Source organism: Podarcis filfolensis (assembly GCF_964270895.1).
Source record: "Podarcis filfolensis genome assembly, chromosome: 6".
In the NCBI taxonomy this organism is placed as follows: domain Eukaryota; kingdom Metazoa; phylum Chordata; class Lepidosauria; order Squamata; family Lacertidae; genus Podarcis; species Podarcis filfolensis.
In genome coordinates, this window is record NC_139609.1 from 33,287,603 (window position 1) to 33,359,691 (window position 72,089).

A 72,089-nucleotide genomic window follows, 5' to 3' on the forward strand; every position below is an offset into this window, starting at 1 on the left:
AGGTCCCATGGCAGGTGAAAACAATTCAACATACAATATTAAAACCAGTTCAAAAGAAATTACAATCAAAAGAACAAAACGGGGGCTTAAAATATAAAGAGTTGTGTCCAGAGTATATGTACAGAAAAGTCATATGTACTGTGTTCCATGTGTTTGAGGGCCGTTTACAACCATTCTGTCAAGTTAACAAATCAATGAGAGATTTGAAAGTGGTTTGGGATCTCTAGATCTGACTGCTCACCTCAACAACAAATAGAGCTAATTTTGGGAATTGAACCTTCAGTCCCCATTACTGACTCCACAAGCCCCTAATTAGTCCCTAAATAAATCCATTCTGGTACTGTACTTACAAATTGAAGTTGCCTTCTATGTCTCCAAAAATGTCCAGAATATTGATAGCCTTGTTTTGAGAATGACGTGTACCTCCAGGATTGGACACCTTTGCAGGATGACACCAGCTGCATCCACCATGATCTGGCATGGAACCTGGAGGTGGGGTCTTTTCCCAGGCTGGTGCAACGCCAAATTGGTCTTGCATCGGCCTGGGAATTGACTTCTGGCCTGCTAGTCATTTCGCCAGTCACTGGTGGGCTGGGTGCCTGGCTCCGCTTTTGGGGACAGACCAGACTGGACCAGCAAACTTCATTCCGGTCCACCTCTGGAGTACTTATGCCCGGCCTGCCACTACCACCTCATCCATTTCCTTGTTTTGAGAATTTGCCATTTAAGCAAGCCTACAATAAAAGATTTTTATTACATGAAATGTGGCAGAAAGGAATTAAGATCCCAATGTACTTGATGAGACCAGAGTGCAAAGCAGCTTTATCACAAGAAAAAAGAAGTGTGGTTATTTTAAGCCTGCTATAAAAAGGAAGTCCAAGCCTTTCACCTGCAGGTTTATCTGAAAGTGATTGTTTCATGCCACAGACTAATTAGTATTATACGGGAATGGGATGCATACAACTTTTCTGATGAGAGAAAGACACCAGCCTTCAAGACTATTTACTGCTTTTCTGTTCCTTACAAAACAGTCTAGCTCTTACAGCTCTGGAGATAAGCAGAACCTCCATAACTCAAAGGCAATTTTCCTTCATTTGGCACTGAAAACAACACGATTCACTAGATTTCAGTGAAAACTTTGCACCACCACCTCACTGGTGATTATTTACAGTAGCCATCTAAGTTTATTTCAAAGGAGTTTCAGTCAAGGCTCTGAACAACTTTGTATTTGGTACAGAAATTGAGCAAAAACAAGTTCCATTCACTGAAAACATGCATCTGACTTTCCTCGCAGAATTAATCAGAAAATTATCAACTTCCTTGCAATATTTCCCCTTGAAAGAGAATTGTATGCTGCCTGTACCAAGCACTGGGAAGAAATAACAACACACTTTCTGTGACATCTGAAATAGAGAACATTCACAGTGAACATTTCTCACACTGAACATTTCTTCCCACCAACAGAGGGGCTATGTCAGAAAGAGAAAGATTTATAATTTTAAAAGGCCACATTTCTCTTGTACAAGCCATGGTTTTGTGTTGTTTTGGGAAGTGAAAAGAAAGTGGTACATTGTGGGTGAGGGAAGTGAGATGTTATTTAAGTTAATACAGTGTGATTGAGTACAAGAGAAAGAACACCCTTTTACATACTATGTACCACATTCTTATCTCTCTGGTACCCTCAAACAGATTGCACTCAGCAGAAAATACACGCCGTCAATCATTCTATATCTATCCCAGCAGTTTTATTTCATACTTCACTTTCTTGCCTTTCAACGCCATGTGTGCACCACACGTTCCTTCCGAGAGCAATACAATCCAGGGAGCAGCTGTATCTTAACAAGTAACGCTCAGTAAATCTCATTCGCACATATAAAGTCAGTTCCAAACAAAACTCATTTCACAGATGAGTTCTACTCTCTATGTTCAGGTGGGAAGGTAAAGGAACAGGCATCCCTGCTTGACCCAAGGAAGCCTGAGTCTATCTTTGCCTGCCCCTTAAAATTTTATAGGCCTATATCTGCTGCTATGTCAATTACAGATCAGACGATGGTTTGTTTAATGGAGTGTGGACTGGATTTGTGGCCAAGGTTCCTCGTGTGGCTACCGGAGCTTAGCTGTTCAAACAAAATGGAGCCCCAATGTACCGTGGTGATGACATACCTCTATGGCATTTGAAGTTGATACGTTCCAAGATCCCCACAGTTGAACAAATTATTCAGTTCCAAACTTCATTTCCTACAACAGAAGTACTGTAAAGAACAAACATCTATACTCCTAAGCACATGTAGTTGAGGACATTATCAGTCCAATTAAAAATAAATAACGAATGGTTCGATTTGGTTCCCTCTTTTTGTTTATATCGTCTTATTCACATAACTAACACAGGAATGCCTTAATTGAACCTTTTTCTTCACTTGTTACCATGTGTCCTTATCTACACATACTTATGAGCACACATGTGAACTCAGGTTTCAACAGCAAACCTAAAAACATGGTGCATTATGATAGGAAATGGTATTGTTGTAGCTCCTTAAAAAGATAGCTGAGGGAAGCACAGGAAATGGTAAACAGACTCAGTCTCACCTCTACCCACCTCCTCCATAATTTTGATGCAGCAAATATTAATTTTGGGCAGGGGATTCAAAGCCTTAGCTCCTTCGTGTTAAATAAAATTAAGCTACTTTAGTTTCTCTAAGCACTTTTAAGTTATTAGTCTTGATTAAAATTCCAGTAAGTCAACTCAAACATGTTGCTACAGTGAACCTTTAACCTGTTCTCACTTTTGCGACAGCTATAACAAATTAGACACTATCCTGGCATTCTACAATCATAAAAGCCCAAGTATAGAAAGCCTTAATATTTTCCACTTTTCCACTCCGTTCTAAGGTATTTTTATATGGAAATATTAAATTTCCATATATGCTAACCTTAAATCACTTCAGTATTAATTCTAAAAACCCTAATGGTTTTAAATAAAACGTATGGATATAAGCATTCAAGGGCATTAGGGTGTCTCTCTGACTTAGGGAACATCCGAAGGACCTGTTTATTGACCATTTATCCTGATTTGCTTGCGCAAAGCTTACATAGAGGTTAGACTGCATCCAATCTTGATGAAGCATTCATTCTGACTTGTCTCCAGGGAGGTTTACCATCAATGAGCAATCATCCTGATTTGCATGTAGAATATTTGTGCATCTTCCTGTGAACCATTCATTCACCCCACACTTTTCCTCCAAACCTCAAAAAGCCTTGTTACACCCGGGCAGCAGAACTCGCTTTTATTGTGCAAACCTAAATTTCTTGTATTCACGTGATGCTACCAACCTATTGCTACTAGTAGTGGTAGCAATAGAAGTAAAAGTAGTAGCAGTCATTTATCCTCTTATTAGTAGTAGTATCACTAGTCTAGGCACTATATGGTATACTCCGTTTTCTTCTATCTTGGTCTTCAACAAAAAACTCATAGATTACACTGAATTCTTGACTACTTCAAGGTGAGAAAAAATGAAGCTTCTATCCCAAAGCAACTAATAGCTGCTATTGGTAATAGTCATACTATTATCCAAGGAACAGACTACACTGCATTTTAATAAATCTTTATTCGTTTTTTAAATACATTTCATTTTTATTCTGTAATCTAGCCACAGATGTTGAAGCACTCACTGGGTGTTTCTTGCCTGAGTTTTGACTGGTATATTGTTCCAGGTAATTCTCTTCAAAGAAAAATACAAACACATATTAGAAAACCAACAAGTGACAACAAGAACACAATTTTAACGACCCTAACATATAAAATGAGGAGCGTAATCACTTTGGGCTGTAAATAAACACAGATGCAGATTAGGTAATGGAATAATAAAGTCACCGTGTTCAATATACCTCCTATTTAATTCAGTTGCAAAACTTGTCATTGATTTTAATGCAGTTGGATTGCATCCATAATTTGCAGACTTATGTTTTAACTAGCCTGACATTTGAAGATTTTCTTGTTCACTGGTGTTCTAAAATTAGTATGCCTGAAATGAACCTTAAGAACTGTTTTTTCTTCTTCTTCTCCTTTAGAGTAATAATTATACTCTGTCACTTTCTGTCTTTGCACATTTTAAGCTACACGTAGCTTTCTACGTTGACACCACATCTTACCTTTGTCTTCAGCCTTTGAAATTCCAGCAATCTTATTGCCAGTTTGGATTTCAATTAACATTGTTAAACTGGAACCAAAAATAGCTCATGGCATGTTATTCTTTTCCACTGGGAAATGAATGACCTCCATTGTCTTTTAAACATGATTTGTAGGACTAAAAACTACCTAGCTTATTTCTCATTCCAGTATAACTCAGAGAGTCTTCTGCGGTTACGAGATACAGAGGAACAGGAAGCACACTAGCCCATACTTCCTGTCCTCTGCATTTCTTCATACTAACATAAAGAAGGCTGATCGCTGAAGAATTGATGCTTTTGAATTATGGTGCTGGAGGAGACTCTTGAGAGTCCCATGGACTGCAAGAAGATCAAACCTATCCATTCTTAAGGAAATCAGCCCTGAGTGCTCACTGGAAGGACAGATCCTGAAGCTGAGGCTCCAATACTTTGGCCACCTCATGAGAAGAGAAGACTCCCTGGAAAAGACCCTGATGTTGGGAAAGATTGAGGGCACAAGGAAAAGGGGATGACAGAGGACGAGATGGTTGGACAGTGTTCTCGAAGCTACCAGCATGAGTTTGACCAAACTGCAGGAGGCAGTGGAAGACAGGAGTACCTGGCGTGCTCTGGTCCAGGGGGTCATGAAGAATCGGACACGACTAAACGACTAAACAACAACAACAACATGTTGCAACTTCTCCTCTTTTGAGATGTGCAATCTCTTGATGCAAGGACAGAACAGATGTATAAATAAAAGGAAGACCAGGGAACTGGAGGCGCGAGGCACTTGGGCTTCCTGTTCTCCTCTGTGTTCTTTAAAGTCTGAAGGCGAATTGATGCCATTTTCTTTTAGCAGATTTCACGACTGATTGTGGGCTATAATCATATAGGCATACAGAAGCAAAGAGGAAGCTAATAGAGCTGTTCAGGGCTGGGCATATGGAAACTCCCTCTCATGCAGCTGTTCAGGGGTCAAGATTGCTCTGCCCTGCAATGTGTTATATCTGTGGATGCCTTTGGGTACTTGCACACTTCAGTAAATGTAAAATGTAGTAGCCAAACTGCTGACTGGAGACAGCCAATTTGAACACATTTCATCAGTATTAAAATATCCTCACTGACTTCCTGTGCGTTTCTGAGAATTATTCTTCTTTGGCGATCACTCATAGCCGAGTAAGATTGTCTTCCATAAACAGTTTTAACAATGAGTCCGTAAGTGACTGTGGAGGCCAATTCTGGAACCACATGTCTTTCCACAGTGGGGACATTGGCTTCCAGGCAGGAATTGATCACGGGGTGGATTTGCCAAGATTGCCTTCCTCCTAGCATGTTTCTCTCTTTTGTCCTGAGTTTGAGTGTCTTCAAAGCCCATGACACCTTTGGTAAAGGCACTTCTCCAGTTGGAGCACTCGCAGGCCAGTGTTTCCCAGTTGTCAGTGTTTATCCTACTTTTTTTTTTATTTGCCTTGAGACAGTCTTTAATCCTCTTTCGTTGACCACCAGTATTACACTTTCCATTTTTAAGTTTGGAATAGAGTAGTTGCTTTGGAAGATGATAATCAGGCATCTGCACAACATGTCCAGTCCAACGAAGTTGATGTTGAAGAATCATTGCTTCAACACTGGTGATCTTTGCTTCTTTGTTTCTGAGAATACTTCACAGTCTTTAATACTGCATATGGTTTGAGGCCAGGAATAAGAAAAGGAAAACTAATTGCATGTCGAGGTCCTCAGGGCCACCCCAATAACTCACACTTCACGCAGAATTTTTTGTTTAAGGTTTTTGGCATAATTTTGGCCACAACTTTATTAAAATACAAAAATGTGAGTGGTTGCTTAGGCATTGGTTGCCACTATCTGCCCCCACCATGGGGGACAGACTGACATCCGCACGATGCGAAAGTCAGAATAGGGGAATACACTTGGGGGGTAGTGAGGGAGCAGGGAACCTGCCCTCAGCCCTCCCCAAATGCAACCAGGAGCTCATTGCTATGGCCCGAGCCCCCTTGACAAAGTGGACAAGCAATAGTTAGCCCCCAATTCCTTTAACAGAATCCCTTGCAGCAGCAGCATTAGAGGGGCAGGCACAGCCAATCCATGCCCCTCAACCAACCAAACCATAAACCAATGCCTAACCACAACCTTACAAGTTGTGACAATTTGCTGCGCAGTAGGCAAAAACCAAATGGCCCCAGCCAATCAGCCAGATGGACAAAATTCCTACCGGGCCCCTGCCCCAAGAGCTGACGACCCCACGACAGGCATAGCAAGGTCAAAGCGAACAACCCTAATTCTAGGGGGGGGGACGGGCAATCCGATGCACGGGTGAAAAAAGGAAGCCCTAGCCTCACGCAATGAGTTTTAGCATTTCTGGCTGTCAATCAACAAATGGCAACATTAACTTATTCGCAACAACAAGGGAAGCCCCAATCGCATCAGTGGCCAACGGTCAATTAGCCCGCCCCCAACTTTGGAGTGTCCTGGCGGCCCCCACTGCAACACGTGCTCTCCATGAAGGAGAACACGCTTTCCCATATATGAAGCTGGTCATTGTGATCTTATTCAGTGGCTCTACTCTGCTTGTCACAGATTCAGAGGCTGGTTGCTGCTAGACACATGGGACCTTTTCATTATTGATGCCCCCAGTGTGGAAAAGAACCCCTAGAGATGTTCAACTCACACCATTTTTGGGAGGTTTTTTTAATGGCAGAACAAAGCCCATTGTTACACAGAGTTGCTGCTGATGCCAGTTTGATTTTGATTAATGTAAGCCATCTTTTAAACTGTGTAAATTAAAAGGCAAGTAGTGTGTGCTTGTGTGATTTATTGACTAATTTATCAATCACCTTTTACATGTGCCTCAAAGTGATTTACAAACAAATAATAAAAAAAGTTTTCATAATTGGTTTTCAAAACAGTACAGAAACATCCGTGAAGATATGTTTAAAAACAGTACAAAAGGAACTCCTAATGCAGAGCCCTTTCCATCCAGCTCGAAAAGTTCATTGAAGCAAACATATCTGCAGCTGTTTCTGGAAAGTACAATAGTAGGCAATATTTCAGTTTATTTGCTCTCTCTTTTGTCATTATTTGTGTAACTTGCTTTGAATATCTACAATTGAAAAATGAGTGAGAAATACTTCAAAATAAATAGATGGCAATCCCCCTCCACATTTCTTCAGTAGTTCTTGCCTTAGTTTCTAAAGTATGTGCAGAAAGTGAAGGTAATTCCTTGAAGGTGGGGGAGCAATGTCAGAACTGAATGCTGTGTTTCAACTTCTGTCGGCTGCTTTTTCAGGCTACTGTCCTACTTATTTCCTGTCTCTTGCATTTAGAACTGCTCTTTAAAAATCTACTAGCTTAGATAACACATATCTGAAAAACAGAGACTGTCATTTGTCAGAAATAAAACCTTAAACACTCAGTGCTGTTCTCTCCCCCTCCCCCCCGCCTTTTACTTTCCATAACTTTCATGAATTTCAAGCCCAGGATTTAGGCCTAGACACTTGTCTGTCTCTTATCATATCTAAATCTTTTTGGAAGGTGCTCAGCACTTCATCCAGTGAATGAAGAGATAGCCAGCATTATTTCAGGGAAAGAGAGAGGCATTGTGGGAATGTTAAGGATTATCAAGCCTTCTGAGTGTTTGTCTCTATCTGGAAATTATTTGTTAATGAGTGGAAAGTCCAGCAACATCAATCGAACTGAATGATCTGAGATTTGCTGTATTTATCTCTCAAAAACAATAAGGCAAGTAGAAATGTGTTCAAATGATAAGAGTCATAGAGCCATTACCTCACAGAGCAGGAATTTTCTGGAAAATCTCTACAGCTACATGAACAGACTGTATTTGAGTCAGATTTAAAAGGAAACGCAGAAGCCATCCTGTAAATGTAATTATGTCCATAAAGGTCCAAATAGTTTAGGAGGCTGTAATACCAAGTTCTCCCCATGAGGATAGGGTTAAAGTCAAGTGAAGTCTGAAGCAAAACTGACTTTGTACTCAGATCAGTTCACAGAAGACAATAATTCAACCTGTCAGTGCACCCCAAGTATATATATTTCAGTTGCTTAGCTTCACTGACAGGTTCTAGTCAGGGGAGATTTAGGATTGCAAATGTTAACCCTGAGTTAGCAGTGCAATGTTCAGGAAGACAGTTTGCGATCATTTATCTGATGGGCATCTCAATTGTACCATTTTTCACAGAACAAAGGGGTCATACAGAATACAGCTCAGGAGCAACTGAGGGGCAACTGAGTCAATTCTTTAGCAAACAAGAACAGAAGGGGGACGTCTCTTGCCAAGCAGATTATATCAGGTTATACTGCAAGTGGATTATATCAGATTTATATTGCAAATGGTTTAGGTTAGAAATTATGGCTGGGGTCAAAAGGCCCTCACAACTAGTTCCACATGCTCAGAAAGGGATCTGGGCTGCCATGTGCCACAAGACAAACCCTTTTGAAATGTAGGAGATTTTCAAAAGCAGTGTTTGTATCATATAAGACAGCGGTTCCAAAACTTGAGCTCTTTGGATGAAAGGCAGAGAATCTATCTATCTAATCTCCAATGTACTAGCCCAGATCTTACCTCCACACATCCTTTGCAGTTAATGCTTATTACTTCATTGCAAACATATTGAACAGCAAACATAAAATGCACTTGCCAACGGTGTCTTATTCCTTTAAGGCAGGCATAGGCAAACTCGGCCCTCCAGATGTTTTGGGACTACAACTCCCATCATCCCTAGCTAACAGGACCAGTGATCGGGGTGATGGGAATTGTAGTCCCAAAACATCTGGAGGGCCGAGTTTGGGGGTGCCTGCTTTAAGGGCTCAAAACAGGAGTCCACCAAAATCTTTCCCATGTTCACTTCACCCTCACCCTCAGAGCTAGCTTTCTTTGGACGTTAGGGATTGAAGTGTTGGGAAAAGTGCTAAACCAGCCGTAAATTTATCACAAGGATCCCTGGAAGTGGCCATTTTCCTTCACGGTAAGGAAAGGATTTACCTCATCATGCTGCACTATGTTGCAGACAATTGAAGTGAGAACACTGCTATCATTCTAGAGACATATGGGAGGCAGAGGGAAATGGCAGCCACAAGAAAAACAACAACAACAAAATGCCAATGCCAGTAGATGGGGGATTAAAATATATAATTTCCTTCTTCAGTTGCTCATTTGCTCATATTTAGTTGAGGGAGGGAGAAGTAATTTACACATGGGAATATGATGCCGTAGCCGTGTCGGCTCACATCAATGCATGGAATTATGCATGTGACATATTTATTTTTGTTATATATTTTTTTAAAAGTTTCATATCCACAACCCACACACACACACCCCGACACCTACCAGGAACCATGTGACTTGAAACGTTTTGGGAAGTAACACATCTGCTTAACAGAGACACGAGTCTCTCATTTTCCTGTTTTGAAGAAGTCAAGTCCACAAACCTCCCATGCTCAGAATCTGCGTTTGAGTTGGATGAGCCCCAGGTTCTTGGGGTGCTTATCTGAGTCTTATCTGAATTACACAAATCTCTGGAGCCTAAAAATGGAAATATTTGGACAAGAACAAATAGACACCACTAGTCTTTCAGGCAGGATTTCTGTACACCCACCCCACCCGAGAACTAGAAACACAGATTCAATTAATGTAGGGATGCCCTTTCAGAGGTGTAGAGAGAGATTTCAGGAGGGAAGATTTTCATCTAGGCCTAAATGCCCCATTTTAAAGGAATAACCTGCTTACATAGCTCCTTACTTAACCAGTGAGACTTAATGGGGCTCTACATTTTTCACCCCATAGCATATCTTTGCCTCGGAGCAAGCAACATAATGATTAACATGACTCATAAAAAGACTTGGAATTTCAGGAAATTAACAGGTGCTTTCCAGCAACAGCCTGACCTTTTATATTTTTCAACAGCTTTTAGTGAAATGTCTTCATGGGAAATGTCTTCATAACTACATCTTACATTGGTTTATATGGATGTATACATTACCCAACACTTTCTGCACTGGACCACCCACTCACACATCAAACTCTCATTCTGCATGCATGAAATCTGGCAATGCTTATAAAATGGAAACTCATAATGTTTTCATAATTAATATTGGCATTCTGTAATTTGAAAAAAAAATCAATACCATTTGAGACAGGGAAAAATGGAATCTTATTGAGAAATTTGATATGTAATTAATTATAGGAATGCATGAAATTCTCCCAATCCAGTCTCCTTCTACTCAGACACAAAAGTAGAATAAATTAGATGAAAGTAATTAATGGTTCTAATAAATTCTAATAAACACTTTAATCTTATCCAAATGTGGAAAATGAGCATACTTTCATTCATTTTGCGTAGATGTAATTTATCTTTAAAATACTATTAAATCCTTTGTAAAAATAGAATTCAGCTATTGCACTGGAATTATATTTGTTTTTGATGTTCACGTCAGGATATTCAATCACAGTCTATGAATAATCAGATCTCTGTTCCGTATTGCAAGTAAGTCTAACTGTAATAGATGCTCATTGGTTTCTCCCTGAGGCTGTGATCTGTCCTCTTTAGTACTTTTAAAAAACACAATGCACATTGATGGTTCCATAAGGTGGAAGATTTAAGTATTTATTTATTTGGGAGCTGCCTAGGGCAGTGGCATGAGCTGGAGGGCTCTTTACTAGTCATGAACAGCCTATGACAAGAAACTGAGATAGTGGATGTTGTTGAATGCATCCCAATCTCTGAGCTTCAGGAGTGCCAGTTTGGTTTTCTTGGAATGAAGGTCAGTGGAGACTGTGGTGTCTTTAAGATATATGGTTTCATTTACACACAGAGAGATATACAACCTGAACATAAGATGGGACGGCTCATAGCATTAACAATCCAACGGGTTTTGCTTCTCCATTAAGTTTTCAGGTGGGAAGGGTGCCAAAAGACATAGCCATGCATGCACAGAGCAAGAAGCCTCTTTCTTTATATCTTCCAGTCAGTGCTAAACATGCAGCATAGCCCTGGCTATTGTTCTCCTGTTCAGAAAAATACGTTGCCTCCAGCCAGATGAAGGGGTGGGGGAAATGTCTATCACTCATCATAGCTCAGTTGTCTCCAAGGCAACATGGCCAGTTGAGGCCATTATCTTACAAAGAGACTGGTTTGACCAGTTTAGCAGATTCCATCTTGTGCAGGCCCCCATTTTGTAGATACACATCTAATCACTACTAATGATTATCTAAGAAAACTCCAATGGCAATTTAAGATTAGTAGGGTTCATTTGAATGGTATGGTGTCATTTTTTTCACCTATGAGGGATTTATGGAATTAGGCCTACACTTTCCATAAGCACCAACCCTGTACCTCAGGGTTTTGCACCATGTTGCCTCATGGAAGAGCCATGAGAGCATATAGCTTCTCCAAGCTGACAGAGAAACGGTCAGTCAGGATTGCACATCTCCGGTAAAATCCTATACATATGGCCCTTCAATTTGCTGGTTAATGTGTGGGTGCAAAGGAGCTGGAGTGGCCAGTGCATATGGTGGTGGTGGTATAAGTATGGGCATGGTGCCGCTTAAACCCTAATGTATGTGTTTGAGCCTTGTCGTATCTCCTCACTACAAAGGCATAGATCTTGTGATAAAAATCTCCTCTACAAAAATCTATAAGGAAAAAATCCCACCCCTCCCATTCCTACACACACACACACACACACACACACTGCTGTTTCCCAGTGGAGCTTCAGGATTATTTAGTAAATGTCACCATATGCATGAAAACATTACGTGGGTAGCCAACACTGGGCATTTGCTGGTTTTGTTTGCAAATGAAACTTTGTTACAACGTGTATTGAGCAAGGATTAATTATCCCTAAATATTCATGTAAACGAGAGAAGAGGAGGTCTAGACATATTGGTACCTGCAGCAGTAAATGCAAATGAAGCTGCATGCATGAAGAGAAAAATAAAAATAATCTACCACTTAGCCTCTAAGGAAACCTCAATGTATGCCACTCCGCCTATCTAAAGACAAAGCTGTCCGAAAAGCAAGAGTTAGTTTACACATGGATGTCCTTTATTTTTATGAGATCCATTCATGATGTTGGAACATTTGGTGATATTGAAGAATACAGGGATTAGAGTTCCTTCTGCAAACCCCCATTTCTCCATTAACACCATTCCCAGGTGCTCACATCGGAGGGCTGGGCTTATGATCCATGTCCATTTTCCCCCCATGCAGGACATTGACGGGGCCCAGATACAGAACTCTGGGATTTAAGCAAACAAAAATCAAAGAAATTTTGATCTGCATAAATATGGAAAAGGTCAAAATGTGCAGGGCAACTATTTCCCTTATGGGGCTGTAATTCACAACTTCATTTGTGATTGTTCTGAGGGATTTGATGTTCAGTCTAGTATGGTGGCTCTTCATAGAATTGGAAGGGATCCCCAAAGGTCATTTAGTCCAACCCCCTGCAATGCAGGAATATCAACTAAAGTGTCCATGACAGATGGCCATCCAACCTCTGCTGAAAAGCCTCCAAGGAAGGGGATCCCCAAACCTCCTAAGGAAGTCTGTTGTGCTGTTGAATGCTGTTCTTCATTGGCATTCCTCATCTTCTGTCCTTAACTATGTCTCCATGAATTACTTTAGTTGCTGAGAGAATGCCAGTAATATTCAAACTATGGCCACTGCTGCCTGCACGATATGTTCACAATGGGTGCAAAAAATAATAATGTTCTTTTCCTGTACTGTTAAGTTTTGACCACACTGAGGGGCAGAACCTCAGACCAAAGGCACCAGATTTAGCACTGCAACACAACACGACACCTAGTCATTGGTAAGGTTTGTTACCCGAAATAAAATGCTCCCACCACTTCACATGCTGGAAAATGGGTGGATTGTTGATTTGGCAGTTTATGTGATGGCGCCATGTAAAAGAGCAAAGTGTAACATACACCTAAATATAAAAATCCCCTGCCTTTTAGTTTTAACATATTATGCTAGGACGCTTTTTCTTGACAGGCTGCAGTTCAATGCCCACTTATCTGGGAGTTAGTAGGATCTACACCAGACATGTGTAGAATTGCACTTTCAATCTCTCTTGGCTGCTTTGTCCAGAATAGCCTTCTTTGACCTAGGACCCTCCACATGCTGTTGGACTACAACTCCCATAATCCCTGACCATGGACTAAATTGGCTGAGGCAAATGGAAGTTGTAGTCTGAAAGTTCTAATGGCATCAGGTCAGGGAAGCCTGGTTTATAATACACATTCCATTTAGCAACACATCTCTTCCACTAGCTCCCCTGCATTAATGATTCCTCATGCACACAAATAGAAGGAAAGAACACATGCTGAATGTGTGAAAACACCCTACATTGGGAAGCAAGGTCTTCCATCACTCTGTAAAGGAAGAATGAATGCAAATCTCTTTTCCAATAGGAAAAAAAATGAGTATTCTATTTAGCAAAAATCATACATGCTGTGGGGGGAAAACTGATTTTTGGAAGAATGGGCAATAAAGGCACCTGCTCTAATCAGCATGTCCAGGCTTTGAATGTGAATTGATAGGCAAGCCTACAATCTCAGCCTTGCATTCTGTCAGCTCATACAGTAGTCTTCTTCTTTCCAGGAGAACAAAAGGAGCTCTCCTTTCCACCAGGCACTGTCTAATTATGTAAGGAAAAAAGTGATTAACTGATTATGATGAATAAATTAATCTCTGAGGAGTTGTATGAATTCAGACATTTCTAATTAGTATGATTTTCATGGGGCATCTCAAAACATCCCCTGTTCCTATTAGCAATGATTAACAGAACAATAAGTAATTTTTGGCAGCTCCTTGCAAAATTATTAGAATCAACCTGGGAGACCTAGATTAGGGATTCACGAGGATTTGCCACTGATTGATGATGAGGGAATGACAAGTACCAAAGGCCTCCCCAATGAAGGCACCCATGTCTAATGATCTTAATAAGTAGCAGTGCAACTGGTGCATTTGCCATCCTGTCAACTACCCTTCTGCTAAATCCAGTGTCTTCATTCAGTTCAATTCATAGTGCAATGGGTACCATGTATCAGGTTAGCAGGATATATTTCTGGCAATGTTGCAACCAAGTAATTTCTCTGAATAAACCATTCATTTCTAACCTGTTCTTCAGTGCTAGCAAACTTGGATATGAATCATGTATCATGAATCAAATAATGTAGGGGCTTGGAAAAAATTTCCCATCACACACACACACACACACACACACACACACCAGAGCTCCATCACATGTTGTTCTGGAGCAGGGGTCAGCAAGCTTTGTTGGGGGTGGGCTGGTTCACAGCACCACAAACCTCCTGGTGGACCAGAGTGCATGTGTGCGCATGCATGCGCATACGGCAGAGGGGCTTCTCTCTCCCCCCTCCCCCAGTCCACCCGTCCCCCTGTCCAGCTGGGGTGCTGCCAAGAGGCAGAGGCTGCCGGCAGCAGCAGCAGTGGAGGAACGAGCAACCCAAGAGGGCTGCTTTTGGGCTGTTCATTCCTCTGCCGCCACAGCCACAGCCTCTGCCGCTCGCAAAGGCACAGGAGCCACACTTGGCAGAGCGGTGGTGGCGGCGGTAACAGTGGCGGCGGCAAATAGCTTGCTCCAATGAGGGGCTGCTGGAAATGCGCTCGGCCGGCTCAGCCCAGCCCCCTTCCTCCTCTCAAACACCCATAGCCACCGTTCACCCATTGGCCAGGGCCTCAAACCTTAGCAGGCATTTGGCCGGTGATTTGCTGCACCAGGAGGAGGGAGGAGGGTGGTGGTTCCGCTGCAGTGATGGAGGGGGAATCCCCACGCCGATCCACAGAACCAGCCATGGGCCGGTTCTGGGAGGCTCATGGGCCGGAACTAGCCCATGGGCCTTAGGTTGCCGACCTCTGTTCTGGAGGTCCTTCATCTTTTGGAAGCATCTTTGTAGATTACAGGGGGCTGTAGTAATGAGGGAGCCAACAAGTCCCATTGTGCAAATCAAGTATTACTTATTTATTTCATAAAATTTATACCCCACACTCCTCAAAGTATTTTACATAAATAAAAAGCAGTTTACAAAAAAAGAAGTTCTGCTCATCTATCCTTGGATCGAAACCAGGGTCATTGGATTATGTAAATAAATCGATGCTTTAGGTGAGATTTATGCATTGCACGGAGTTGACCCCAACACTATGAGTCTATGAAATATTCCCCATTCCCTAACCTCTTCCTCGTGCAAATATTTGCCTTCCAGGATTTGATCCCAAAATTATACTTCTTAACTACAATTTTTGATTCCTGTCCATGTCATATTGTTCATGTATACAAATCTCTATATACACACACAAAAAATTAAAAAGTGATCCATGGAAATAGGGATTGTGTGCATAAAATTATTTGCTGGATGATGAACTTAGTATTGTTGCATGCTTCCCTACTTTCCCATGAAGGTCCATTTCTGGAAGAAGTCTTTCAGTGTCTGTTTCTTGGTGAAAGCCCAATGTGCTGGCTCTTGCTTGCATGTGGGTCTGTGTACAATCATGGCACTCAGTTGTGCAGGTGTCCCAGTCATGCACATTCCCTAGCTGACAGTAGACCCTTGTGCTTTTGCCTCAGACAACCATGATCAACATGGTCAAAGGAAAAGACATAATGTCAGGGTTGGAGCGAAAAGTGTACCCCTGTTGCTCTGGAGTAAACACAGTAACATACTGCATGAGCAGTATACGAGTAGTGCCAGATTGTGTGCAATTTATATTAATTTGCATTTGTATCCTGTTTCTCTGAGCTTATCACTGATGCTTAAAAAAAAACATGCAAAATGCTAGTGACATAGTATCCATTGGGAAGTTCTCCTAAACAAGTGGCATCAAAATAAATGAAAACTATGCAAGACAAAGCACCAAATTTTTAAACCCACCTTCCCAAGCTGCTTATTTGGAGAAAGAAGTCTAAACTTTTCAGAGGGTCGTGCACAGGTCATTGCATGCAGAATATGTCAATTGTTCCTGTATGTTCCACATGTGCAATGGGTAATGAGCACTTATTGCTTCATAGCAGGGTAAGGTAAAGGTAAATGACCCCTGGATGGTTAAGTCCAGTCAAAGGCAACTATGGGGCGGGGGCAGCACTCATCTTGTTTTTCAGGCCGTGACAGCCGGTGTTTGTCATGTGGCCAGCATGACTAAACCACTTCTGGCTTTTTTATATATAGTTGCAGAAAGTTTTGGGGGTTTTTTTTGAGAAACTATAAGCATGTTAAGTTAACCCATTTCATTTCAATGTGAGATAAGAGCAGCAACATTTCCATCAGTGAGCATTGCTCTCAGGAATATAGTGTTCACTATTTAAACTATATTACGCACTTGTAAATTGATGCAATGAAGGTCATGTCACTTTCCTGTTGCGCTATCATGCCAGAATATGCAAAGTTATTCAAGAGGGGGGAAATTGCAATGTCTTCAATGCCAGCAAGGAGTTGCCTTGTCAATGCTATTCTGGACATGACTAAAAAGGAATGGCTGAATTGCATTTTTAGCTAGGTTTATTGAAAATAGACATTTTAATGGATGTTGAACTCTGCAGACCTCAAGACTTTATCTTTCTTTAGCTTTTAAACACCACCCTATAATTCAGCACTATTAGCCGCCACCTCTTTCATTTTATCATCCACAGGTGAATACATTTGTTGAAAACATGATTTTCAGGTGTTTTATGCAAGTTGGAACTGTCAGAAAGCACAAAGGAAGAGGGGAATGTATGACAGTTGTTCAAGGAAAGGGCATTTGTAATAGTGATTTATACCATGCTGCTAAGTAACAAAGGAGACCTACCTAAAGGGCAAATCATGTAGTCACTAGGAAAATGTTTCTGAATTTATGATGTTGTACCTAAGTGGTGTTATCTAAAAGTGGGCTCTTGCTCTTATGTTTATCTCAATGGCATGGCTGTCTTAGCGGCATGGCTGTTTGAACCCATACCTGGGGAAACATCAGAAATCAAGAACCATGTGGAAGGAGAACTCTCTTGGCAGAGTCAGCCAAGTCTTCTGATGGTTGTGGTCCTGACCGTGTAATCAGACTCCAGAGGGTGAAGCCATGGATACAAAGTGGGAGAGGCAATTGCCCTCTGCTGATGTACATCCTAGAGTAACAGCAGACCATTGTGCAAGTGCCTCTCTGGCCAGGGAAGCTTGCGTTGCTCTACTCTTACTCCATCTGAGAATCGTTAGTGAAACACCACTATCTCCCGCTCTGTTGGTGTCAACAGCTAAAGAAAAAGCAGGAGCACTTTGAATGGAGAGACTGCTGTCATGGAAGGTGGAGATTTAGCTCTCATTTAAGACTGAGGATGATGGTCATTGAAACAGCACCTTACAGAGCTGCTCTAGGTGCCATTGAAGCCTTGTTTCCATACTGCTGGAGCTGTTGCTCAAAACAGATCAGTTGTCACTTGCCAGGGAGGGGGGAGAGAGTTTCCATATGGACTAATAGTCTGGGCTTTTCGCATCAGTTCTGCTGTAGCTCCAAGGCATATTGAAACCCAGCCTAAGGCATGATTTGACAACTCTCATGCAAATGCCCAGCTCCGATTAAAATGTGGTATGTTCTGCTATGAAGCAAGTTCTCATAACACTTGAGTTTTAAAAAGCCCTCTTAGATGTGTCATAGGACTTCCCTTTCTTGCTCTTTATTAATATTTTGGAAGAGCGTGGTAGGATATTACATCAACTGCTGACTGTCTGATGACACACCAGTGGTTATGCTGTTTGGAGTGGCTTCCTAAGTTGCTAAACTCCAAAAAGGATTTGTATCTGATAAAGGCAATATGTCTGAGCAAGCTAGGATATTATAGTGTTATATGTAATTGGTTTGTATCCCACTTCCTTTCAAGGCACTTTACTATCTGACCCAAAGGACTTGGTGATGCTTTCCATTTGGTATATAGAAACCAAGTGGACTGGCAGCTGACACTTTCTTCAACAATGGCGTCAAGAAGGAGTTCTCCACAACACCTGAGAGCAGCAAGGTGTTAAGCACAAGACAGGTCAACATGGTGTTTACAACTCTGTCATCCAACAGAGGGAAATGGCTGGGTAGGTTGCCAGCAGTGTCACTTCAACATCCCCTGCCCAAGGTAGCCATCTTACTCTGCCTTATGTTTGGGTGAGCCCTGCTTTAATACAACATAAGGCAGTGTATATAGGTGCCCAGATGGAACCTTAAGCTGACCCCAACCCAGACTTGCTGAAAGGTTGGTACATCATGTAAACTACTTAGAAGCCAAATCATTATCATCTTCTTTATCATTATCACCACCCTCAGAACCTGTTCTGGGATGACTCAGAGCCATTCTGAGCTCCTCAGAGGAAGCGTAGAGTGTTACAAAATGAAAACAAACACCTCTGGATTAAGTTACATTTGGTGGAAGTATTCCATTTTTATCTAAAAAAGATTAATGTTAGATCATTGCTACTTTGTTTGCCCTAGCTAAAGGCATTCATATTTGCTGAGATTATTTTGCATAGCCTATTGTATTTTTTTTAATGATTTACTAACTGCTATAGCAGAACATTTAAGAGGAGAAAACAGGATATGATCCCCCACAGGTAACCATTGACGTGTTTGTCACTTGACACTAATCTAGAGAGAGGCATTACAAAAGGAGAGTTGACAGATGTACATGTGAGAGCCACGGAAGAACCAGGAGACCTCATTGTTATCGGCACTGCATAATACAATGCAGAATGAATTAATTATGATGATTGCTTAAAATGTACCTTTTTGTGTAATAGCACTAATTATCAGCAACCCTTTACAATGAGTGGGTAATCATTTCTAATTCCTCCAGCATTCATTGTGGTAACATTAATCACGATGAGCTCATTTGGTTTTAATGTGAATATAATATGTGATACCACAGGAATTCTATTGTAATCTAGCAGTAAATAATGCTCACTTACTGCTTGAATGTTAGCAAGAATTCCTTTGTTAGACGGTGAATGCTGGTTGGTATGCATCCTCCCATAGTGTTTGCTTGTTTGCTCAAACGTTTGTTGGAAACGTTTGACGCAGCACAGCCTGCCACTCGTAGCTCGGAGGAGAATTGTGCTTGAGGCCATCTGGAAATTCCATTGCCATTTTGGACCGAGCTGAATGGACAACATTGGCATGCTGGCATTGACTTGGAGAAGTGGCTTTGGGTTCCTTTAAATTAACATGGAATAAAAGGAGGTCTGAAGACATAGCAATTATGACACACTTGTATAGTTATTGTGTTAATTACTATACTGTGGAGTTGCCTTTATGCCTTTATTGGAGAAGGGCCATAGCATCTGCTCTGCTGCATGCAGGAGGTCCAATTCCAAGCATCTACAGTAGGGTTGAGAGAAACCCCTTTCTGAAATCCCAGTGAGCTGCTACCAGTGATTGCAGATAATGCTAAGCTAGGTGGACCAATGGTTTGGCTCAGTATAAGGCAAGTTCCTCTGTTCCTATGACACTGCCAAATCAGAATCTGCCCTATGACAACCATATTTACAAGGCAAACAGATTGAATATTTTATAACTTGTAAAATGAGCATGGGCAGGCATGGTATGGATGCATTTTCCTTCTCAAGAATCTTGGCCAGGAGCTTCCTTGTATTTAATCTACTAATTAAGATAAAAGAGCTCGCCTTCTCATGACATTCGAAAACCACATTCTCTTTTTACTAATAGGCAACACAGATCACCACACACACATTCATGTTATTAATGTTAAGTCGGAGACAAAGGGTGATCAGGTGCCCTCTCTTAATCTCACCTAGAATAATGTAATACTTCTTGCTTTTTTTTGCACTGTTTCCCCTTCTCTCATAAAAAAGCCTGTTTTGTTTTGCCACCCCAAAAAATCCTTGCCATGACTAACTGCCTCTTCCATGGAGAGGAGAGGTCCCTGCCATGTGTATGAGAGAGAGGAAGGAGAGAATAAGCTCCTCCTGTCTTTTCCTTCATCCTTCTTCCCATTGGTCCTCTAGTTGCCTTCCTGTCCCCTCCCTTTTCTCACTCATTTTCCCATCCTTTTTCCTCAGCTTGTTTTCTTCCATACATCCACCCCTTCTTATTCCCTTCATTCCCATCCCTTCTGTCACATCTTTTCTTAGTATATTTACTCCTTTTGTGTTTCTCCATTTCTTGCTTTCTCCTCTTTCCACCCCTCTTCTATCCCACTTTTCTCTTTGTGTGCACACTGTTTCTCATCTCCCCCCAACTAGCTAATTCAGGTGGGAATAATCTTTGGTCTCCCGCATCTTGCTGAACTACTTGTTGGGGCTGATAGAAGTTGTGGTTCAGCAATATCTAGATGACCACTCTTGAGCTATGCGATGGCAGTACTTACTCTCATTGCCTCCATATATATGTCTGTTCATAGGATGTGCCTCAAAGGAAGGCCCACATACACTAAGGAAAGCCCATGTACACAACACTCTTCCAAAAAAGGGCTTGGTTTTAATAACATGTTGTCTTTCTGCAGCATGTGCATGCATATTACAAATAGGAGAAGGAAAATGTTCAGAACAGGTTTTGTGAAACTTACTTCCTCCGATTCATATGGAAGAGATTCTTGTCACCTTTCATATTTGTGGGTCCTTTTTATTCAGTAACAGATCATATTTTCTTGAGGTATCAGGTGTGAGTTTGCTTGTGTTTAATCTCCTCCTTTAGCTATCTTACACAGTCTCTTACACAGTTTCCAACTGTATCAGTAAGCAGCCACAAGGAATGTTCAGTTACTGAATTTGGATCGCTAGAAGGCTATAAGCACTATCAACATAAATACAGCATACTTAATGGAGCAATCAGGGATCATGGTTATCTTAACAAAAAATTTTTTTTCCTTCCAGTAGCACCTTAAAGACCAACCAAGTTAGTTCTTGGTATGAGCTTTCGTGTGCATGCACACTTCTTCAGATACACACATGGTTATCTTGTGGGCTATGTATCTGATAATGTAGTCAGAATGTACTTTCTGACACCGGTAAGGGCAAGTTAAGTTTATTTAGAACAGGTGTGGGGAACCACTGACCCTCCAGATGTCACTGAACTACAACTCCTGCAAGCCTATTGTTGTCGATGCTTCCTAACCAGATCAACACTTTCAGCAACCCCTGAAGAATGACCAAAAGGGAAGCACCATTTGATGCTTTAAAAAAATGTTCACAGATCAGTGCAATTTTTTTTTCATTAGGCAAGTGTTAGAGCTGCAAAGGTTTTCTGTTCATACCTGACAAGCAAGGATGCATTGTTAGTGTGTGAGTATAATCATTGCCCAGGGGTTCCACCCTATACAAAACCCTTGCTTGCACACTTGTTCATAGATGGCAAGACACTGTTAGCAAGGAAGAGATGGACCAGTGCAGGGTGCATTTTTCACTCATTAAAGTCAATGAGGAAACCCCCAATTGATTCACCAGAATTAGGATTGTGCTATAGCTAAGATTCTCCAATGGCTCTGCTGATACAAGCTTCATTAATTTAATGTTCACATGCTGTGTTAGTCCTGAGGGTGGCCTATAAACATTAAATGGTTTATTTCTAGGCAACATCTTTTTGGAAATACAATATTCTCAAATATCATTTTAATCTGAACCCTGTGAATTCCATAGTAAGAAAATGCTTGATTTTCAATTGCCTTTGTACTTGGTGCATGCCTTACCTTGGTGCAGTGATTGAATGCCTTCTCTGTTTTGTAAAAAATAAATAAATAAAAATTCAACAAATGTACCGTAAGTTGCAATATTTGAATTAAAAAATCATTTAGAACACAGGGAATAAAAACAAAACACACACATACCAACAGTTATATTTTGTTTACCCTTGAGTTTCTTCCTGTCATTCTTGATTCAATTCTGGTTCAACAATATATGAGCTTTGCAACAGGGATTGTGAATGCAAAAGAGTTAACAGTGAATGCTTTTCTTTAGTAAGTGAGTGAGTTCACTGTTTCCTATAGCTGCTACAAAAACCCAAACAAACCTTAAGTTCCTAATAGGTTATAGTTACAGCTTGACATGCTTGCATCTAATTGTGCTGCTGATCAGAGTAGAATGAACTCACTGATACTAAGAAATAAGAGAAGCCAGGGCAAAAGAAAGTCCTGTGTTCACAAAGGAAACCCCACTCCCATAAATTTCATGGAACCAATTGGCTGAAACACGTAGCTTAAATATTTCTCCATCCTCTAAACTTTCAAACCAAGTAATGTCATGATGGTGAGCAGAAGGAGAAACATAACTCTTAGATCAGGGTTGGTCATTGTGGTGCCCTCCTAGTGTTTTGTACTACACCCCCTCTCAGCCCCAGACAGCATGGTCAATGTATTAAGAACAATGGTAGTTGTAGTCCACAAAATTTGGATGCAACCATGTTGGCCATCTGTGAGCTAGATAACTAATTTTTGGTGCTTTGGGAAAAGTCCCATCAAAAGGACAAACTTATTCTGCCAGACTCCTGAGTTTCAAGATGCTTCTGAAAGACGACCACAGAACCTGCCCCAGATGGATTATCTTGTAAGCCACCCTGATAGGATTTATCCCAATAGATGAAATATAAATAATTCTCATAAGCAATAATAAAAAAATAAAGATTAAGACACTATGCAGTGCACTGTCTTCCATTTCCTCCTTTAGCAGCTGAGGCATATTTTAAAAGGTTGTAGGTCAGCATTGCCCTTTTTTTCTAGAACTAGCATGGTCCTAGCTGTTAAATCAGAGGAACAGAAGAAATTTCATATTTTTTTAAAAGAAAAGAAATACAAAGAAAAGTTTCAGCAATGAGCAATAATAGGGGGAATCACTCCGACTACGATCTTCAGATTAAGAACTGAGGGTATTACAAGCATGATCCTATTTTCATTTGCAAAATGTTGGGAGGCATGTTGATATACAAATTACCAAATGGCAGGCAGATATTAATGGCAATTTATTTATCTATTTTATAGGTCTAAACTTTGCAGTGGGTAACAACAACAAAAAGGCACAGATTGTCCATGATATACTGGATTTATTTAAAAGTAAAGCTATGAATGAGTGCTCAATAAATCTCGTTTCTTTTCTGCTTCCCAAATGAAGTTGTTTGGAAAACAGCTGTTTGGGGGGGAGGGCAGCAGGGGAACACATCTTTTGCAGACTGGTCTAATCCATTCCATCAATTTAGCCCCTTGTAAAGTCACACACAATTATTCTGGAAACAAAGCGAGTACTGTGTCAGATTGCAGGCTATGAAATAAAAAGTGGGTTAATGAAAATACAGGCTAGGAAAAGGAAATAAGATTAGAGGTGACATATTGTTTTCAGCCAAGAGGACTTCTCTGGGTTGTAGCTAGGGGAGGGGGGAGGGAAATCTCCAGCTATTCTGCTTTAGTCATCATATCAAGTCTCCATTTGTTGTGGAATTCAGAAATAATTGTGACCTTAGGGCTGCACACAGCAGCATGAATTAGATGTGGGTAGTCATGAGCACTGTTTTCTTGAGCTACCTGCAGCTAGTGTAGCTCCTTGCCCAAAAGGAAGCTTGGAGTTAAACAAATTCTCTTCAGGCACTTTGGCTTTTAAGTAGAATAAAACTCATCCTTCAATTATTATTTTTTAAGGGACCCGGTACTATTATAGCCACCGGTAAATGACTGGTATTAGCACTCCATTATTTGAAACAGAACTGGCCCCAACTTTGCTCCTGTCCATGTATAAATCATATTTCCTTAATTGTCACAGCCTGCAGCCAAATTAGGACCACAGATTACAAGCGTGTTTGCTGAAGATATGAAGCCCTTGAAGTCTTTCGTGAAGACATGCCATTGAGTGGAGAGTATGAGATAAACGGGAAATATTCAGACATGCCGACAATGGGGAGACTTGACTGATTACTAGGGAAGCACAAATACAGGCATATTTTTGGGACTGTGCCCAAAGAAAGCTTTCAGGAGTAGTATATTAAACTGCTCTCTTCTCTCTCTCTCTCTCTCTCTCTCTCTCTCTCTCTCTCTCACACACACACACACACACGGAGGTACACTAGCACAAAAATCTACTTAAAGCAGCTTTTACCATCCTGCTGCCCTCCAGATGTTTGGGACTACAACTACCAGCACATGCTTTGTGGCCATACTAATTACTGGTGAATACGTTTGTACACCACAACTGGTGCCCAAGTTACATTTGGTGCAAGAGAAACAAAATTTTGCATCACAGTTCTGAAACTTTATAATATTATTATTTTATTAAGAACATCAGCGGCTTGGATCCTAACCAGTGCCTTCCCCCCAAGAAAAATAGGTGCCAGAACTCACCATGAAGTTGTTACATTAAGTCACCGGGCTACTTGAGGCAGCCCTGAATGGATGCCGGTTTGACAACATCACGGCTAAAAATTATGGCAAGCTGTCTCCCTATCCTGGCTTGTTTGAGGGTTGCTCCTGGTTCTGGGGCAGGTCAATTAAATGCACCCTGCATCCCTCATTCTCTTAGATTCAGGTAGATGGCTTGGGCAGCTCATAAAGGCCCTTGCACAAATGTGCGCACATGCAACGGTAAAGGCTTGGCTGGAAAACTTAAAGAACCCCGCCATGACACTGGAGACAGATTGAAGAAAAGGAAATATTAATTGGCCCCGCCCTGTAGCTTGACCAATGGTGGATAGGAGCAACTAGGAGCTAAATGGATCACAGCTAAAGATAGATCTTTTTAAAAAAAAGTGTAGACTCAAACACCCAACCAGCATTCCATTTTGACTTGAAATATTCATTTTGGGCTTCTCAGAAGTATGTAAAAACAGGAAGCAGGTAGGGAAAATTCCGGCCCACAATGATGTCCGCCTGAGAGGTACCAGAACTGTACTCTGACATATTCCATCTGAAAACACACACAATTAATCCTATCTAATCTTCTGCTGGTGGAATTGTTCCCTGAGCATAGTTCTGGCCATGGAATACTGCCCTTGGTGGAATGGGGTCTGTCCATGCCCCAGCCAATCAGCTCTGGGAGATTGGGGGACCATCTAGAATAGGATGAGAAGCAACGCAGTGGGGTTAAGGGGGAAACTGGCAAAAAATGCCTATCTCCTTTCTGTTGGAGGATCTTCCACTGGATCACAGTTCCTCCATGAATGGAATGAATAGTTCTATTTCCAAGCACCTAGTTAGAAGCCAAGCAATTATGTTTGTGTTTCATGCTTACTAAACTATCACTGGGAATGTCATAGAATCTTCTGCAATTGATTTTTGAAATGTTTCTGCATTTTTAAAATGATCTAACTATTTTATTTATTTAAAGTGTGAGTCTACCCATCCTCAAGATTTTGTGTAGGTAAAAATACCTTGGAAAGAATTTATATCAAATAACAAGTCAGATACATAAAACATAGCAGGTATTTATACTTCCTACAGCATAACCTTTAGCAACAAGAAACTAGCACATACAAAAGAGATCTTAACAATAATTTCAAAAGATATTCATTCTCGGGCTTTGGAAGGTCTTCCAGAGAAAGATGTGCCAAGTTTATGATGTAGTTATTAAAGACTCTTTTTCTGTGTTGTTCAGAAGTTAGATCAAAGACACTTGATTTCATCTTTTGCAGTAGCTCTAATGTGCCAGTATCTGGATTAGGGCCAGCCTGGATTTTATTACTGTTGAGACTCTCTACAAATTGGACTTGGTCAGGCAGGTATGAAAGGTGCTGGAAGGCTTAACTTTGCATTTTCTTTTCTACTGGAATTGTTTCAATGAGACTTGCTTCACTTTACACTGGCCATCTTTCTGTGTCTTTCATGTTTTCCCAAAGAACACTCTACTGGTGCACAGATGGAAATTTTAAAGACAGTATTCAAGGATGGGCTGAGCAACTAATTTTGTCCCATTTTAGTCTCACTGGCATGTCTCTGTAGCACGTCTTTACTATAAAAGAAACACTTTTCAGTGCTTTTTAGTGCATTCTCCAGTAAAATAAGTATACCACATGCAACATTCATGTAAAATATAAAATATATAAAATGTAAAATGTAAAAATACATATATGCTTGTAGTTTTTGCACACAGAACATGAACTGCAAAATTCAGAAAAATATGTAATCCAATTGTGATTTGTGTTCCAATCTGCAAGAAAGTTCAAAAGTGTCAGACCAGGTCGCTCAATTGTAAAAATCCAAACAAGCAGAATTCTCCTTGAAAGTTGATGTATTGTGGGGTGTGAAAAGACTGAACAGAAGGGAGCCTTCTCTCTCTCTTTGGAATTTGGGTTCAGCCTATGAAGTACACTTTCAGTAGCCTCAGAACTGAAAAAAGACTATATATTTCTTAGCACAATCCAGTTAACTTTATGGATAGCCATCATATAAAGATGACAGTGATGCTCACCTGGGAAATATGGAAACTAATAATGCTTGTGTCAAATGATGGACATCCGAGAGCCCTGAATTATTCTTGGATTATAATCTGAGTTGGGGAAGAATATACTGCTAATCCCTTCCCATTTACCTAGCCCTTTGATCCCCATATTCCCTTTACTTAAAACCGTATTTACTTGGCCTGATAGACGGGAGTCACAGTAGTGCCCTGGCCACCAAAATGGAAGCGTAGAGGTCTTTTCCTCCCTGGAGCACAGTATTTTGACAGGAGGGCCCAAGATCCTGATAACCTGCAGGAAACCCTAGCCACCACCTGGTGGCCTCCTCCTTCTCCCCATGGCTCTTCTTTTTCTTCATTATAAGATAAAATATCTGTGATTCACACACACCCTAAGAGAAACATTCAAGTCTGCATATCCAGTATCAAAATCCTCAGTCCATGGCTTGGTTATTATAATAGCAACAACAATAACAGCTTCTTTGAGTGTTTACAAAGAAAACTGTATTGCAAAATTTACGTCATTCACCTTGCTTTATAATGTGTTGAGAATGTCTGCCACAAGCAACAATACACTGTAAGAAAGGGGACATTAAACATCAACTATCAATTGATGTGTCTGTTTTCCCCCCATCACTGAATTTATTGTTGTTGCCTATCATATTTAGTTCCATGTGTAAGTTGGAAGATGCTTAGAGCATCTACTGAGATATTGTCTTTCCCCCTTCCCCCAAAAAACATCATATTGGCAAGGAAGAATCATTCCTGAGATTTCTTTATGATTTTTATTCCTTCAAGAAAAAGAGACAGATATACGTCGAGTCACAATGATTGTCGAAGGCTTTCAAAAAGTAAAAGGCTGTTCAGTGAGTAACTTTCATGTTTTCAACTTGGCAAGTGCTGCAGTCAAAGGGAGACCTTATCCATTTTCTTCAGAGCTCTATCATTAGCTCTTCATCCCTGGTGACATTTTGACATGTCATCGTTTCTGTGATCTGAAGTATGTATCCATTGATTTTTCAATCATTCTCTATTAAAGCCAACAAAAGAGATTTAATGATCCCATTCAATCAATCCCAGAAAAATAGCCACCAGTTTCAATCCCATTAAAGATCCATACTTTTTGTTGTTGTTTGCTTTCTCTTGAATTCCTAGTAGATTAAAATAATAGATGCTTCTTTGGAAATGGCAAGAGAGGTGTTGAGCCTTATAAGCCAGAGGCAGTACTTTCGACTAAGAGAATGTTAGTGCATAAAGCCATAAGAATTCGTGATGGATATGGCTACGAGAGTCATGGCTTCAGTCACTGTCCCTTCCAAGAGTTCAAATGAAATTAAGCACACAATATTATGTCATGGCATATGTCTATATTATACTATTCCTAAAAATGAAAGGCCTGGAACCTCCATACCTCTCCTATCAGCAGACTCCAAATTTTTAGATCTGACATTCATAGAGCTGCTGTTTCCTTATGATCTCACATTCTTTCACTTAAGATGTCTCCCCTTGTTTGGTGCTCTAGCCTATAGTACAATACTTTCTGTGATTTTGGAGATACCAACAAAGGTTGGCACATTTCAACCTGTTCTGACTCCTTACTGTGCAAATGTATCTCCCTGAAAATGTTAGGTTATAGGCATCTTCCAGTCTTCCCATTCTTATAACTTCCAAGATATACAGTAATGAGTCCACTAGCTCAGATTTCATTATATTTATTTATTTGCATTCACAGAAAAATAACAAGGTGCTGTAGATCATGAAAAAAATGGTGCTACAATAAGAGCATCAATATAAGTGTATTGCTATCCTACAATTATATGCCAATTTCAGTAGCAGTATAAACATATATAGCAAGAGACAGATAGTGAAATATTATTTGCTGAACAAGTTAGATATATCTCATGCCGGCTCAATTAAGAAAGCTACCACAACTGTAAAAATTGAACATTTTAACTAAGAATATTGATGGATCATTTGTATACAGAAAGGGAATTTGGAAAACAATTGTTTTTGCACTCTTTTGCAATGCAGATTAGATGAACAACACAGGGCCATGCAGATTGTGAAAATGGAGGTGAGGATGTATTTAAGTTGAAAGCAGTGGTTTCAAAATTAAGGGACCTGCCCCAAAAGACAGTAACAATAATGGAGTGAGCTGCAGATACTGGGGGTACTTTTGGATAGGATTTTTATTCAAGGCTTTAAATTATGTGTGTTCACATGCACATATCTCCCACCTTAATGGAGGCATTTTAGCGTTTGACATGTGCCCTATAGGTGAGATTCAAAGCATGCGAAAAGGTCCACTGCCTTTTTGGACTGTGAAAGCTAAAAGCATTTATTCCGGCACTGCCTTGTTGACTCTAATTGGGGCCTGCTTGCAGTAAGAACAACGGGGGGGGGGGGGAATCTGTCCTGTTGTTGACAGCACAAGGGGAAAAAACAAAACCAAAAAACATTAGCCAGTTTTTCTTCCAGGAACCATATTATTCCCTATTTTATGCAATTGTCTGTATCTCTCTCTTCATTCTAGTTGGATGCTAATGCATTGATATTATTCCTGAAGCAAATATTATTTTGTATTCTTTGTAATGGACCCTCACATGCACAATATTTCTGCATATTTCATACGATCTGTTCTGTTAAAATAATCATTAGCCTGCAGTGCAATGATAATAATTAGAGCTGTGTAAATCCCTGCTAATTCAGCCCTGTGTGTTCTGTGGCACATTTTATTTTATTCATTATTTTGCCCAAGCTTTGCATCCTGTAGGTTGGATTATGGGTTTTTGTTGTTTTTGCAGCGGTGAAAACTGTCCCCCTAAGCTTTGTTTTGATAGGGTGTGGAACTGAAAGTCCTCAAAATAAGAGTCAGCTGAAAGCAGCAAGGTTTGCTTACTTACTCCTGGAAACCATAAATCTTCTCACTTGGTGCCTGGCCTTGTATCACTTGAAACTCAGCCAAACCTCACAGAAATATTCATGAAGGCAGCCAGCCTTCTCTGAATTACATGTTCATAAAACAGCCTGGAAGAAGGTGAATTCACCTGCTACCAACAACACTATAACGTGAGGCACATCTTACCTTCTTTTTCTTCTTCTTCTATTTAAAAAGGACTGTTGTGGAATTTTAAGACATATTTATAGTGTTATAAGTTTTCATAGGCCAGGCACATTTCATCAGATGCATGAAATGTCATCTATAGGGGAACATGGGAAACTGCCTTTACGAAGTTAGACCTTTAATCCATCTTACTCAGTATTGTGTAGTATACAGTGACTGGCAGTACTTCTCCTGGGTTTCTGACAGGGGTGTAGGGAGGCAGCAGCGATTCCCATCCCATCATGTGCTCATATCAGCCAGCACTCTTTTAATTCTGCTGCAGTTCGGCTTCTGCTAAAACCTATGTACCTTGTTTGTCATGTCATCTGCCAGAGCCAAAACTAATGGCATTAATAACACAGTTCATTTCCATATGTTTAAATGGAAGAGACACATCAAAAATCATGCAGAAAATAATATAATCATTTACATAATGTTTGTGGACTAAATAAACCTTGGCAAATACTGCTCATATTTGCTTGCCTGGTTTCCTGACCACCTATGAACATGCAAATTGTGGTCATTTTTTGCTCCTGTTTCTATTTTTGACAAAACATGAGACCATCTGCAGATGCTATGTATCTTGAATTTGATTAATATAATATAATATGGAGAATTGTTTAATTTTTGTTCAAGCTACATAAGACACTGTAATTGCTTCGTGTTGCTTTCTCCTCTCATACCTTTAATGTAGTCCTAATAGTCACTTTGCAATTTTGCACTTCATTTTTGCACCTCGTTAAAGCTATCACCCATGGCGCTGGTGCATTTGTAAATATATTCTTCACATAGGAAACAGTTTTCCCAAGCAAAGGAAGCTGCAAGAAGCATTTGAGCTTCATCAAACGTCGACTGCAAGACCCTCATAGCCATTGGTTGTCATCAGCTGCACATGCTAATGTGTTTATCTCAAAAAGGGGAGAAAAGAAAGGGGGTAAAAGCTGCATCCTTCCAAGATTAAGCATCTCTGCTGACTGACTAGCCAGTCCTGTCTGAAGGAAGAACAAAAGATCCCCCTGAACTAGCATGACATTAAGATGACAGTCCTTATCTACCATTGTTAGCTCAAACATGGGAAAAGTGTCGCTTTGAGAATTCCAGAAGGTACCGGATGTGCCACAGCTCAATTGTTTGCAAAGGCCAAATTGAAACAAGCTATAGTTTTTGGACTACTTAGTTATACACCAGTGACCAGAGAATTGCAGACATGTCTCCTAGTGCACCCTATCTTCTGAAGCGTATCCTCTAGACTATTATGTAGCATTTGAACAATGACTGTTTCCCACCCCTAAAATAAAGGGGAAGTCTGAATGCACTGCATATTTCAAGCTAATATTGTTCCTTTGGCCATTTAAAGAATAATGGTTGAAATATAAAGGAGCTCATTCATTTCATTTAGGCGAGAGGTGTTAGTAGGATTTTCCAACCCACAAGGCAATGTATATCTCTCATTTGCTGATATATATATAAAAATAAACCTGTTATGTCTCAGCACTTGTAAACTTTATGGACACGGTTTCAAATCTTAGTAGCTGTTTAAGATGGACCCTGTAATCCACATAGGCATCTTTTATTCTAAAGCAGTACTAACATGATTTTTTTAAAAAAGTGGTCATGATTCTTGCAACGTTTAGTGTTTTGTAGTCTGGTTGGCTCCAATCATATTTCTCCAGGGTAAAATGTTAGATGGCTGCAGCTGTACTCAATTAAAAAAAAGGAAAGGGAAAGTGGGGGAAATGGATGCATGAAAGGCTCTACACTGAGCAGAAGGAAAATGATGGTTCTAACAATGAAGCTTTTTCAAGTCAAGGCTTTAAAACTTATAAATGGTACAGTAACACATGGCATGTAGAGGCAAGAAATGTTTGCCACAATCCAATGTATCTACACTTCTGGCTGTAAACCTTTTGACTCGGATATAATGAACTTGCAATAAAATACATGGGGAAGTTCAAGGTCTGTTTGCAGCAATAAAATTCATCAAGGAAACTGGATGGATGTAATCTTCAAGACAAAACCAGCAAAACTCTGACACAGTCACACTTTTGAGTTAATAATTTGGATGAGAGACGTGAGCGGAAGCAATTCCCTAAAGCTAGGCAATAGGAACAATTGCAGCGGTGTTGGACTGAATAAGGCTTTGATATATGAGGAAGATACAGCTGTGACATTTTATATTGTCATAAAGTCAAGTGGCTCTCTATGCTGCACAACTCAGAGTGGCTTCAGTTGACTCACTTTCCATGTTGACGTGGCTGTTTGCAGTTATTCTAAGACAAGAAATTCAGTTCTCTGAATACAGAACATGGAGGGTGGCTAATAAATATACTAATGACATGCCTGGTATTATGGTCTGTCTATTGTATGGCTCCTTCTTTGATTGATTATGAATATTTATTATAAATTCTTAAGAGCTGAAGACCCCATTTTGGTTTGTACATGAGTTTTTTAAAAGCCTCCCCGCCCTGCCGGCTTTGTGCTATATTCTAGTCCAATACACACTCCAAACACCTCATAACACTTGAACCAGTTCTCAGAAAGGTCTGTAAAACTGCAGACTAAACCACAGATCTAAATTCCAAATGAAGGGCTAGTATGATGGGACAAATGTGGGGGCTTCACTGTAAAATCTGACATAATGGGAAAACTTCCAGAAGGAAATAACAAAGAAATCAACAGAAATCCTAGTTAAGGAAAGCACATCTAGATCAAGGCGGAAATTTGTGGCTTTTTTGTTTTTTGTTTGCTGAATGGGCAGATTGAAACCCAGAGCAGAATGGATCAAGTTAAGAATTTGCAGGGAGAAATTGACTGTCATATGAAAATACAATACTATCAGAAACAAAGGATGCAAAGAGATGGAACAATTGGAACACAAGGCATATAGGTGGGTATGTGTGTGTGTATGGGTATGATTAAGAGCCAAGTAGGAAGGAAAAGAACCAAAGAATATGAACAGATTAAAGATATGAGGCAGATAATGTAAGACGGCAGGAGCTATTGATTTCAAAGGAGGAACAAACTTAAAAGAGGAAACCACAGAGTGCGGAGTAGAGAACACAGCCAAGGTCAATGGAAGAAGGGAGGGGAAACAAGCAAAAGGATGCAGAAACCACTGAAGAGAGGGAGAAGAAGGAAGTAGGGAGAGATGGAAACAAAGCAAGTAAAGTTCTTGGTAATGCATTGAGGAAAATTAATGTTGAGGATTAAGGAAAACTGTTAGGAAACTGGCCCAGGACAGGCACATAGTCACATACTACTGGGACCAACAATGGCAATGAAAGTGATAGCTGGAAGAAGAACCATGTTTCCAAAATTAATATTGTTTGGATCTGGCAAAATATTTTATTCCCCTCAATAGATCTGGTACCTCAAGGCTTCTCCTGCAGCAAATAAATAACAACCGAGTATTTCTTGTGGAATGAATGAATGAATGAATTGATCATCTGGAAAGACTCTCTGACATTGTCCATATGACAAAAAAGCATCAGACAACAAATTAGACAAATTCCTTTCCTCTAAGTCCCTGTTATACACCAGAGACACAAAAGAGTGCCTGGCTAGCGTTTGGCTCAATGAGAATGTAATGCCACTTGATTTTACTTAAGAAGTTTAGTTTGAAAGCTTTTCAAAATGAAATGATCCTTACATGTGATAAATCTGAAATGAATGTGAAACGAAACTCAAAAACTGTCCACTTCATTTGTACCCTAAACACAAAGACTACTCCTTGACTACTATTATGATTATTAATGAAATATTCTAACTGGCACTGACACCTTTTTTTGTAATATACTCTGTGTTCTCTAATGATTAATATTGCTAAGGATATCATAATATGGCTCTTTTTTAAAAAAAATCAGTTATATTATCAACTAATTATATTGCATATTAGGGTTGCTAGGGTTGCGGTTTTAATTTTATAAATGTTTATGATTGGATTTGTCAAGGAATTTCTTTCATCCTCCTCATACCTTTTCCTTTTGATCTGTATCCAGCTTATATCAAACATTCCTATCTTTTCCTTTCACTGAATTCCTGGTATGATGTTTCAAGCCCATAACATCTGTCTCAGTGTTTTTAAACATAAGACAGGTCAGTTAGGGGCCATTAAATTCATTGTACCTATCAATTTTCCTGAAATTAAAACATCCTGCCATGGTTGGGGGGGGGATTACGCTCTGAAGCAACGACTTGACAAAACTTTTGCAAATATTTAGCTTGAATGGTGGTAAGTAAATCTCACATCATGGACAGCCTTGCATACGTTACTAAGTATAGTCCTTCTAGCATGTAAGTACAATGTTTCATAGTTGATCAAGGTCCATTCTCATGATCTTCTCCATCAAGTAAACCTCCATGTCAGCTGGCTACCTACAACTCAGAAGTGGAAAACCTGTGTTCTTCTACTTGTTGTTGGACTACAATTTCCACCATCCCTGACTGTAAATCATGTTGGCTGGGGCTGATGGGATCTGGAGTCCAACGAATTCTGGAAGACCGCAGATTGACTTCTACCCCTGCAATATAGATTCTTCATGCCACAGCGGCAACTTAGAACTGGCACACAGAAAGCTGAACCACACCATGCTCTGTATTAATATTAGCTTGAAACGAGAGCATTCAGAGACTCTTAACGGTATTAATATCATTTGAGAATGTTTGTATACCGCATTTCAGCCTTATGCCCTTGGAGAACAGCATATTTCAAAACAATCAATTAACAATGTAATAATCAAAAATAGCACTGGAAAAAGTTCCAAATATAGTCCCTCATTTAGGTTCAGTTCACACAAACAAGCAGTACAAAGGCCATGAGAGAACGGCATGAGGAGGTTGTGGCTGATCTCTGTTCAGAGGAGTCACTACAGCACACTGGGATGGAGAGGGAGAGGGCTGCAGTGGCAAGGTCAGTGCAGAGAAAACACACCAGCAGGACTAATCCAGTGCTCTAACGTCACCACCCAACTCTCTATCCTGGTATGCCAAGTGGCTCAGCTGGATGTAAGTCAAGTGAGCAGCTCAGCCCACAACACAACCTGGAGAAACTTGAACCTGCATTGATTCTGTAGCCAAACACCTAACTATGCACTTCTTCATGTGAAGAGGACCCCCAAGCTGCAACTTTTGTAGGTTTCCTAGGTACATTTGTTAGCGGGAAGCAAGTTCCACTGAACTTAGAAAGCAGATGTTGTCGAAAGCCCTCTGAAGTTGAGCTAAAATTGAAATAATTCCTGCTGCTTTTCATGTATTGGTAAACCCAACACCTGACTTTGTTTAATAGTTTTGTTTATCTTGGCATGGTGGGTGGGTAGGAAGAGGAGGGTGGGGAGTGACAAGGCAGTAATTTAACACCTGAAGAAATACTGTTAGGAGTGAAATATTTGTAAGGCAGCTGCCAAAAGCATAGCTTCCTGTGTTGTAGGAGGTTTCCCTAGTACCTGAAAGTATCAAGCATCTTGATAGCTAGAGCTTTGAAAATATCTAATTACACTTACGTAAAACTTTTTTGATTTCCCCTTCCTCCCATAAAGATAATTAAAATATGAATCATGGCAGCCGCTGCTGACAATCTGTGTTAATAAAGTAATTATTAGCATGTTCAAATTCAATATGTTTGCATTCTCTCAATATAAACTTAGAAACATCAAAAAATGTTGTTTCTGTACTCTCCCACCCATACAGTTAAGTGGCTATTCCACATCCACACCCTTTGCTATACACACCAGATATTTACTACTGTAAAGGTTAAGGTAAAGGGACCCCTGACCATTAGGTCCAGATGCAGATGACTCTGGGGTTGCAGCGCTCATCTCGCTCTATAGGCCGAAGGAGCCGGCGTACAGCTTCCGGGTCATGTGGCCAGCATGACTAAGCTGCTTCTGGCGAACCAGAGCAGTGCACGGAAACGCCGTTTACCTTCCCGCCAGAGCGGTACCTACTTATCTACTTGCTTTGACGTGCTTTCAAACTACTAGGTTGGCAGGAGCAGGGACCAACAGGAGCTCACCCTATAGCGGGGATTCGGACCGCCGACCTTCTGATTGGCAAGCCCTAGGCTCTGTGGTTTAGACCATAGCACCACCCGCGTCCCTTACTACTGGTACTATCACTTAATATGCTTTTACGTTTGTAGAGTTTACTCCTGGCCCATGGCAGTTCATCATTAAATAACTGATTAAAGGTTCAGCTGCTGTTCAGGTCAGAAACAGGAAATGGAGATAATTTTGGGGAGGAAATAGTTGGAGAACCTGCCCTTTTCACAGGGAGCGTCCCACTCCCTTGCAGAATACATATGTATATACTACAGCTGTGCCATTCTTCTCACCATGAAATCAAAGCAAGAAGAAAAGCAGTGGTGTATTCATTCTCACAGAAGTGACCAAACAGTGCAGAAGTAATAACATTGCTGCAGCTTGTAATTACCTGGCTCAGAATATGAATTTGCCTCGACTGTGTAAGACTAGAACATATTATGAATTAAGCAACATTTTCATCAGCAGTTTTGTAAATGCCTGTGGCAAGTTCTTTAATAAATCCCTTACTCTCACACTGTGAAATTACACGAACTGTGAAGCCGGTTGTTTTGTACGCACATGCGCAAAAGTTCTCTAATATGCAACCCTTACTTTTGCTGACACTCTTATTGATTGCTTGAAGAGATGGCCAGTGGGTGGCAGCCAACATGAGTGATACTCCAAACAGAGGCACCGAAATCAGTATGTTGTATCCAACACTGCAAGAGCACACCTTCCCTTCCTCTCCTCCCCATGTAGTTCTCAACACACCCCAAATCCTCCAGATTACCCAACCCTCTGGAGCAGACATTCGAGGATGTGCAGGGAGTTGTTAGGGGAAAGAGAGGAAGGGAAGTTTTGTTGTGTGAGCGGAAGCCTGTTCTACATGCACAGTGAGAGTGATGGAACAGTCCAATGGACTTCATTCCATTGATTTCAGTGGGCTCTTCTAAATATGACTAACAATGGAGATCACTCCATATCCCCCCCTATTTTTATCGATGTTATTTTTATTTTTTAATTAATTAAAAATATAGGAACAATTGCAGTCCCCCCTCTCATTCTTCATGACAACCCCAAACACTTTAATCAATGTTATTAATGATTTCTTCCAAGCATTTTTGAGTCATTATTGTCCTGCACCCAGATCTAAGGATTCTCCCCCGTCCCCCCCGTCCCCCCCGTCCCCTCCGTCCCCCCGTCCCCTCCGTCCCCCCCGTCCCTGTTCTTAGGTGTGTCACTTTTTCAAAAAGTGGCATGCATGAATTCCCAAGCAGCCCTCAGCCATGGCTAGTGTGGTGAGTTGCAGTTCCCATGAGACAACAAAATAGAGCACATGAAAGCACCACCATGGGAGCGGTACTATCTACATACACCAGTAAACAAGACAAGCACTGAAAGATCTCTTTAACATGGATGATTTTTTCATCTGAATGCTTCCTGGGGAAGCTCATAAGATCACGTCACCTACTATATACCCAACCAATCACTATATGCTGCAGGAGTGGGCCACCTCCACATACCATCTGACCAGAAACTTCATTCCATATAAAGTTGGAATCTGCCTTTAGTGTGATGGCACCTGTCCTTTGGAATAAAAATATAAACACTCTCCCATTACATAACAGCTAAGTACCATTCCTGTAGAGTTTTTTGGCACATATGGAAGACTTTCTTTTTTTCCCCAACGAGTATTTTAAGTAGAAACTCTTATTGCAGTCTGCATCTGTAATGGATTTAATACAGTTTTTATTGTTTGTGTTTTATTGTTAATAAGCAATAACTAACTAACTAACTAACTAACTAACTAACTAACTAACTAACATAATTACTGAGCCAAGTCTGATTTCAGCCAAAGGAGAACTTTCCCATCGCTATCAGAATGTACAAGGTAATGTGGGACTAAATTCTGCTGTGTTGTGAGTAGATTTGAATGCATTAGTTTAAAGCAGGTTAATTCTTCTGGTTTGGTTTTTATTCAGCTTCCAAGCACCAAATAATTAATCACTCTATGACTTCTTTGAAATAGAGGATCCACTAGGACCCAAGAGTTTTGTTTCATCTACTCATCCTACTGGACAAAAAGAGATGTAGCAGAACATCCTATCCATTTCTCTACACTAGAGAAGAAAGTATTATTATTTTTTGGATAAACTTTCTCAAACCCTTCCCTCTCCCCAGCCTGCTGCTGTTATTTTTGATGCCTTTTAATTTAATGTTTTCCCCAAGAGGAAGCAAATAGTTTCAAATGGTGTCACAAGTATGACCTTTTTAAAAAAAAAAGTATTTTTTTTTTTATTTTCTGTGTACTGCTGCCCATTTCAGTCAACTGTATTAGAATTCACTGCACTCTATGGTAGTCACTGAAGTACCTAAGCAGAGAAATGCACAAACTGTGTGAGGAAAAGTGAGCTCCCTTACCTGAGTTGCAAAAACCTTCAACAACACCCTAAAAATAAAAATAAAAAGATTTGGGTTTTGTATTTCTGCCAGGTAGCTTATCTCTCTCCCCCCCGCCCCACCTTTTTTCTTTCTTTCTTGTCTCTTGTTCTTCAGAGTTCAGTGAACTCTAGTCACTGAGATCCTTTACAGAAACAGGCAAAGGAAACAATAGTCCCTTGGGTAGCAGACTTTTAGCTAACAATACTTTTTAAAATGTCATCAGTATTGTGGCTATGCTAGTATGCTCGTCAACCTTGGGCTGACACTGAAGAATATCCTACGTGGAAGTCAATCCTCTGTAGGTAACTGAGCAAAGCTTGTGCATCGTTGGCCCTGAATAATATTCACATGGCAAAATGCACGTGCTGCATACATGCAGTTTTACATATAAATATAACTCCTTTGTAGGAAAAGTGATCATCTGTCAGTGTTGTAGAACCTATTGTACATGGAGAATATCCCATTAGAAAATATCTCTGCTATCAGGACCGGACAGCAGTTGCTGTTCAAAGAAGGCATTATTGGTTTAGATTGGTACCATGATGACCATATGCCATCAGATAATACCCAAATAAATTGTATCAAGGAGGAGAGAAATTTCCAGTGAAATCCTTACATGTGGGGTGCAGGAGTTTTGTTGCACTTATCTGACTTTTGATGTGGACAAGGGGTCTTTGTAAGTCTCCTTTATTTCATTCTACAAATCGCCTCCATCCTGCTCTGCATTCTGCAGCCTCCCCAGGTGCACGTATATCAATTAGATATCATAAGGTAACTCATTTCATGTTTTGTTTTTTTTCCCAGATCAGGAAGTGGGGGCAACCGAGGAGGTTGCAGAGGATTTGAGAAATATTTACATGAAAGAAAAGCACATCTACCACCCTTGGCTACCTTATAATGATAAGGTAAGCTCAAAACTCCACACCGAATAAAATTCTTAAGGGCTTCTAAAACACAACGAGAATGATACAGAAAAATGGAAACCTTGTTCACAGAGAAAGAAAACATTTAAAGAAACTGGAGGAAAGATCATGGCACAGCACTTGACGAGATCTGAATTAATATAAGGCAGTTTCCTTTGCCTTGATGAACCACACACAGGATACATGAAATTTCATACACACCAGCAAATTCTGTTGTGTAGGAAACCTGTCTGTTGTAAAAGGGGTTGTTTCATACCAGATGGATTTCTAAAGAGAGGTCCATTTGAAGAAAGTTGTCTATCATTCTCCCAATGGAGCCCAGGGCAGAAAACAACAAGAGATAAAACAATAAAACATCCCTAAAAGTTTTTGTTTAAAACAACTGCAATAGAGGTGCAGACTGGAAAAGATCTCAACTGAAAATGTTTGGTCTTCAGTAGGTGCTGGTCTAATATTCAAGGAGCACAGGAAGACCTAGAGAAGTGCAGGTTGCACTAATGAGTCACACTGCCTTTGTTCAGGCACGCTGTCATCTGACAGGTACAAGATTTTGAGCAACATTTGGTTCCACAGTGCAGATGCACCCAGAGGCTACTTTCACCTGGTAACACCAATGTGCTTGAAATAAGGAGAGCATCTTCCAGCAAAAGCACCTTTTAACAGGAATCAAAAGCAACACAGAGAAGCTGACTGAATCACAGGGACGTAGTTGAAATACAAAGCCAAAATGAGAGCTAATGGTTTCTTCTTGAAATTGGAATTTCTATCAAGGCAGAAGTCCTTCATTATAGTGACTATCGGAGGTTTCTCTATCAAGTATTTTTTTGTGTCATTTACTCAGCTAACGAAAATATGCTTTAAGTATAGCATCTGACTATCATCAATGTGTTTTTTTTTTCTCTTTATGCAGTTATCTAGCTGGTCTGACTAAACCCCTCCAAGGTTGAGAAGACTAGTCCAAGGTGACTCTAGCATCTCAGCATACATTATCGTACTTAGGGCCCATAGTTACTTTCATGCACATCAATGCCATAGATAAATCGCCCTATGTAGATAGTCCCTGAAACAATTACTTTACTTTTGAATAAAGCAATTGAATGCTGTTTAGTATAAAAAAAAGTTACAAATGTGGAGATGGCATTTGATATGCAGGTGGGCATCCATATTTCCATACGAATTACACTGTAAATCAGAATCACTTAAATACTAATTAAGTTGTCTCTTCAAGGTTATTTTATTACAGTGTGCTTGCCTCCCCCCCCCCTTTTGCACCAGAGTAAAATGTTATCTGATCTGTCACATTCAAAAATTAAACCATAAGGGATACCTATTAGCACAACATTGCTGGCAGATTTATCTCGACAAAGCCACAATGAAATTTAAAAAAGTGTGTCTAGCAGATTGACTCTAGGATGCCTGATCAATGCCCTCTGGTGGCTACTGCAGTATGAATAATGGGTAGCTATGTATAATTTAGAAGGGTATAAATATAAATCCACCCCTGTGTCTATATATAACTTTTAGCACGTAATCCAGCTTCATTAAAATCAATGCAATTTTTGCTATTCCTTCTGCTGGGGTTTTTGACTGGCCTTCCAAAATGCACATTTCTAATCATTGTCCTAGCTACGGCAGTAAAGCAAGGATCTTCCTTTTAATATAATGCATAATTGTTTCATCTCATAGAAAAGCCAACTTTCCTGCCTTGTGTATAAGGGCTAGAATTAAGCTAGTATCTCCCCTCAGATAGAGCTATGACTTCTCTGTCCCATGTAGATTATTTTAACTAATGACCTATCAAGGTCCTTTACACGCCTCTGCAGAAGAGCTGCATGCCAAACCTCTGAAAGCAAAAGCTTGCTATACTGTCTCATCTTAGCATTACTATTACTGGGGGTCCTTCTGGGTGGAAGAGAAGCGTCTGAATTTATGTGTAAACAGATAAAGGGGCAGGCAATTATTATTATTTTGATAAAGCAGAGGCATCATAGCATCAAAAGAGAACGTCCATTCACACCTCCCTCGTGAATCCTCCATCCAGGCAAGCAAAGAGAATTTTCAGAGCTCAAAGACACATTCCAGCAAGGCAAAAACACTCAAGGAGGGAGTGGAGCAAGGCCAATAAAGGGTGTGTGGCAGGGAAGGGGTGTGGCCTGGAGAGAGGTCTAGACAGATAGGCATGGAAGGATGAATTTGGCCTCTCAGGCTGATGGTTCCCCATCACTGTTATAGCCTTTTAGGCTTGGGCCGCCCCGGGTGTCACCACTGAGAGGGGTGACAAAATGCTGGACGGCACTCAACGCGGGGCCTGCAGTGCACCCGAGCCATGCGTCCCTCCTCGGAGAGACGCGGTGGCTTGCGTGCACGCAGGCTCCGTGCTGCCCAAACAGTCCGCCCACTGCCTCCCCCCAGCTGTAGGGCAGTTGAGTGGGAGGAGGCAGGCAGACTCCTTGGAGGCCTGACGGAGCATCCTGCCCCAGCTGGCCCCACCCCTGGGAGCAGGGCACGCACGCCACACCTGGCGCCCGATCAGCTTGCTCCGCTGCTGTTGATGACTTTATGATTTACTTATTTATTTATCAATATCTGTGTACTACACATCCTCTTAGATGTCTGTCCTCTTAGCCCTTTAATTTGGAGCTGGGTCAGCTCTTTGCACAGATCGGAGAAGTGGTTGTGAGAACAGGCTCCCAAATGCTTGCTATCAGACCGGCACATAAGTGCTTCTAATGTTCCCTCTTGCTGTAGCCTAGTGTCTTGGTTTGCTTCTAGAAAGCTCCGGGCTCCATGTGGCTGAAGAATTTTAAGTAGTCTCAAGAGATTAGTAGCAAACATTTTCAAAATTAGAAACAGCTCATGGCATTTCTTAATATTTGGTCTACAACCAACCTATTTTCATTTCTAAATGCATATCTGTGCAATAATAGCAGTAATTTATTTTCTTTTGAAAGACAGGGTGGAGTAAGGGGCAGCTATTGCTTTAAAGAGCCTAAAGTGCTATTTTAAATGGTCAAGAGATATTCAGCTCATGATTCTCCAAGTGACCTCATTTGAATTAATACTTCTCCGTTACATATCAAGGCAGCTAGCAGTATGTGGTATCAGTAGGTAACATAAAACGTCTGCCAAACTTGGTCAATAATTGCCTAGCTTTTCCCCAGCCATAATTAACATCATTCACAGGGTATATCTATCTAGATTTCCTGAAGGTTAATTGGGTTTAGATCACTGAAATATAATTTATATCAGATAGATTTCATTTGTACAAATTGCACATTAGGTTTTTTCCTATATAAAAAAAAGTTTGTATGGAGTGTTCTTAATTAAGGAAGTAAAATTCAACTAGAAAGCAGGGCTTATCTGCATTTTCCAAATGGAACTTGAAAAGGTATCGTCCAGATAACCTCTAGAGATGTTCACAGAAGTCAGTATAAATACAGAGAGCTATGATGGCCATGGTAGGTCACATTTTTGCCATGAAACAGCTGCATAATATATCAGGTATAAGGCTTTCAGTAATTTGGAAAGAGGACTTCTCTGCTGCTCATTTTAATTTTAATACAGGAACCCAGTGCTGTTTTTCTAGAAAAAGAGGTGTTTGAACTCACCATCCTTCCTCTTTTAGAATGGCAATGGCGTCCACCTGAGAGATGCCGGAACTGAGTTCTGGTAAGTTCCAGCTGAAGGGGGGGGGGCTGTACTAAGTTACTGTACTAAGCCTCCGGTGCCACTATGCTGATTAGTGGAAGCTGGCCCATTAGAACAAATGGAACCCTGTTCCACCAACATTAGCCAACTCTCACCTGCCGGTCTTCTAAATCAAGCCAAGAGAAGTTTGCTGACCGCTAGTTATATACAGTGGTACCTCGGGATGCGAACGGGATCCGTTCTGGAGCCCCGTTCGCATCCTGAACAGAACGTAAGATGCAACAGCGCATCTGCGCGTTCCGCGTTTTGCCGCTTCCGTGCATGCACATGACGTCATTTTGACTGTCTGCGCATGCGCGAGCGGCGAAACCCGGAAGTAACGTGCTCCGTTACTTCTGGGTCGCCGCAGAGCGCAACCTGAAAATACTTATCCTGAAGCTTATTTATCCCGAGGTATGACTGTACAGCAGGTCACCTGAAGATCTTCTTTCCCTCCCGGGTCTAAGGGCCACTCATTTTCTCCAGATATCATGTATGCAGGTGTGCAGCTATTTAAAGTGATCTGTATCTCAGTGTAATGGAGCCATTTTTTGAAATGCACATTGCCATGTAAAGCTTCGTAAGGTACCCTGGTTAAGGACCAAGGCATCACTTTTTCTAAGTGCTCCAATCAACAGCTTGTCACTGTTGTTTGTGTCTCACTGTGATGTTTCATTGCCAATGTCTTCTTGCATTGACAAATGAATGACTTGTTTCTCGCACATGCTATCTTTTGTCAATATGGTGGAGTGCAGCAATTTTGCAACGGCAATTTTGTCACGTATGATGTCACTCTCCAGTGAAGTATGGATGATGCCCACTGAAGTGTGAACCCCAGATGCCCATTGGGGGCTTCTCAAAGAATAGATGTTTTCCATGCAATGCTTAGCCTGGTCAGAGGTATAGTGCTTACTTTAAGAGAAAACGCATTCCAAATATGTATTTACATGGACAATTCAATATGAATTACCATGCGAGTTTAATAATAAAAAAAGTAGAAAGAAGACAGAATGGGCTTATGAAAAAAACATTTCCAAATGAATCAAAAACAGATGTATCCATCCATCCACACTCTGCATTGAGTACCAGTGCATTGAGTACCAGTCAGGAAGCACCTTAGCAAGGCTTGGGTCTCGGCAACGTGACCTTCCCAACATCCAATGGCTGCCATGTATCAAGTTAATCTATCTAAAGGAGCTGCATTAAAGCAGAAATATGGGTGTGTCTGAGTGAGTCTACGGCACTATAAAACCACCCATCCTGCCAATAAAAGCGCTTGCCAAAAGAGGTTAATAGCAATTATAAACTCACAGCTCATTATATCCTGCTCAGACTAATGCAGATACAACATGATTTAAGATTGGAAACTGTGGCTAAAGGAATTAGCCTGCTCTGCATGAAACTGGGTTTATTTAATCAATGTTGCTTCCACTAGAAAAATGGATTAGTTTTTCTTTAAGACAGAGTTAAAAGTTTTGCAGCTAATTTATTTTAATAAGCATTCAGTCACTGACTGCTGCAGAAAAAAGGCTAAACTGTAATGAAGCACCAGGAAAGAAAGCATGACTTAATTATTTTTCAGGGTGGGTAATGAATAAATTAGGCACACTGCAGGCTTGCCAATTGTACAGAATTTATTACTTTTGCTTTAAGAAGCATATCATGACAAAGTCAATTTTTCTTCCTGATTGCAAGAGATGGGGTAATGTCTACTTATGAAAGACATCCACTTTGTCTACGTATTTCCAATGTTTGGATCTCAAAGAAGGCTTGTTTTTCTATCACCTTCATGCTTTTTTCCATAATTACATGACAGTTTGTGTGTAAAGCAAAATATTGTATGTGGGTAATTAAGGGCCCTCTAATTTACTTTTGATTTTTTAAAAAAATATATACTATTTTTAAAAAATGGGAATTAATATTTTATTGAGAAGGGTTCAATTATAAAGAAATAAAGTGATACAAAGGAAAAGAGAAAAAGAAAAAGGTACAAAATGTATAGAAAAAATCAATATACAAGTATATACCATATATGAATATTTTTCATATATTTTACTTTTGATTGTGTATTACCTATGCAATGTGAAAACCTGAGCAGTTTAGCTGAGTTACTTGCCTCTGATCCCAGCAACATATGAATATTCATTTCTTTACATCGATTGATATCTCTATCTAGTCCTAAAGATATCGATATCTGCCTATGTCTGATCTCTGTGCCTGCTTCACAAAACTTAATTGCATGGAAATTACTCACTTGAACAACTTTGAGACATGAGAGCATGACACATGATTAGCAGTAATTTTTATGTAAACCCCCAGAGAAGATTTGAGGAAGGTGGGGTAGGAGAAGAGGTCCTATTGGCCAAGCATAAATCCTTGCACTGATGGGATGGGCTAATTGAAAACTATCCTTATAAAGGTCATGATCCACAATTCAGGAGCTTTGCAGCAAGAGGACCAAACTTTTCATGTGGTCTGAAAGACTTGAATCAATTAAAAAGTGGCCAATGAGAGCACTGTGTTTAGGATGTGTGACTAAAAAGGAAACAATTCCACATTTTCCTTCGTATATAATGTATATACCCATTAATATTTCCCCACATTCCACCTTTTGGTTCTTTATCAAACTTTCTCATGGTGATTTCTTGTCTTCGCCGCTCTTTTTTGGGACCAGTCACTTATTACTATTACTATTACTATTGTTATTGTTGGTTTCTTGTGTGCCCTTCACCTTAAGGTCCCAGGGTGGGACCACAATTTCAAAATGTAAGACGAAAGCAGTTTAAAACAAATTGCAGTCACAGGAATAGGATGGCTCCGTGTGTGTGTGTGTGTGCGTGCATTTGCCCAAGCTGCTGTGCCACAGCAGAGTCCATCTCTCAGAGTCCCTTTGCCCCAAACGTACCCCCCCCACAAACCCCCACAACAACCAGCATCTGATTTCAATCACTTCCAGAACAAAGTCTTGTCACATACATCGTCCTTAACTGGACTGAGGTTTTGCTTGGTACTTACATCAGGACCTTTTCAGAACTCAGTGAATATGTTCCCCTTTCTTTTCACATTTTATCTCTTTGAGTTTTTTGTTTTGCTTCCCCCTTTGCTAGGTTTTAGTGCTGATTTTATTGATCTTATGCTGCCCGGTGATGGCTTTACGGTGGCTTTATGCTGATCTTTGTGCTAGCGCTGTATTGACCGTGTTTTAGTTTCGATTTTATTTGTATGTTCATTGATTTTTAAATTTGCCAATTGCCAAAAGAACATGGCAAATCAGGCAGTATATTAGTACCATATATATATATACAGATATAGCCTTTAATACAGAGGACATCAAACTGGGACCTAGTGCTCAGCCACCCGCCACTAATACAAATATTATAATTTTATATACCTACTGGGCTTGTTCCTAGTAGTGAAAATAACACCTACTTTAAATTAAGCTGAATAGAGATTGTCGGGTTTGTTTCTTTTAAAAATATTCCTCTCCTTCCTCGGTTATGGAAAATTTGCAGCTTTTTAAAAGAAAAGCAGCTATTAGACTAAAAAAAGGCAAAAGATCATTATAAACATCCGCAATATATATTACAAGACTTGCTCTGTTTTGTAGGCAAAGCTCCTTGGTGGCTAAGGGTCAGGGAAAAAGGATAAGGAGAGAGGTGGAAACAGATAGTACAGTCTCCTTTTACAGTCCCCAGGGCAACATCTAGCTTTTGGGGGTTGTTCATCAGCTGTAGAGAACACTAAGTGCTTATCTCTATAGAACGGGATCATTCTCGGCTCGTTTCAGAGGAGAAAACTAAAATCGTTATGACTTATTCCATCACATCTGACACTGTCAGTGAAAAGAAGAAAATGGAAACACACAAACACACATTTGGAAAGGTCAGGTGAACTTCCTGTCAGGGATATTTGCCCAAATAGCCTTTCCAGCTGGTGTTATTTTTAACCCTCTCTTTTTTAAAAGACATAGATATCACTGTTATATTCAAATATTATGTTCTCAAAATGATGCAGTTAAATAGCCAGAATGCTGTAGCTTAAAAAATTGGTTGGAATTCTCATCAGTGTGGGGAGGTCAGCCAACCATTCCCCCCAGCACCTTTGAATAATTTCTCCTAGCATCCTCCGGTCTCCATCAGCTGCTGTGCTTCTTTGCCTCCGCTTTGGACCAAGAGCATAAAGCTGCTCTGTCCTTAATCACCATAACAAGTCCCTCAAAAAAAGAAGAAAGACTATTTCTGGGTGGTTTTTTTAAAAAAGTGGCCCCAGCAAGACACATGGGCCCTAGCTGCTGGGGCTGGTAGATGGAGGCAAGGACCACAACCGCATTCACTATGTATGTCAAGAATGAAGTAGGTAGGGGTGGAATTTTCTTAAAACATCAGGCTTATCAATTCCTTGATCTTGATGAGAAGCACATCATTATTCTACTAGCTCCACTAAAAATGGGAGCGATTCTCAAATATTATATACATTATTGTGCACATTATTATACATATATAATATTATTATATTCATATTACATTTAAATGCAATCCAGATCCCCCAAAGCAGATACATTCAGCAAGGCATATAAGTGTATGTTGTTGTTGTTTTGTTGTTTAGTCGTATCCGACTCTTCATGGCTCCATGGACCAGAGCACACCAGGCACTTCTGTCTTCCACTGCCTCCCGCAGTTTGGTCAAATTCATGCTGGTAGCTTCGAGAACACTGTCCAACCATCTCGTCCTCTGTCGTCCCCTTCTCCTTGTGTCCTCAATCTTTCCCAACATCAGGGTCTTTTCCAGGGAGTCTTCTCTTCTCCTGAGGTGGCCAAAGTATTGGATCCTCAGCTTCATGATCTGTCCTTCCAGTGACCACTCAGGGCTGATTTCCTTAAGAATGGATGGGTTTGATCTTCTTGCAGTTCATGGGACTCTCAAGAGTCTTCTCCAGCACCATAATTCAAAAATATAATTGTATAAGAATACTTATATGTTGATGCATACAAAACTATGTTGCAGAAATATAGTACTGCATGGGAGTTGGCACAATTATATGCATTATTTGTAAAATATGTGTATTGTTTGGTAGAATTTTGGCACAATGCACATGTGGCTCATGCATAAGCTTGCACTTAATGCAAGAAGCAGCCCAATGCAGGCAAAGGTTGATTGGGTTGCAATCTCCAAAATAATATTATTTTAAAATTGATTTATGCATTAATATTTACTTAATATCACTTTCACCACACACACGTGCGCACATACACACACACACACATATATACACACACAAACATGGCAAAGGCAGTGTCCTGGGCCACCGCCCCCAGAATATTGTACTCTGAGGAAGGGCTCTCTTCAATTCCTCAGACCAAGTTGGAGATGAAAAAGAGTAATAGGAGTGAGATGGCAGTAAGTCACAATGTGAAAGTTGGAGTTAGCAAGAACACAATCTTTGCAGCATTGCAGCTCATCACCCCAGCCCCAGTAGGTCTTCTCTCAAGGATCAGTTGCTGAGACTGAAAACTCCTGATAGCCAGCTTAGTCCCTTCCTCTCCAGGGTTTTCCCCAAGCAATCAGAGACTGCACTTGCATATAACCAACCTCTCCCCCATCTTTTGCATGCCTATTCTGGTTCTGGGAAACAGAGAAGAGGGGAGTTTGTTGCAGCAGGGCAGGAACACTCTTCACCAGCCTGACTCATCTCTGCCTCTTGGCAGCCTGCCTCATCTCACTTTCCTGCTCCAGCTTCTGTTTCTGATTCTGGACTTCTCTCTGCCACAGACACTCCCAGCTCATGAAGCTCTGTTACCTCTTCAGCTTCTGACACCTCCTCTTCTCCATCTTCTCACTCTTTTCCCCCTGACCACTCAACTTAGTCCCACCACCACTCCTCAGGCTCTAACTGTCAGGCGTCCAAGTTCCCAGCCTGATAACACAGTAAGCGTAGGTAATTTAAAGTGAGGATTTATTGCAAAAACAAACAGATAGCGCCGGACAGCTCTAATGCAGCCGCCAGCATTATCAATCAAGTTGACCCTTCTGAAGAGTCCTTCCGGGTTTTATAGAATATATTGAACCACTGCCCCTTGCGTTCTTTGTTTTGCTTCCAATCTAACAGCCCTCCCATTCAATGACTCCTTGGAGAGATTGGGCTAGCTCCAAACTCTTCCTGCCCTGATGTACTCTCTCTGCGTATGTTCCTGCCTGGTTGAACTTCCTGAGAGCTTTGGCTGTGTTCTAGCCCGCTCTCAGGCGTTCCCTTGGCCCCTGGCATTCCAAGGGATGGGGAAGTTTTGCTGAGCTCTGACTGCTGTCCAGCCTGCTTCAGATGTATCCCTCTCTGTTCTGCAGCAGGCTGTAACATTCCACTAGGAGCTGGCTCATTCCTGGCACTGATTCTTCTTCCATTTGTGGTTCCCCAGCTGGTTCATCCCACCATTCCTCAGCATCCAACCAGTCGATGGCAGAGAGGCACACTGCCTCTGAATTGGCAATGTCAAAATATTCAAAACAAGAGGGAGAGGGGAGAGAAAGCGGGGGTAGATTCACTTCACCTGCCATATAATGTGCTGGACTTTGCTTTCCTTTATTGTGAAAGGATCTGAGAAGTCCTCCCTTATATGGGGTTATAGATATCAGAGTTCAATAAATAAATATTTTTTTAGAATAATGGCGGTTATGGAGATAATAAATAATATAATAATAAATAATTTAACAATATAATCCAAAAGCAATAAATAAAACAAAACTTACTGTAAATGTTATATGTGATTTTTAAATAAATACTTATGTGTGCTTAATTTGTTCAATTAAGAAAACAGATTCACTGAGATCATTTAAGTGGTTAGCAGATACACACATGTTTCTTGTAAAAACCTACCATAGAGCGCATACACACACACACACAAGAATACTAAGTATTTTGGGAATTACCCTCCAGATTGATGGGCTTGCTCCGTGCTTGTTGACAGTATCTTGGCTCACAGCCAATGAGGTGAACAGAATAAAATCTTGGAATGGAACTTTTGCTATATAGACCCACATTTTGTACACCAGTCTGTGTATTTTACACCCAGAAAAACTGAACAAAGGTGAATAAAATATGCAGTACATGCAGGAAGGAAAATAACTCCTCATCTTAACATATAGGACAGAATCCCAAATGTTTCAAGGTGCAAATTTACACAAATGTACTTGCTTACCTAAAAAAATAAAGACAAAATGAACTCATTTCCTCGCATTGTTGAGGATTTAACCCTTAATGGTTCAATGGTGCCCCATCCTGGCTTACAGTGCTGGCTCCACCCATCACATGACATTTGAATTCCACAATGAAATGTGGCCCTTCACCTTTAAAAGAACAACAAGCAAAGGTCCCCCCCCCTGTTTTAGAACAATGCAATTGTGTCGTGTTCTGTACATCTATCAGGGAGTTCTCTCTCTTAAGGAAAATACCTTTTTACTCTCACTGTATTCTTTCTCTTTCACCCTGTTGATGCATTTCATCAGGAGGCTTGAAATAAATACTGTGAACTCACAGAATCAATTAATTCTTTAAAAATAAATAAATAAAAACGAGTCTTCCGCAGCAAGGCATGATCTGTCAACAAGCCTGATCTATTAATTGTTGATTAATAGGTTAAATTTACACAGTATCGGGTTTAAAATAAATGCTCTCTTGCAGCTAGTGCACCTTTTATGCGGATAAAGCACATGCATCAAAAGGGAAAATAAATAAAACCCACACGTTATTATTCGTCGTAAGCGTTTGCTCGGTTCTGCAAAGCAATGTCAGCTGCCGTGGCGCAGGCCTGTTTCTTTCCTTCTTTTGCTACAAGGAGAGAATAAGAACAGGCAAATGGGCAGTGACAGCTGACTAATGTAGTGTCTGATTGCTTTTCCACATGTCAGTGATAAAATCCATAATGTTCCTTTAGCCTCCATGAGGGGAAATATAATCCAGGCTTGTAAGGCCTGATGCATTCAACAGCAGTGAGATTATGCTTGGCAAGTGTATTATAATGAACCAACAGATGACATCTAGTTTATAGAAGCATAACCACAAGGCTTGGGAGTTAAATGCTCCTCAGATAGCATACAAGAAGAGGAAAGGCGTCTTTGGTGTGGGGGTTCTGTAATACAGAAGGAAGAACTGGAAATGCATGTCTGTGCAAATAATAATAATAATAATTCTATTATTCCATTATTATTAATAATGTATCCGAATTAGAAATTGTGGCTGCCACACACACTTTGCATAGTATCAGGGCATGTCACAGCTGATGGCAAGAAGCATTTTGCTACAGAAACTTGACATTGTATACTTAAGCTATACATGCATCGCCAGCGGATAAATGCCTTGGCTAAGGGCCAATTCTCACTTTACGTTTCATATCCAGATACAGACACCCAAATGTGAAAGGCAGCTACACACTCACATCATATCCATAAAGAGTAGTGTGCTAAATCAACACACTTGCTTAGCAAAATATAGTGATCAGGAAAGCCCTGGGTAATATAAACATGGCTGTTCTTCTCACTCGATGTGCTACTCTTTTTGGGTATGCACAGCTGAGTCTAACATCAGACCCTCCCTATTTTCCAGGGACAGTCCCAGATTTACAGAAGCAGTCCCAGTTTCCGATTTGATCCCAGAAAATGTCCCACTTTTCCTTAGGACACCCCTATTTTCATCAGAGAAATGTTGGATGGTATGGAGTTTTGCAACTCCTGAGCCTTTGGAAGACATCTGAAAGCTGCTCTGTATAGCGAAGTTTGTTAATGTGTATATGTTGGAAGCCACCCAGAGTGACTGGGGCAACACAATCAGATGGGTAGGGTATAAATAATAAAATTACTACTACTACCAGTGGCGGAGCTTCATGCTCCGGCACTGGGGGTCGGACAGCAGGCGATGGCACCCTACCGGGATTGTGCTGCCGGGGACAGTGCGCTCCCCCCACACTCCTCTTCCTCTGCCAGTGACTACTACTACTATGGAATAGGACATCCCAGTTTTCATTGGAGAAATATTGGAAGGTATGTAACATGTCAAGTGAAAGGTGGCTTAATGGAAGCTAATATAGCCCCTAATCCAAATGATATGCATAGAGCAGGGGACAGCAAACTTTTTCAGCAGGGGGCCGGTCCACTGTCCCTCAGACCTCATGGGGGGGGGGGGCTGGACTATATTTTCAAAAAAATAATGAAGAAATTCCTATGCCCCACAAATAACCCAGAGATGCGTTTTAAATAAAAGCACACCTTCTACTCATGTAAAAACACCAGGAGGCCCAACAAATAACCCAGAGATGCACTCTAAAGACAAGGACACATTCTACTCATGTAAAAACACGCTGGGCCGGATTTAGAAGGCGATTGGGCCGGATATGGCCCCCGGGCCTTAGTTTGCCTACCCATGGTATAGAGCCTCTGTCATGTGCTGGGAATGAATTTGCCAGAGAGTCATTCTTCCCAAATAGACACGTCATCAGCATTTTTATCACCAATCACCTGCCCGAGTCAATTCTGTCTAATGTCCAATGCACCAAGCTAGCTGTTGGATTGTGTCAGGGACCATGCATGCAGCAACCACTTGTACATGTTTCTACATGCTGCTGGGATGGAGCAAAGGGCATCCAACTTTCTTGTCCCATAAATGCAAGGATTTATGCTTGCACAATGGGACTCACCCCTCTCTCTTCCCCCTGGCCAAATCTGCTCCCGTTGGAGAGGGACACTTAGGTGGAGAAGGTGAGGGAAGTCCTGTTGTGCAAGTGGATATTCCTGCACAGATGGAACAGTTACATACTACCGCGGTGGATGCCCAGAAACCTTTCCTACCACAGATATATTATTTTATGAAATAATAATTGTACAATTGTTGAAATGATTTTGCTGTGTTTGGTTTCCCGAGTCTGTAATCTTTTGCATGCCACTTCAGTGACTTTTAGTTGTAAAGCGCATATGCCGATAAATAAATGAAACTTCACCTGTTTGATATCTGCCTGTCATGCAGCTATAATAGGTACACGAACCCCGCACACAGCAGGGGAGAGGAAACAGCTTTAAATTGTGGCAGTAACACAGCTTGTGTTCATGTTTCAACATCTCCCACCCTTCCCCCCGTGGTGTCCATTTCTATTTAAAAAGCCATCTTTTTCCAAGGTGAAATAAATATGGTCTCAACAAAAGCTGACTTTTACAAAAGGTCTCTGCCTGGAAATGACATTTGATTTAACCACATTAGTCAAGTACCTATTTGTCTTCTTTTACTGTGCCACATGGAATCATCCAAACTTGAAAGCTTCGGTTCAATACATCTCGGCATTTGCCACCTTTCCATTGTGAAGCCTCGTGGGCTATCCTTGACCACACAGAAATTCGCAGGAGCTTAGTTGTCATGCTATGGGACCCAGTCTATTCACTGCTTACTAGCAGAATGTTGGCTGTGTCCTGGTTTTCGAATGCAGCAATCTTAATGCAAACTCCAGATTTCATAATTTTTTTGATGCTAACTAAATAAATCAAGAATGCATGGAAAGACCTCGTCTTTGGAACTATGGCTGTGGAACTCAAACCTGTCCTATCATGGATGAACTAGGGTCCTAAACTGTGAACTACCTTTGAATGACAGGCACTAGGGATGTGAGAATCTGCCAATTTCAGTTTCTCATTTTCCCACTCTTACTCTCCACATTTCCACAGGAGTCAGATTCCCTCCCCCCCGCAAGTCCTCATGAAAATTCCTCAGCATTTTAGTACATAGCTCTCCTGTCATTCACACTTTGGAATGCATTTTGCCCAATGTACACAGTTTTGCACATAATGCAATGCATTTTTTGTGCTTTTTTCAGCTCACGCCTTAGCTTAGTATATGCCTTCTTGTGCATGTTACTTGGCTGCAGAACAGCATTGCAAAATTTTAGAGATGTGCAAGTTTTGAAGGATGCCTATGTTTTGGTTCTTGGATAGTTTTGGAAAGGGCAAATTAGGTAGGTTCACCTCTAAATGCAAACGGAATTCAATTTCTCCCCCATATCTAGCAGGGAATAACCTTTAAGAAGAATTAACTAAGAGCATGAAACTCTTAATCTCAGGGTTGTGGTCGAGCCCCATGTTGGGTGAAAGATTCCTGCACTACAAGGGATTAGACTAGAAGGCACGTCCAACTCCCTGGAGACTTCGATCTGTACTCCCAGTATAATAAAGCGTGTTCTCATTAAAAGAGAGCGCGTGTTGCGGATGGGGCCAAGCAAGACACCCCGCAGTTGCCAGGCAGGATAAGATAGAGGGGCCTGGCAAGGATTGGTTGTTTGTGTTGCTAGGGTAAAATTGATGTTGCCAATTTGGGGGTGGGAACAGAGATTATTTAAACAGTGCTCACAGCGATCTGCTTTCTCTTTCGCTGTGGGCACTGGATCACCCGCCCGCCCTCCCTTGTTTTGGGCTTGGGCTTTGACCTTGCTATGCCTGTCATGGGGTCATCTGCTTTGGGGCAGGGGCCCGTAGGAATTTTGCCATCTGGCTGATTAGTGGGTGCCATTTGGTTTTTTGCCTACAGTGTAGCAAATCGTCACAACTTGTAAGGTTGGCGGTTAGGCATTGGTTTAAATTGGTTGGAGGAGGGGTATGGATTGGCTGGGCTGCCCCTCCAATGCTGCTGCTGCAAGGGAATTCTGTTAAAGGAATTCAGGGGCTTACCATCCTTTCATCCAAACCCCTGGAATCAGGTTTGGGCCGCGTAAGCCCCTGGGAGCATGCAGGGAGAAGCTGAGGGTCTGTGTCACAGCTCCAGTTATCCCCGATCTTGTTTCCCCACACTGGCTTTTGCTGGAATCCGGGAGTTCTGTCCCCAAGGCAGGGGAGGGGGGGACAGATAGTCAAAACCAATGCCTAAGCAACCACTCACATCTTGTATGTTTAATAAAGTTGTGGCCAAAATTATGCCAAAAACCTTAAACAAAAATTATGTGTGATGTGTGAGTTATTGGGGTAGGGGTGTTTTGGGGGACCTCAGCACGCAAAACTGGCAGTGATCTATCTGTTGTGATTGCCCAGAGTTGTTGAGCTCCCCCCTTTTCTTTCTTTCTTTCTTTCTTTCTTTCTTTCTTTCTTTCTTTCTTTCTTTTGCCCAATCAGTCAAGATCACGCAATTGACCAGTAGATCACAATCGACCGGTTGGACATGCATGGACTAGATGATCCTCATTGTCCCTTACAAATCTGTGTTTCTATGTGATTCTGCACATGCTTTGATGGTTTGTTGATGTCACTATTTTAGGTAGGCTTGCAAGTATTCTTTCAGCTGCTGTTAATCAATCATTCCAATTAACTGATTAAAGTGGTCTCCCTGAGTCAAAATTATGACCCCGATACGCAAGCGTCCACCATTCACTCCCTATGGCCCCTTTATTTATTTTATTCAGCCACAACTGTCCATCAAACAGCAGGCGGGCTGGCTGGCTGTTTATTAGATACACAGCCAATACCCATGTCAAGCCTGTTTAATCTGTAACCAATAATGTTGTGGCCGAATTTGAATCTAATCTATGTCTCCTTGTGTTCATTCTTTGGCTACGCATTACACTGCAGCCTCTCCACAACGTTGAAAGTGAATAGCAGAACCACATTTTCACCACTTTCTGCAATTAGTCATTTATCTTGAGAGCCAGTGTGGTGTAGTGGTTAAGAGCGGTAGATTCGTAATCTGGGGAACCGGGTTCGCGTATCCGCTCCTCCACATGCAGCTGCTGGGTGACCTTGGGCCAGTCACACTTCTCTAAAGTCTCTCAGCCCCACTCACCTCACAGAGTGTTTGTTGTGGGGGAAGAAGGGAAAGGAGAATGTTAGCCGCTTTGAGACTCCTTCGGGTAGTGATAAAGCGGGATATCAAATCCAAACTCTTCTTCTTCAGCAGAGGGTGAAAGCACTTTGCGCTGAATATTTACTAGGCTGTTTTGGTTGTATTTAATTACATTTTACTTAGAGTATACCCATTGAAATTAATGAACCTAAGTAATGTCAATTCATTTCTAATAACAACAATAACAACAATTTATTTGTACCCTGCCCATCTGACTGGGTTGCCCCAGCCACTCTGAGCACCTTCCAATAAAATATAAAAATACAACAAAACTGGTAGACCCAGTTTTAAAACCTTATTTTACACTATTTTTTTCTGGCTGTTCCTGTTTTAGTACCATTCCTTCGCCACTTTGCTGACAGCTGTTTCGTTGTTTTTGGATGAGGCAGATGAATATACCCACCAATCAGAAAGGAATGACATCACAATACCAGTTGGGTCCACAATCAGATTGGCTATGTGCTCATGCCAGAGAGAACAAATGAAGACAATAGATAGGCAAGACAAGGGTAGGCAATGTAAACAGATAAGGAAACATGTTCACAAATAATGCTGAAAAACTGCCCTAAACGTTCGGGATTGTGTAGCCATTCCTGAGTTTTGAGTATACCAATTATCTCTATGTATTGACCACTTGTAAAATCACTTGCATTGCACAATGAAGAATGTTTTCTCCTGCATTCATTCCAGAACAATAAGAAATAAATAACACATGCTGAATAGGCATTCATTTCAGACGCATCCTAAAAGAGAGGCAGAGGGGGAAGTGTCTGCTTGGAAATGTAACCTCTCTTTGACATGAGAATAATCTAGCAGCATCTATTAAATTTTCAACCATTACTGGCAAATAAGGATAGCTGTTAAATCCATAAGATTCCATCTTCCCCTCACAAATCAAGTCCCATGGAAGTTAATTGTTGATGTAAAATAAGCAGAAGCTCCCAGCGGCTTTTCCCATTTACCTCATTAAGCTCTGTGTTGACTGCAGAGTCATTAAGAAAATCTGTATCTGATACCAGTTTTCCTCAGGTGCAGGTAATTGCAGGCGTTTTTAGATGAACTCTCTCTCTCTTTCCCTTTATTTCTCATTCTATCATTGCACCTGTGCTGTGTGAACAGCCAGGGAAAGCTCTGTGTTTTATTTTGCTTTAAATGCAACACATTTTATATGCTTCAAGTATCACTTAAGAATTCGCTCAAAGTTAAGCATCTGTTTGTATGTAGCAGTTGACAGAAACCTGTGATTTGGGGCCAAATGCTTCTTTTCGCAATTGAAGGTAGGAATTTTATGTATGAGGTAATTTTATTGGTTTATTTAGTAGGGGTGTGCATCTGCTCTGCATATACACCAAATATGAAGACAAGGTGGGGGGACTGGGGAGAAGCTTTCACATTTCTGAGTCACAGCACAGGTGTGTTGAGGTGGATCTGGGAGTTCCCAGCTTTCTGAGTCCCCAAAAACATAAAGGTACTGCCCCCCACTTTCCCTGCCCCTGAGAAATGGAACCAGGTTGACTGGAGAAATACGCAGAGCTTGAGATGGGAGGGATGAAGAGAAGAAAGCAGAGTTGGAATGCTGTGGCAATCTTTCATTTTGATGGATAGATTTAGCTTTCAATCACAGTGAATTACTGTATTTTTCCGTATATAAGATTCCCCCATGTATAAGATGCCCCCAATTTTGGGGGACTCCAAATTAAGAAAACACCTCTCAGCACTACCCGTGTATAAGACGAGTCCCAATTTTAAGCCAAATTTTTTGGTTAAAAAAGAACCTAGTCTTATACATGGAAAAATACGGTACTTTCCAAGGCCACTCCAGTTGTAGTGATTTGGGGGAGGGATGCTGAAGTAAATAAGTAAAGTTTGTCTCCATGTGGGTCATGTATCTCCTCCAAAAATGCACAAGCAGTAGAGTTAAGCTATTGTTGTGGCCTGCTTATTTACCAACTGAATGAATGAATTGAATTATTAGCTTATTAATTATTAACAGATAATTAATATATAGCTTCCTCTCTTTTTTCTTCATGGGGGTTTCTCCCAAACAGTGGGGGGGGGGGAGGGAGGCACATTGTCAGGTTTTATAGCAAAGGTAAAACATCTGTTATTATAGACCCAGGACCTATTTGAGAAACCAAAATGGATAGATCTGCTCATTCCTGGTACGGGAGGCAAAAACCCACCCAAAGATCAGGAAAGGAAAATGGATGCTTGGAGTTCAGGATCTCAGGAAGCTCACTTACAATCACTTTATCAAATAATAAGTATTTTACCTACTCAAAAAGTATTGCAATTTTCACAGTAACCTTGCAAAGTTCATATAAATCCATTGAAGGCCAAAGATCCAGTGAAGGAGGGAGGTGGAACCATGAAGAACCTTATTATACACTATAGAGCAGTAGACATGCTACTGAATACTTTGGCTGAAGCCTGTGCATTTGTTTGGGATGAATGTTAAAACACAGTACCTCGTGTTAAGAACTTTGCTTCAGGATGAGAACAGAAATTGTGCGGTGGCAGCACAGCAGCATTGGGAAGCCCCATTAGCTAAAGTGGTATCTCAGATTAAGAACAGTTTCAGGTTAAGAACAGACCTCCAGAATGAATTAAGTTCTTAACCCGAGGTACCACTGTAAATAAACAATTTTGTCATTCATCACAAAGTGAGCAGTACAGAAATCTGGCATGGCACTTATGCATTTGTACTCCTTCATGTCTGTTTTCTATATAATGTTTTAATTTGTTCTAGCATAGGGAGATTCATAAAGACCAAGCGGGCTTTCTTCCAGGAAGACACTTGTCAGACAATGTGAGAAACATAATAGATATTATGGAGTTGCTGGAAGTTAATATTAATACTAAGGCGGTATTAATATTTGTGGATGCGGAGAAAGCCTTTGACAATATTTCTTGGAGTTTTATGAAAAAAAATCTCCAAGGGATGGGGGTAGGCCAAGGTTTTGAGAATGGTATAGGTGCAATTTATTCTGAACAAAAAGCAAAACTGATTGTAAATAATGTAGTAACAGAAGAATTTGCTATTGAAAAAGGGACACGACAGGGGTGCCCAATATCCCCATTACTCTTTATATCTGTCTTGGAGGTCTTACTAAACATGATCAGAAGGGACCAGCTGGTTAAAGGGATTCAGGTCGGAGCTAAACAATACAAACTGAGAGCGTTTGCAGATGATCTAGTACTAACTTTACAAGAGCCAGACACTAGTACGAGAAGAGTTTTAGAGCTAATACAAGTATTTGGTCAAGTAGCAGGATTTAAATTGAACAAACAGAAAACGAAAGTATTGGATAAAAATCTAACAGTGGTTGAAAGAGAGAGGTTTCAGAGTGAAACTGGTTTAACGGTAGCAAAGAAGGTGAAATACCTGGGGATTAATTTGACATCCAAGAATGTGAATTTATTTAAAGATAACTACGAGAAATGCTGGTCAGAAGTTAAGAAAGATTTAGAAGTATGGTCAAATTTGAGACTTTCCTTGTTAGGCCGAATTGCTGTTATTAAGATGAATGTCTTGCCGAGAATGTTGTTTTTGTTTCAAACATTGCAGATTTTGGACAAAATGGATTGTTTCAAGAGGTGGCAAAAAGATATATCTAGATTTGTCTGGCAGGGCAAAAAGCCCAGAATAAAATTTAAGATACTAACTGATGCAAAAGAAAGAGGGGGGTTTGCCCTGCCAGACTTAAAGTTGTATTATGAATCAGCGGCTTTTTGCTGGCTGAAAAGTTGGCTGCTTCTTGAAAATACAGACATTTTGGATTTGGAAGGGTTCAATAATAGATTTGGCTGGCATGCATATATATGGTATGACAAGGTTAAAATTCATCAAGGTTTCAAAAACCATATTGTTAGGAAAGCATTATATAATGTTTGGATTCGGTATAAGGACTTGTTGGAAAACAAAACCCCCAGGTGGCTGTCACCAATGGAAGCTAAGGAAGTGAAAAAACTTAATATGGAACCCAAATGGCCAAAATATTGGGAAATTATAGAACATGAGGAGGGAAAAGTGAAATTGCAGAGCTATGAGAAATTGAAGTCAAAAGTAAGAGATTGGCTTCATTACTATCAGATAAATGAAGTTTTCAAACTGGACAGGAAAATTGGCTTCCAGGTGGAGAGGTCAAAATTAGAAACAGAGTTACTGGAACCCAATACTAAGAATCTGTCAAGAATGTATAACTTGCTGTTGAAATGGAATACACAGGATGAGACGGTTAAATCAGCTATGATTAAATGGGCACAAGACATTGGTCATAACATTATGTTTGCTGACTGGGAACAGTTATGGACCACCGGTATAAAGTTCACGGCATGTAATGCCTTAAGAGAGAACATTATGAAAATGATATATAGGTGGTACATGACCCCAGTCAAGCTGGCAAAAATTTACCATACGCCCAATAACAAATGCTGGAAATGTAAGGAAACTGAAGGTACCTTTTACCACCTTTGGTGGACGTGCCCTAGGATTAAGGTCTTCCGGGAAATGATTTATAATGAAATGAAAAAGGTGCTTAAATGCACATTCGTGAAGAAACCAGAAGCTTTCCTCCTGGGCATGGTAGGCCAATTGGTGTCAAGGAAAGACAGGACGTTCTTTATGTATGCTACAACAGCAGCAAGAGTACTTTTAGCAAAGTATTGGAAGTCACAAGAACTACCCACACTGGAAGAATGGCAGACCAAGGTGATCGACTACATGGGACTGGCGGAGATGACTGGCAGAATCCGTGACCAAGGGAAAGAGACAGTGGAAGAAGACTGGAAGAAATTTAAAGTTTATCTTAAGAATTGTTGTAAAATTAATGAATGTTAAAATGTCTTGGGTAATGCAAAATAGAATTGCAGTGATAAACAATTGGATACGAAAAAGAAAAAAGAGTTAAAGAAAGTGTTTATGAGAAATTGAAATTAGGGGTTGCTGGAAGGATTTAAAACAGGGATGCAGAAAGGGGAGGTATGGGGAAGTCGATGAAAGAAGGTTTTAGGAAAGAAAGGTTAAGAAATTATACGTGTTTATATGTTTGTTTGTTAATGTATTGTGTTGTTTTGTCTTTTAATGTTTTGAAAAACCAATAAAAAATTTATAAAAAAAAAAAATTGTTCTAGCATAGGTTCTCATGCGAAAGGCCGGACTGGATGAATCCCAAACCAGAATTAAGATTGTCGGAAGAAATATCAACAACCTCAGATATGCAGATGACACAACCTTGATGGCAGAAAGTGAGGAGGAATTAAAGAATCTTTTAATGAGGGTGAAAGAGGAGAGCGCAAAATATGGTCCAAAGCTCAACATCAAAAAAACGAAGATCATGGCCACTTGGCCCATCACCTCCTGGCAAATATAAGGGGAAGAAATGGAGGCAGTGAGAGATTTTACTTTCTTGGGATCCATGATCACTGCAGATGGTGACAGCAGCCACGAAATTAAAAGACGCCTGCTTCTTGGGAGAAAAGCAATGACAAACCTAGACAGCATCTTAAAAAGTAGAGACATCACCTTACCAACAAAGGTCCGTATAGTAAAAGCTATGGTTTTCCCAGTAGTGATGCATGGAAGTGAGAGCTGGACCATAAAGAAGGCTGATCGCTGAAGAATTGATGCTTTTGAATTATGGTGCTGGAGGAGACTCTTGAGAGTCCCATGGACTGCAAGAAGAACAAACCTATCCAACCTTCAGGAAATCAGCCCTGAGTGCTCACTGGATGGACAGATTGTGAAGCTGAGGCTCCAATACTTGGGCCACCTCATGAGAAGAGAAGACTCCCTGGAAAAGACCCTGATGTTGGGAAAGATGGAGGGCACAAGGAGAAGGGGATAACAGAGGACGAGATGGTTGGACAGTGTTCTCGAAGCTACCAACATGAGTTTGACCAAACTGCAGGAGGCAGTGGAAGACAGGAGTGCCTGGCATGCTCTGGTCCACGGGGTCACGAAGAGTCAGACACGACTAAACGACAAAACAACAATAAGCATAGGTTCAGATGAAATTACAGGCAAAGTCTTCAAGTCAGGTACATTCTAGCCAAAGTTTTGAATAATATGACATGCCTTCTTTCTTCACAGAACCCTCCAATCACAGTGGCAAGGGAAGATGTGGAGGAGTATAAAAAAGGAGCAAAAACAGTTGCTTTATCCCATGTTTGTGATTTCGTTCTCTCCCTGAAGAAAGAATATTTGCAGGCCTTCATGCTTTGTGTTGGTGCAGAAAGAGAGTTCTGCATCACCTCTTTCCACTTTGCTCAGCAGTTTAATCCTAGTCGACTGTGCTCACCTGAGTTAGTCTGGAGGATTGCATTTTATAATACCAGTTGATTTGAAAAATGGTTTCTGCCACCCCGTCCATCACCATGCTAGTGTGAAGTTTGGGTTCCCTTGTCAGATGTGGTCCCTCAGGGTAGCAGAATGTTTCAAAATGCCTGCTAACAGAATGGAAAACACCAAGTTACAAGTAGCAGAGCAGCTCAGACCTAGAGCAACAGGAGCTATTTTCTGAAATCCAGCATGTTCTCCTGCCATATTGAATGCTTCCGTTGTAATGTTTTTTGAAGTGTCTCTTGGTTGTGGCATAATGACTGCATCTCACAAGAGGGCTGTCCAATCTCAAAGTATTACTAGTTTAGTTACATGACTTTGAAGAAACAAAAGACCCATTTAAAACATGCAAGATCAAGGGGAACAGAACATTAACAATCTGAAAGAACTAGCAGCAGCCAGTAGATTTTCTATAGCCATCTCTCTGTGGTTTTACCTACTTCTGCAAATAGATATAACTTTTAGCATAATACATCACATTGAAATGCTCCCTTTACCTGCTGATCAGAATGCATAAAATTCATGAGGTAGTAATTTTGTATTTTTCCTTAAGTATTGCTTTTATGCCAAAAGCAGAGGAGAATATTATCACAGTTTTTTCTACATATTTCCCTGGTGCTCTACAGTGTTCTCTCCTTCCAGTGTTTTCTCCATACGAAGAGCCTTAATCTGACTGTTTGATACAATTTTACTCTTTGATACAAATTATTATTGTGCAATGTGGGCATATATTTGAACATAACTTAATGGATTTTGAAGTTGCTTCTGACATTGAAGCGCAACACTTTATGATGGAATAAGGAAACTTTTTCTTTTTTGGTTTAAGTTTCCAAGTTTACCAGAATCTTAATGACAGCCTGATGGCCTCTCCTTACATTGTGATTATCGTCCTTTAGAGCATTTCATGAATGACACATTTTAACAAAAGTTGTATCACAAGAAGGGTGCCTCACTCTTGCATATTTTTGATTTAGGATCATTCATGCTTCCTCGGTTTGCAAATACTGGGTTGGGAGTGATATGAGAAGATATGAAAGGTTAGTATGGATGTCAAAACTGTGACTTCACACATGCATGTTATTACTTGTCACAGTCAAGTGAAAGGAATGGATGTGTGATACAGCTACTCTGAGAACAAAACAAATGAACCAAACAATTGGTTTTCTTATGAATGTGGGCAAGGCTACACCTTTTTAAAGGCACAATATTGACTTAAAGCTTGGGATGGAAGTGTGGTTTCCAACCTGGAGAATTCCTGGTAAATTCAGAATGGAGAATGCAATCAACTCTGAGAAGATCTGGCTAAGGGGAAAGACTAAAAATCTCTCTTGTGTATGTCTCTTTCTCTTATTCTCATTCTCTGTAACGCTAGAAGTGTTTCTTGAAGCAGAGATACAGGACTCAGCTACATTAGTAAAGAAAAAATGTTTTATATACAGTGTAATACTGTGACACCAGATGGCACTGTGGAGCCCTGTCTTTCGCCAACATGATTTCCCATAATAAAGTTTACCATGCGTTTTCCTGAAGCGCTTTTTGATGTATCTAGATCCAGCCACAGTTGTGGATTGTAGTTTGGAAGATGCATTTGGGAGTGTTGCCATACTTCTCCAGGGATCTAATGAGGGCAGTGGATTTGCTACTTGTAGGAGTGCTTAAGCTGTTTTACTTCACCTGTATGTTGCCTTATTTATAAATAAATAAAATAGTACACAATTAATGTCATATGTTGCCAATGATCTCACCAAAGGAAGCCAAATAATTGAAAGTACTGCCTTGGAATTTCTTACCACTTAAGTGGGAATTGCACAACAGAGTCTTGCCTTTTTCCTGTTTTCCACATTACCCATTTCAAAAGGACTTTGCTGCTCCGGAAATATAACCAGGGCTGTGTATAGTCTTTTCAATTATTTTGCCTGTATCTTCATATTACAAATACCTGACTTCAGATGCCGATAAAAATAATCTGCAAAAGTGGAACATCAGTTATAAAAGATGAGGGTGTCTGCGTGTGGAGGCAGGTCTTAGCAAATTCACATTCAGCCGAGTTGATTGGCACCTCTAATTTAAACATCTAAAGTAACAAGTCTGGGAAGGACTTCTGCCCAAGACTCTGGAGAGCCATTTCCAGTTAGAATATAAAGTGTAGGATAAGATGCCTGAGTCAGAATGAAAGCAGGCAATGCCGTTTCTTATGCCAAGTAGCTGTCCTGCTTTGTTGGTTAGGGCTTTTTATTTAAATCACGACAATGAACTCATTAAATGCTAGTAGGTTTCTCTGGTTTCTCTTCAGATTATAGAATTCTTTTGCTTTTTCCCTTAAAAAAAACAAGGACCTTGAAGGCTGATTTGTATTTCCCGTTGCATATCTGAGTATGGAGGGGAAATGCACAAAGCAGAACATATGTAAATGGAAACAGCTTGGAAGTTATTGATCAGGCTCTGCTTCTAGATGCTCAGGCGGCAACAGTGACCAGAATGCATTTCCTGTAGGAGACAAAGAAGGCTGTAAACATTCATGTGTTAGTAAAGACTCTCCTCCTGCAAGAGAGGGGAGTGGTTGTGGGCGGGAGCCGGTATCTGCCACAAGCAGGGGCCGTTAGCCCCCTGCCTCCAACCAGGTGCCTTCGAGGGGGCGTGTACAGCAGCCTAAATTGCTGCGGCGCCAGCCTCCCGGCCTCAGACTCTCAGTACTTTTAACAAACTACAGCTCTCAGGATTCTTTAGGGGAAGCAGTGACAGTTTAAAGTGGGGTGATACTGCATGCAATGTGTGGTGCAGATAGGACCTGTGATAGGACCAGTTTGGCTCAATGCCTGGACCTTAAAGTCCATCACCCTGTCTCCTTCCTGAGATCCTGCAAGGCCACTTAAGAGCAGGTTAGGCCTTGCGAGATGCAGGAAAAGTCTTCCATCATCACTGTGGTGGCTGCCGTGGCCCTAAAATTGGTCCCTGCCATGCAGGAGCACACAGACCCATGACTTCACCACATAAGAAGTCCCCTGATATACAGAGCTGAAAATATCTCTGAATTATTTATTTCTAAGAGTTCGTGGTGGTTCAAATAAATAAATATGCAGTATTGCATATTGTGGCTCTCTGTTGCCTATAGTATGCCTTCACAGATAGGTGTCACTGTCTCAGTTACTGTGAAAATGAGGAGCATCTAACATCACCTGATATTGGAAGGTCCATGGGAGGGGGCAGGAAGAGAGTAGGAAGATCAGTAGTTCATAGTTTCCTTGTATCTATTTATTAGCCTTCTGATACATATGCCTCTGCTTGGTAGTTAAGCCTGATGTGGAAAAAGAAAGAAAAAAGCACCGAGGAAAGGGACATTGATATGAATGCCTAATCTAGGTACAGGATAGCCCAGAGAGTTTCCCAAAAAGGAAAAGTAGACAGGCTCTCGTGTGTGTGTGTGTGTGTGTGTGTGTGTGTGTGTCCATCTCAGGGATTCAACATTTATGTCTCTTGTTTTGGAATGCTGATGAGTCCAAGTTTGGATGAGCTTTCTCATTTCCCAACCCATTTTCAACCCCAGTTCAAAACTCCTCACAGCAAAATTTCGCAAAGCAAGATGTTGCTCTTTTCCAGTCTGTGAACAGTGGCACTTGGAAGTATACATGCAAGTAAAATCTCATGGTCTGAAGTATTTAGTATGTTCCAGGTTTTTCGTACAGTTTCCCCAAATGTTGATGATACTTTCATTTTCCATATTAGAGCAGGTGCCCAGTATAATTATTCATTTATGCATAGGTTTTATGTGTTACTGTTAATATTAAATGCCCATCAAGTTATTTATATAACCAAAATATACTAGCATATTCATTCTTTCAAAACCATGTCATCTGTTTCTGGTTAAAAATCTAAGGCTTACAGTAATTATGTATAAATTAACCATTCAGGCTATTTAAAAAGGCTCTGTAAATAGGTACACATTCATTTTATTTTCCCCAAGCCAGTGTTATGGAAAAAAGAGACAAAGATTTATGCATGGAACAAAATCTAGGAAATGTTGTTTGCAACAGGACCTCATTGGATTTAAAGCCCCATTATAACTACAAATACCCAAAAGTAAGTCCTGATGATTTGACAGTAAGTTTTCTTAGGGAACTGTCATGCTAGTCAAGGCTAGCTTTTGCTGGATTGGGTCCACCTGTTCAAGGTCACATCAATGCCATCCCTACTTCTTCAGTTCTGAAGCACAGGCAATGTCCCACTCCTTTTGATTTATTTCAAGATGAACTGGAAAGGATTAAACAAACGTGTGTATTGTCTTCAAGAGTTCTGCAATGGTTTCTGTGAAGATTGGCAAAATTGCCCATGCCTACAATGATAAAATACCATACTTATTTGATCAAAATAATTATAGGAAAACATGACATTCAAAGCTGATTTTTTTTCCCCAAGTGCTACTTCAAAAAGAAAAAAGAAGTACTAAAGACCAATCAATACAATTTCTGACATCTTCAGGTCACCACTTCAAAACTGAGATAATTGAGTATTTGAAGGATCACAAATCATATATTGATCTGAGGAATTTAGGCGCTGCACTTAAAAGAATGCACTCACACCATGAACACGGTGCACTGACGCCATAGTTGCCTCTTTCTCTGATGCTCAGCAATTTTAGGCATGTTTTAATAGCTAAAGAAAAGTACAGTCAGTGGCATCAATAATAGCGTGAAAGAATGAAATTACATAAAAACTCTTTTTGTTCTGTAAACACAGGAGGGGGGGGGAATATAAGCCTGATGCTGTGCTATCTGTTGAATTAAAGGTGAGAGGAGAAGGCAGACTTAGGATATAATTCTAAGAAAGTTAGGCAGACCTGAAGGCCCTTCTACATTCCCCCTGTTGGGCTGGCTTTTAAATGGACACTAAGGCCTTAAAAGGGACATGGGTGGCGCTGTGGGTTGAAGCACAGAGCCTAGGACTTGCCAATCAGAAGGTTGGCGGTTCGAATCCCTGTGACGGGGTGAGCTCCCATTTCTCAGTCCCTGCTCCTGCCAACCTAGCAGTTAAAAAGCACATCAAAGTACAAGTAGATAAATAGGTACCGCTCCGGCGGGAAGGTAAACGGCGTTTCCATGCGCTGCTCTGGTTTGCCAGAAGCGGCTTAGTCACGGTGGCCACATGACCCAGAAGCTGTACACCGGCTCCCTCGGCCAATGAAGCGAGATGAGCGCCGCAACCCCAGAGTCGGTCATGACTGGACCTAATGGTCAGGGGTCCCTTTACCTTTACCTAAGGCCTTTAAAAAAATCAAACTGCTTTTATGTATGTGGTGCTCAGTGCTGTTATAGTGGCTGCTATTTTATTGCAATTATGTTTTGATATTTTAGTTTTATATAGTGGTTTTATGGTTATTGAATATTATGGTTTTGACGTAAGCCTCTGTGAAAAACATTTGTTCTGAAAGGGGTTGTATATTTGATATAAGTTAATAAATCAATAAATCCTCTCATCAGTTATCTGTGCATTTCAATTTCATAGTAGCATACAGCCCCATTCCGTATTCAGTTTCTTATTCATCCCAATAGTCATTGCAGAATCTGTTTCTGTAAATCTGTTTCTGCTAGGTTTGACATGGTTGAATCTTGGGGGAAAGAAGGTTTGCTTTCACGAGAAATTCTCCCATGGCCTTACATTACTACTGTTTGTAACAGGCATAGGCAAACTCCAGCCCTCCAGATGTTTGGGACTACAATTCCCATCATCCCTAGCTAACAGGAGCAGTGGTCAGAGATGATGGAAATTGTAGTCCAAACATCTGGAGGGCCAGAGTTTGCCTATGCCTGGTTTATAAGCTGGTTATTGTAAGTTTATTGTACATGTGGTAGATGGGGGGTAGGGGAAATCTAAAGTAGCTATAGGCTACTGAAATTTTTAGGCAGTGATTTAGAAAGGTAGGAGACATTACCAGGATAGTGATGATCTTCCATCAGCATTAAGTGCTGGAATGCCATCTGAAAGTGGACTGGGGCTTGGACAGGCATGGCAAAAAAAAACAAAACAAAACCACAGAATAGAAAAGGCTGTATCCCCTGTGTGCATGAAAATTGGGGTGGTGCTCTTTTGTTGCAGAAAAAAGACCAAAATCAGGGGACTAAACCAAGGCTCAGAAGGGAGCCTGCTTCCTATTGCACAGTGGAGAATAAAAGTGAGCAAATTGATAGATTTCAGTAAGTTAAGAATATGTACCTCTCTGCTACAAGCCTGTGACTACTCACCTGGGAGAAAGCCCACTGAAAAGGACTTTTACATCACTTTTTCCCTCTGTGAAATGTACATGTGGGTCACTAGATTATTCTAATAAATTGACTCATTTTAACAAACATATTTGGGGTGAGAGAGACAGTTTTGTTTAACTCGTACTAAATTTATTTTAGCTGTATGGTTAGCTTTCAACACGTATTCTAAACATTCATTTTAATACAAGCAATTGTGAGGAACTATCACATAACGTACTCAAATCACAAATATACAAAGTCCAGCAATATCTTGCTGATCTTATTGTGGGGGGCTGGGGAAGCTAACTCAAAGAGTTTGCATGTTGTTTGCAGCAGCAACCCTAGAAAACAAGGTAAGAGTGCAGAAGGTTATCAACTGGAAATATTTAGCTCATTAATTTTGGAAACATTCTTGGATTCAGAAACCCAAACTTCTAAAAAATGCTAATTAAAAATGTGCTTTACCTACCATACCAATAAATGTTCTACTATACTACCTGGGAGAATTAAGCTTAACTACTAAATTAATTGAACTTTCTCCTACAAATCAGTTCTGCAAAGGGAATGGTGTGAATCTGGCATAAATGGAGAGAAAGGTTGTGTTCAGGTGTTTGCCTCAACACATGGGTGCCCCCAAGTTCTTGTGCATGGTGTCACCCCAGTCCCAATCAGCCTCCTCAGAAACTTCCCTAGTGGGGAAGGTCTGCAAAAGGCTTGAGCACAAGCTGAATACTTAGCATGAATGGCGATCCTGTTTCAACAGAATTCCTGATAACATCAAGTGCTCTGCTTGCATTAAAGCAAATGTGAGCAGTTCCATTCAGATTTTCCCTGCAGAACAAGAAAGGGCCAGGTATTGGCCAGGTGAAGAGGAAGTAAATGAGAACACTGGGATGCAGATTGCATGTGCATGTGTTGCATTTGCTGATACATTTATATGCTATCGTTTTGTTTTATGCTTAATGTGATGACAAACAGTCCAGTAGTGGCATGGGGGGCATGTGTGGAAAATCACAATGCAGGGACTGCAATATAACCAATTTTTTGTCAATAGGAAGTAAAACTCCTTTATTTCTAACAAGTTCCTTATGAATAAAACATACCAGTGCCTGCCAATTGTGTTTTGCTATGTAAAGTGTGAATGAAAAAGTGTGGACATGAGAAAAGTGCTTAAACAAACATAACCAGGTATCCTTATCCATCCACCTTCTTTGGGGTTTTTTTCCTACTGGGAGCCCACCCACCCCTGCGTGCCAACAGTGGGTCGTCAACTTTCTTCTTCTGATTGCCTAACAAGAGTCATTATTAGATGTCTTTAGGGTCATGAAGGAGATTACATTAAAGAAAATGTATATACATTTGTACCGACATACTGTTGCATCCAGACCCCAACAAAGTGATATTGTGCTTCTGGCCTCCTTGTGGGGTTCCCATAGGTTTCTGGCTAGCCAATGTGAAAACAGAATGCTTTGTTAGGTGGGCCCTTGGTCTGATCCAGTGGGGATCTTTTTCTGGTCTTATGAGTAAAATATACCACAATATCCATATGAACAGTATCAACATATAGCCATCATGGCAAGTCATCATGTCGTGTAGAAAAGCAGGAAATGGTGTCGTACATTATGAATGTAGGGCAGGCATAGGCAAACTTGGCCCTCCAGATGTTTTGGGACTACAATCCCCATCATCCCTGACCACTGGTCCTCTTAGCTAGGGATCACTGGAGTTGTAGTCCCAAAACATCTGGAGGGCCGAGTTTGCCTATGCCTGATGTAAGGGGAATAAGGATGGATGCAAACAAGGACCTTGAGCATAAGGGAGCGTAGAGAAAGAGAAGAATGAGAATGAGAGCTTTTCATTGTTTCTAGAATGTTTCTTCTAAAATATGCAGTCCATGCAGGATAATTTTGAGACATCTAGGCTCTGACTGAAGGGCTCTACCTTTGTGAATCTGTGCCTAATTTGGTACCGCTCTTTTCTTATGCTCCCTCATCCACTTTCAATGCATTTGTGAAGCCTGCACCTCTCAGATTTCTTCCCATTATGGATATCAGATATTGATTTGTTTACTTGCACAAAATAGCTTCGTAAGTGATATTTGGTCTTTGGCCTGTACTTAAATTTTACTTTGATGGAATCTCACAAGCTTTTGCTGCCAGAAAAGAAATAGGAAGTTGCTTTTTTGTTGTGCCAGTGAAAAAGACAAATTAAGCTCCTTTCCAAACTTCTCGAGGAATTTTGTTTTGTTATTGTTAAGGCAGGCAACATGCAAGCTGGAAACTACCACCTAGAGAGTCTGAACGGCAATACAGTCACTTCATGCCTGCTGGGAAAACACCTGGACTTGGTTAGATTTTCACAGATACCAAGAACATCTGTATGCTAAAATTATTTAAGCTGCAATAAGGGGAGCTAACATCTTCACAGGATGCTATCATGTGTGCTATTTGAGAAAGTATTAACTAATGCACAGTTTCCCTCAAATCTAATAAAATTGATTCTGTTTCAGCATATAGTAATCACAGCCTCAACAGCAGTAGCGAGACATGATATGCAGCTCTCAGTTTTCCACCAAAGTCTAAATTCTACGGAAAGGCCAAAGTAGAAGGTGAAATAGAAAAAGATTGATCATGTTATGGGAGTGGAGGAAATACCATGGGTGGCTGGACTGTATGCTAGGTAAATCTGGGGTATCTTCATTTAGTCTATTACAGATATAAAAGTGCTAATTGTGCCACTGCTTACAGATGTGCCCCCTAGAACTTCTTAGATACTTATTGAGCATAAGAAGTACATTTGTCCTTGGTCCATTCTTTTTATTTGAAGCACGTTTATGTTGTCCTTAGGAGGAGGGGCTGTCCCATGAGCCCTTGCAAAGGGGAGGGGAAACCTATAGAAGGCGGCTTCCTCTGGACCTCAGGGCCATTTTGCTTTTAGAGCTTCCCACCCACCTTCAGGTTAGAGTGTTCACTGAGCAATTTGGGGTCTTTAGTTGACAAGTCTGGAAAGGATTTTTTTTCCCCTCAACCTGATTGGCACTTGACTGGGGTTTTTTTCTGTCTTTCCCTCAGTGAAATTATGGCCTTCCTTTGTTAGGTGGAAGAATTTTGCTTGTGAAAATGGCATTGTATGGGGGATAAGGGGCCCAAGGGGAGGATTGACCAATGCAATGAAAATGTTCGCGTTGTGCTTGGTTTTCTTTTAAAATGTGATTAGATAGCTCAGTCCTATAGATGTTTACTAAGCTCTATTGTCTTCAGTGGGACTTGCTCCCAGATACAGTATTTCAGCCTCAGCTGGACATCACTTTAGTTGGCTGCATCCTGATTTGGAAGTGAGAAATTAAGTCAACGATGCCAACAATAATTTACTTCAGCTGAAACGTATGATGTAGATACAAGCCTGGAAGCTTCTCTCAAAAATCTCAGAAACGAGTTTCACAAGGTTCTGTCATGAAGCTGTGGCTCCATCTAGTCCAGTACCGACCCATCTTAGCCCCATATTGTCTACTCTGAGGCAGCTTTTCTGGATTTCCCAAGCAGTTTTTTAGCCCTGCTTCCTAAGAATCTTTAACTCAAGATGTTGCGGATGGAACTTTGGCACTTCTTCATGGAAAGTGTGTACTCTACCCTGTCATTTCACTTCCATGACAGAGCACGTTCAAAAAACAGTTCTCTGTTACAGCAGAAGATCGGTTCTAATCATCCTATGTGTCTCACCTAAAAAAAGAGGATGCTCTCATATTCGATGCCAGTCTATCATCAAGTGAGATTATTATTATAATCATAAAAAAATCAACAAAAATGTCTCAGTTGACAACAGCGCTGCCTTGCTGAAAATAGAATCTCACCTTTTGACTGTTATTCATTCTGCTTTGCTTGACAGTGACCCATCTAACTAAGCAACTGTACAACTGAGATAAACCGAAGAAGTCACAGAGAAACACACTTATTCAAAA